This window comes from Larimichthys crocea, chromosome III (genome assembly GCF_000972845.2).
Source record: "Larimichthys crocea isolate SSNF chromosome III, L_crocea_2.0, whole genome shotgun sequence".
In the NCBI taxonomy this organism is placed as follows: Eukaryota; Metazoa; Chordata; class Actinopteri; family Sciaenidae; genus Larimichthys; species Larimichthys crocea.
In genome coordinates this window covers 16,599,025-16,668,161 of record NC_040013.1, presented here as the reverse complement: position 1 = coordinate 16,668,161, position 69,137 = coordinate 16,599,025, and the positions used below count along the sequence as shown (strand labels likewise).

General features: G+C 40.6%; 6 protein-coding genes across 12 annotated transcripts in view; 4 read left to right on the top strand and 2 right to left on the bottom strand.

Moving 5' to 3' along the window:
- Positions 1-10,793, bottom strand: part of myofl (myoferlin like) — a 19,176-nt gene extending 8,383 nt beyond the window's left edge. The window contains exons 1-26 of the mRNA XM_027277983.1: positions 10,524-10,793; positions 9,978-10,033; positions 9,757-9,848; positions 7,784-7,892; positions 7,485-7,578; positions 6,795-6,961; positions 6,292-6,420; positions 6,034-6,096; positions 5,868-5,918; positions 5,688-5,718; positions 5,463-5,578; positions 5,224-5,350; positions 5,027-5,130; positions 4,857-4,925; positions 4,732-4,775; positions 4,558-4,640; positions 4,421-4,456; positions 4,052-4,176; positions 3,824-3,937; positions 3,512-3,689; positions 1,740-1,864; positions 1,512-1,621; positions 1,122-1,314; positions 826-981; positions 605-736; positions 353-516 (exon numbers count right to left, since the gene is read on the bottom strand). Of these exons, the coding sequence (XP_027133784.1) occupies positions 353-516; positions 605-736; positions 826-981; positions 1,122-1,314; positions 1,512-1,621; positions 1,740-1,864; positions 3,512-3,689; positions 3,824-3,937; positions 4,052-4,176; positions 4,421-4,456; positions 4,558-4,640; positions 4,732-4,775; positions 4,857-4,925; positions 5,027-5,130; positions 5,224-5,350; positions 5,463-5,578; positions 5,688-5,718; positions 5,868-5,918; positions 6,034-6,096; positions 6,292-6,420; positions 6,795-6,961; positions 7,485-7,578; positions 7,784-7,892; positions 9,757-9,848; positions 9,978-10,033; positions 10,524-10,611 (2,756 nt within the window). The 5' untranslated portion in view covers positions 10,612-10,793. The remainder of the gene's footprint in view (positions 1-352; positions 517-604; positions 737-825; positions 982-1,121; positions 1,315-1,511; positions 1,622-1,739; positions 1,865-3,511; positions 3,690-3,823; positions 3,938-4,051; positions 4,177-4,420; positions 4,457-4,557; positions 4,641-4,731; positions 4,776-4,856; positions 4,926-5,026; positions 5,131-5,223; positions 5,351-5,462; positions 5,579-5,687; positions 5,719-5,867; positions 5,919-6,033; positions 6,097-6,291; positions 6,421-6,794; positions 6,962-7,484; positions 7,579-7,783; positions 7,893-9,756; positions 9,849-9,977; positions 10,034-10,523) is intronic.
- Positions 10,794-11,043: 250 nt separating this feature from the next.
- On the top strand, positions 11,044-15,731 carry LOC104930324 (centrosomal protein of 55 kDa). Of its 6 annotated transcripts, XM_027277986.1 has the most exons (10): positions 11,044-11,061; positions 11,152-11,235; positions 12,013-12,168; positions 12,305-12,391; positions 13,297-13,362; positions 13,565-13,787; positions 13,954-14,080; positions 14,161-14,344; positions 14,829-14,945; positions 15,433-15,731. In XM_027277986.1, exons 3-10 carry the CDS (start codon positions 12,022-12,024, stop codon positions 15,622-15,624), a joined length of 1,143 nt encoding a protein of 380 aa, XP_027133787.1. In that variant the 5' UTR covers positions 11,044-11,061; positions 11,152-11,235; positions 12,013-12,021; the 3' UTR covers positions 15,625-15,731. The 6 variants fall into 6 exon arrangements, with proteins under 6 accessions (XP_027133787.1, XP_027133788.1, XP_027133786.1 ...); XM_027277987.1 differs by lacking the exons at positions 11,044-11,061; positions 11,152-11,235 and adding an exon at positions 11,399-11,513; XM_027277985.1 differs by lacking the exons at positions 11,044-11,061; positions 11,152-11,235 and adding an exon at positions 11,831-11,917 and having other exon boundaries at positions 13,565-13,715.
- Positions 15,732-17,048: 1,317 nt separating this feature from the next.
- LOC113745711 (free fatty acid receptor 4) lies at positions 17,049-19,519 on the top strand. The gene is made up of 3 exons (XM_027278515.1): positions 17,049-17,582; positions 17,674-17,805; positions 18,923-19,519. The coding sequence occupies exons 1-3, from the start codon at positions 17,049-17,051 to the stop codon at positions 19,259-19,261; spliced, it is 1,005 nt and encodes a 334-aa protein (XP_027134316.1). The 3' UTR covers positions 19,262-19,519.
- A 292-nt stretch (positions 19,520-19,811) lies between these two features.
- Positions 19,812-26,753, top strand: LOC104930316 (cone cGMP-specific 3',5'-cyclic phosphodiesterase subunit alpha'-like). The gene is made up of 22 exons (XM_010745069.3): positions 19,812-21,282; positions 21,620-21,772; positions 22,213-22,302; positions 22,462-22,602; positions 22,768-22,842; positions 22,943-23,007; positions 23,132-23,198; positions 23,280-23,327; positions 23,437-23,586; positions 23,903-24,046; positions 24,136-24,201; positions 24,285-24,431; positions 24,673-24,780; positions 24,869-24,978; positions 25,096-25,183; positions 25,293-25,393; positions 25,605-25,712; positions 25,809-25,872; positions 25,962-26,036; positions 26,144-26,227; positions 26,325-26,469; positions 26,560-26,753. The coding sequence occupies exons 1-22, from the start codon at positions 20,815-20,817 to the stop codon at positions 26,598-26,600; spliced, it is 2,538 nt and encodes an 845-aa protein (XP_010743371.1). The 5' UTR covers positions 19,812-20,814; the 3' UTR covers positions 26,601-26,753.
- Positions 26,754-29,691: 2,938 nt separating this feature from the next.
- lgi1a (leucine-rich, glioma inactivated 1a) lies at positions 29,692-35,778 on the top strand. Its single transcript, XM_019267957.2, has 8 exons — positions 29,692-30,839; positions 31,004-31,075; positions 31,611-31,682; positions 31,777-31,848; positions 32,729-32,800; positions 33,207-33,376; positions 33,471-33,635; positions 33,791-35,778. The coding sequence occupies exons 1-8, from the start codon at positions 30,643-30,645 to the stop codon at positions 34,606-34,608; spliced, it is 1,638 nt and encodes a 545-aa protein (XP_019123502.1). The 5' UTR covers positions 29,692-30,642; the 3' UTR covers positions 34,609-35,778.
- A 203-nt stretch (positions 35,779-35,981) lies between these two features.
- LOC104930289 (serine/threonine-protein kinase MARK1) lies at positions 35,982-65,641 on the bottom strand. 2 transcript variants are annotated; one of them, XM_019267955.2, is made up of 18 exons: positions 65,210-65,641; positions 62,259-62,459; positions 55,093-55,146; positions 46,658-46,706; positions 46,079-46,144; positions 45,690-45,760; positions 44,309-44,365; positions 43,894-44,130; positions 42,308-42,427; positions 41,484-41,583; positions 41,279-41,391; positions 40,986-41,187; positions 40,177-40,358; positions 39,944-40,035; positions 39,689-39,829; positions 39,273-39,524; positions 37,505-37,549; positions 35,982-37,387 (listed from the first exon to the last, which is right to left on the bottom strand). In XM_019267955.2, the coding sequence occupies exons 1-18, from the start codon at positions 65,258-65,260 to the stop codon at positions 37,042-37,044; spliced, it is 2,379 nt and encodes a 792-aa protein (XP_019123500.2). In that variant the 5' UTR covers positions 65,261-65,641; the 3' UTR covers positions 35,982-37,041. The 2 variants fall into 2 exon arrangements, with proteins under 2 accessions (XP_019123500.2, XP_010743348.2); XM_010745046.3 differs by having other exon boundaries at positions 41,034-41,187; positions 65,210-65,640.
- Positions 65,642-69,137: the final 3,496 nt, after the last annotated feature.

The window sequence follows — 69,137 nt, the reverse complement described above, 5'->3', positions numbered from 1 at the left end:
ACTCAGACAGTAGCTATGTAGGATCATGATAAACAGAGAGGAACAGTTCAGGAAGACACGCTTTAGAGCTAAAATTATTTACATAACCCTTCGTGGGAGAATGTAAGCAGTTCTGAAGTAGCAGGCACTTAGCGAGGAAGTTCAACCAAAACAGTGGCTAATAACGAAATTCCTTTTCATTTCCTGTGATTGTGTTCATTATATGATACTGCACTGTGGTTGGTACAAGCACTGATTTGTGATTAATGACAGGTGCTACACAGTGATAACAGGGTGTTTGCTTAAGACCATACAGGTCATGAACCACAAACTATGTGAGTGTGTATGATGGAAGTGAGTTTCCTAAACTTACGATCGCTCAGGATCAACAAACCAGTCGTCCTCCCATTCCCACCCACGGGGCGGAAGAAATCGCTCTTGTTTGAGTTTCACCTTTCCAGTCACATCTGAGAATTTATGGCGACCCACCAGGCCGGTAGTTCCCCACTTCCCAAGTACATGGGCCTGGTTCTCATACTGTGGAAAGTGAGTTTAAGAGCGATATTTCACACAAAGCAGATATAGCACAGCTTAAATCAGATAAATGTTAGCAAAGCTACTGTACCATTTCAGCATAAACACTGAAGTTTCCCTCTGAGAAGCTGTTGAACTTCTTCTCATCAGCAGAGAGACCAAGCCACATGCTGATGCGCAGCTCAACAGGGATCTTCAAACCTTTGTTTTTGTCCATGGGGTACTGACAAACAAAAAATGATGCAAGTGAAAACACTCTATAAAATTTAGCAACGAAATACGTATATTTATGTATATTTGCTAGTTTTGTACCTGCATGAAGATGGTTTGGGTACGTCCACAGTGTTTGCCACGTGCCTGCTCGCTTAAATTAGAGTACAGGATCTGGTTTGCTGGAACTCGTGCATAAGCCACACGCTTCTCTCCTCTTAACATCCAGATGATCACGTCGGGCATGCTGTTCTGAGGCTGATAAAGACACAGGACATGTCAGTTACATTACAATAAAGTTTTACTGACACGTTCGCTAGAGGTGTCATCGTGGGCACCACCTTAGTGTATTGAGCCAAGCTGCATGCAAACCATGGAATATTTTAATTTCTTCTGACCTCTTCTGCCAGCTGCTTGATTCTGTCCAACCAGTCTTCAATGTCACCAACAGTAGCCTTGACATCTGTGGCCTCCTCTTTCATGCGAATAGCCATCTGTGAGATACTCTCCAAAGCAGCATCACGCAGTTTTTTCATCTGGAGATCCAGAGCAGTCACATTGGGTTGGGTCTCCAGTACTGGAAGCTGGAAACTGTCAAAAACTTTGTTAGTGAAAGTAATATTGATGGGAAGAACACAAGTAAAATAATAATAAAATTCAATCCAAACAGACACTTGTAAATGTATTTGACCCAAAGAATTAACTACACTAGTTTTCCTCATGATAAGTTATATTATACCTCATACAACACACAGATCCAGTGTAGGATATGTCTGGTCCTGTCTTACCTCTTAAGGTCCTCGATCACGTGGTTAATGAGTTTGAGCCAAATCTCTGCCAGACGTGTCTCAGGCATTTTGGCTAAGATGGCTGTTTTTAAAGACGTGAGGTGGGACTCCTAAAATAAATCATGAAGACAGATAAACAGAGCACATTACTGAGCAGCACTACATGTGAAGACATGTACAATATTTGGGAATACACTGTGCTGGTGTGTCACTGTTACTTATTCTCACCAGTCTCTCAGCAATAAAGAGGAGAATGTTGACAGAGTCCAGACGGTGGCTGATGTCTTCCCAGTATGAAGTGAGAATCACTACAGGCTTGGTGTCAGCCCAAGGCAGGTAATAGTAGTGATTACCTGTGGGATACAAAATAAATATACCCAGTCATTTTAAACACCAGCTGTGAAGTTGACTGTACACTAATATTTGCTGTCTATGTGGGTCTCCTTCTCTGTGGCTTCATGACCACTTAAACACACATATACAGCGTGGTAAACAGTTTAACTAAAGAACCGTCCAATGTCCACTGTTACAGTAGAGTTCTTATGACATAAACTACCAGTCAAAAGTTTTAGAACAGCCCAATTTTTCCAGGTTTTTATTGAAATTCATGCAGTTCAATTTCTCATTGTACTCTGAAATTAAAGCATAGAACAAACAATTGAAATTAAAAAAGAAATCATGGAATCAATTATAAACCAAAATGCATTCTAAACTTTTGACTCATCAAAGTAGCCACCTTTGGCAGATATAACAGCTGAACACACTCATGGCATTCTTTCTACAACGGAAATCAAATATTCTTCAGAAAGTTCTTCCCAGCTCTGTTGCAGAAATTCCCATAAATGTGTGGCACTTGTAGGTTGCTTTGCTTTCACTCTTCTGTCCAGTTCATCTCAAACTATCTCCTCACCTCTTTTTCTTATTCTGAGGTCTTAGCAATGGCTTTCTTGCTGCAACTCGACCTGTCAAACCTGCAGCAAGTCTTCTCTTTACGGTTGAAACTGAGACTTGCTTAATACAACCACTATTAAGCTGTGCTTGAAGCTTTTGTCCTGTGAGTGGCCTATCACACAAGCTGTTGTCTCTCAGAAACGTGTCTTCTGATTCTGTAGGAAAGATCTACATTTTAAGTGTTATGATGGTATGTCTCTCTTCTATTGTTAATTACCGTTTTCTCACCATTTTTATAGTGACACAATACTTTCTGCAGTACAATACTGTTCCAATGTTGCTCATGAGGGTATGCTACCAAGAGTGTGTTCCAACACTACTTTTATGCAGACAGAAGGGGCTGTGATCAGAAGTGATCAAGACAAGTTGTGACACCTGTGGGAATTGGTAGCACCAACTTGACATGATCAACCTCCATTGCTGCTTTAAATTGTTAACCCAATTCTTGTTGCCTGAAAAGGGCTTTTTTGATTTTTCAGTTTCGGGTAACTTTACCTTTTTTCTACCTTTGGCAGTTTACCACTTACTATTATTCTTTGTACTTGAACTGCTTGAATTTCAATTAAAATGGAAAAATTGGTTAATTTCAAATACTCTGTAATTTGAAGCTGCTTCATGCTCCTAAAAGTGGTCCAGTGTGTAAAACTGAGGGGGATCTATTGATAGAATACGGCACAAATGTAATACAATATTCATAAGTATGTTTTAATTACTGTATAATCACCGCCCTTTACATCTACTGCAGGAGCAGGTCTACTACAGTGAAGTCGGCCATGTTGTACCACCATGGTTCTTCAGCAGTCCAGAATGGACAAACTGGTGCTAGACAGGGCTTTTTGTTTTTGTATTTTCAAGAGTCTTGCAGCCTCCGAAGATTCTCTTACAGGCTTGAGGGGTATTCAGTTGGTTGTTCTCTGCAAACTCACTGCTAGATGCCACTAAATCCTACACACTAGACACTTTGAGTTCACACAGTTAGACTGATCAGAACCTAACATGGTTATAAAATACTTGGAACAAATTTTTGTAATTATTGGAAATTTTCATACCATCAAACACAGCAAAACTGTACTGGGTGGTGGATGACAGGGGCTTGCAGGTGGAGTCTAGCTTGTTACCATAGTTACCAATGCTGACTTCAAACTGGATTGGCTCGCCCGGCTCTTGAAGCATGCACGCACTGTGGAACACAGCGCACAGAGAGTATTTCCTCCTCCGTTGATATTTCTGCATTAAACAGGATGTGACAGTGTTGAGGTTAGGTTAAGTTGGACTATTTTTGGTCAGTCAAAACTATCACCCTCTAAACTGTTCTTAATTGTTGTAATGTAAATCAAATAAATTAGGAGACAGAAGTATACCTGTGCCACCAGGATGTCATCATTGGAGATGTTGTCCACATTTATATCAACCTTTCCATCCAACTGAGTGGACAGCTCAACAAGGACCCGCCCCCTGTAAGCAACACCTTCACCCTGAAATGTACAGCAGAAACCTCAACCACAAATTGTCAGTAGGTAGATGTAGGTATCATATTACATGTTTATACATACTAAACCCTGTGCTTTGAGCTGATAGGGTAGTCTTACCTTTCCAAAGTTGAGTTCATCGTATGGGTCTGGCAAGCCAGTAAATTCTCTTGGGCTACCGTACAGGTTGACATAGCACGGCCCAAAAGCTGGGAGAAAACCAATCTCTGATCCTGCAGTACTCACTTTAACACACACACACACACACACACACACACACATCTCTATTTAATAACCTGGACAGTTTCAAGGCTTAAGCAGTAGGTTAAGGTTCATTATCTCCACAGTAATGAATAAAATAAATCCAAATATATTTAATGTAGTAAAAGTTCATTAACTTTAATTTAAGTTTTTAAGCTACAAAGAAACACCTATCTTTTGTTAATATGATGATAAAATATAAAACATGATAATGACAATTTTACGCACATTCAGACACTGTGCTGCAACTTTCAGCCCTTGCGTCTGTAGAAAAAAAAAACATTTTAATACATATACTGACATATTGAAATATCAAAAATCTCAAACAATGAATAAGAACAAATACAAACAAAAATACAGATTACCTTCAATCTCTCCTCCAGAGGAAGACATTGTGCTCAGATTTAGAAATGTTGTTCCTATGGCGTCATCTTTGGTTAGACGATCCCTGCAAAGAATAAACAGGCACGTCAGATACTAGTTGTAATATTATTGTCACTTGTGTAGATGTGTATGTATGAATCGATTTTAACTCTTACCAGTCATACATCGTCAACTTGACACGTTCACACATGGACGGGAACTAAGGAGGCACAATGAAGCATGTGTTAACTTGTGCTGAGGGTTAAATTTGAATCTGGATCTTAATATGATTCTTTCATACCTTGACTTGGAGATTGATGAGTTGATTCCACTCCGGGTTAGCATTCTTCTCAATGATTTTAGTGCACAGCTAAAACAAAGAATTGCATATAAATAATATTCAATATTGAATAATATTCACACACAAAGGACATTAGAATACAGTTTAGTTTTTACTTAAACATGAAATACCTTTTTGCCAGCAAAGCTGACTTCCACATATGGATCTACCAGGTTTTTCTTATCTCCATCCCTTCCAAAGACCTGTTTCATCGTCTGAACAAAGGCATCGTCCACTGCAATTTAAAGGAGGTTCAGAATTGAGGTTTTTCAAAGAGGATCTGACTGCATTAAACTACAATGACTACAGGAATTAATGTGCCACTTACTCTGTGGTATATCCTCTGCACGATAGACTTTGAGGCTGAGTGTGGCCCATCGCATTGTGATACCAGCTGGCAACAAGAGATTGCTTTCTATGTCGTCCTGCTCTTCACTTATATCTCTTCTCTCAGTCTGGGACCAAATAGGAGAGGAGAGGAACATTTGTCAGGGTCTTTTTCAATATTGATCTGTACGCTCTGTCTAGTAGAAAGAAATTTGATTTTAAGTAAGAAGCTCTACGCACTGGTGGCTCATCTCCAGTGCCCACAACAATTATGCTGACTTTCAGGTAACCTCTGGCTCCTGAGCTGGAGTCATCAGGATCACTCAGGAGGAGCCATTTCCTCATTATGGCATGACCTGGACATGATATAATATAACACAATATATAATATAACACAAATACCTACATATAATAAACTGTACACAATCTTTTCAGAGAGGGTGTATTTTACACAGAAATACTGACCTGGTTCATCATAGATGTATCCGACATCAAGCTGGGAAAGCACAACAATAAATTAATTATTGGTACATTTTTTAATCTGACAACCTGCTTGTGATAAAAGACACTATTCTGCTACACCTATTTCCTCAAAATTCTTAAGTAAATAAAGCAGAGATGAAAAATTCAAAGAACTTGGCTTACCTTGAACTCTCCCATTAGACTATCAGATCTAAGGGAGAAGGAGTCATAAACCTGTCAAAAAAAACACAGTTACAGTTTTTAGAAGCACATAATAGTCCTTTTACGGCTCTTTTGTTTTTGTAAAAAAAAAAAAAAAAAAACTCATTAAAAGGAGTTATCTACACACCCGAAGACTGATGCTGTCGTCAAGCAGTTCTGAGGGGAGTATGTTGACATTGTAGAAAAACATCTGAGGGACAGAGACAATTTAGTAATCTGAGATACCTATACGAGGAATTAGATACAAGAGAAAGATGAAGACACTGCCTTCAACTCCACTGTGATATAAGAAACACCCCAGAGGGTTATTAAAATTGATGGGGAATTTGTGGCAAGAAGAGAAGACAAGCACAAAAAGTAATTTTGGTGGTGATAAACTCATTACCTCATCAAAGAATGGGTTATTTCCTCTTCTGATTCTAGTCCTGTGGGTCTGCCCGCATACGTTCACCTTAACCACTGGCTTGATGTTGTTGCCAGGCAGCTGTCGGCACTCGATGACCCGAACACGTATCTGAACATTGCAAGCAATAATGAGGCAGCTGAACAAACAGTGAGATCATTTATCTGGATCATTTTTTGAAAAGGTACCATTGTTTCCTTTGTGTTAAATAATACCAACTTTTTCAGTGCAGACACAAGACCTTTTTACGGGGACAAAAATAAGCTCCCAAAGAAAATCACATGCGTGAAATTGCTTGCCCTGATGCAAAACCAATGCTGGGATGTTCACATATTTGAAATTCTCTAAAATAAGGGATAAATGTTAGAACTCACTGCCTATTGTCTACTGACTGAGCCTTCAATGTGTATTTCCACTGCTAAAATTCTCTCCTTAATTGTCCATTTGTGATTATTCAGGAACAGAAATCAAAATTCTGACAATACCTGGAAGTCCTGAGGCTTATTGGCCAGGACTCTATTACTCTTCCGTGTAAGACGAACTGGCTTGTGGCTGGATTTCCCAGGATGTTTTGGTGAAGCGCTAGCTCCTGGACCACCCTGAACTCCTCCTTCCACATCTGTCTCCCACTCATCACCTTCATCACTGCCTCCTGTGGCACAAAACCACAATAATGAAAACATTATTTGAATAAAAATACAAAATTTACTTTGGGTTGTTTTATCAGCTTCAGCTTTCTGTCCTTCAAAGGCAGAAATACCCTCTCACTGGAAAAAAAAAAACTCTTTATTAAAGAGAGAAGACACCCACAGAACCTTATTTCTATTTGAGAAAACCTGTAATCCTTACCAGAAATATTGAAACAGTTTTGTGAATATTGATAAACTCAACTAATATTTGCTAATAACAGCATTGCACTTAGTTGGAAGACAGTAAACCACCATCTCTATCAGTGATCCATATGAAAAAGTACATTTTGGGCTACCTTGTTAGATTTCATTGAAAAACATAATCCAGAGGGGCCTGAAAGGGTGTGTTGATATTAGAACCACTGTTATTGGATTACTGATTAATATTTATCTTTGTGTTTTTATTACCTTATTTTTAAGACTCAAAAAACGTCGTTTTGTTTTAGTTTTTTTGTTGAGGGAATGCAAAAACAACAGTCTACTTACTAGCATCCACATGAGACATGTCTCCATCAGGTTCATTTAGGTTTGGAGTAGTGTTGGCAGGTGGCTCATACCCAATGAGCAAATTTATGGTTGCCTGAAAAAGTAAATTTTCTCAATCAGCATTAATTATTATTATTACCTTTGGTCCAATTTCAAATGTTAAATCATGGGATTAACCACATTTAGCTACTTCCTGCAGACATATACAGATACCATGCATCATCCACTGCCAGAACTGAAGCTGCCTTGGCTGTTCATGCAATCTGTTTAAAATCATGTCATTAACTAAATGTATTCACCCCAACAGCATGTTGTTTCTCATTGACCAAGGGCACGTTTCTGGATGGGAGTGACTTCAATTGACCACCAGCCAAGTCTCTCAGAGAGATTTGTGCCGAGCCAATAAACCTGAAAAGCAATTATATACATTTTTCTTTGGTCAGACATTTGTGCATACATCGGCAAATATATCGTTGCAACTAGTGGGAAACACTTGTTAGCAGCTAGGCTGAATAGTTAAAAAAAATAATGAGGAGGAACTTTGAGGGACTTGTTCGTTGCTCTGGATTGTTTCAACTTCCCAATTTCACTTCTTCACATATGATGAAACTAAGCAACAGCACCCACGTACTTGTTAGTTTAAATAAACATTCAAAAGCCAGTCACGTGGCAACAGTGATTAATAACCACAATGGATTGCAACATGGGCTGGGCATTTTTATTTGTCATACTGTTTCTAAGAAAGATTTTGCTAGTGACAAACGTCCACTCTGCCTGGCTAATTTTGGCCAAAGAACCATTTGGGGAGCAGCAGTAGCATCTTTCAAGGGAACAAATGGCATAGTGCTGTGTGACAAGGACCAGCTGGTTACACAGGCCAGCCCCTAAGATAATGAAAAAGTGCAAAAGTAAAAGGAGAAAGATGGAAAAAATGAACATCTACCACAGGCATGTGCTGGGCGCTCTGTGCCAATTGAGGCTGAACAAATATAGAGCCAAGGAAGTGGGTAAAAAGTCTTAAGAAGCAACATGAGAACAGGCAACCCAATTTTCATAATTGTGCTCTGGCTCTTTTTTCTTCTCTCTTGTTGTAAACCGTTGAGTCATTTTTTATCATTGCACAGAGCTTAAACTTAACTTGTTGTTTAACTGGTTGTTTTTGGAAAAAGCAGGGTCAGCTGTGGAGAATAAGATGGAGGGGAGATCTACTGTTTCTACCACTGCAGAGGCCACATGGTTATACAGATGAATGCTTGTATACATAACTCTCCACTAACACACTTTAAGAAATGCTGCACTGAAAAGAAAGACTTTTTTTTCTTTTCTCCTGGCATACTGAGGTATTTTCCACTACTTATCCAGTGATCACTTTTAAACAAAGCTAATTTAAGAGTATAACACATATTCCAAACAAACTCTGCACTGCCAGCCAAGAGGCTTAAATGTTTTATCTTGATAGTACCACATATCAGATACCCTTGTCAGGCGCTCTAAGTCACATTCTTTTACTAGATTTCCCTCCTGTAGATCATAAATGTGGGTAATAGTTGTGTTGCCTGCATGTTCAATGAAACTTAATTCCCTCCAGAATCAGCTTATTACTACATTTAGTCATTTAGCTAAAACCTTTATCCAAAGCGACTTACAAAACAAGATAGTGTCTGAAGTTCATTTTGCAATGCATTACAGGCTGAGCTGCTGCTAGTCATCACAGATGTGCCAATGACAAGCCAGCGCAAGCTCTCTTATTCACCCTCCTCATGCGTTTCAGGCTGTGATCATGGAAAAATATGTGCATTCGTGGCTGGGGCAGACACCCTCCCCCTGTACACCATCAGTCACTAGAGTGACTCAGGAATTGTTATTATTTGGTCTACCCTCTTGCCTTCACTGCAGAAAGACAAAATACTAACAAACAGACAAACAGTGCAGTACACTAATGAATCTACAGTAGGCAAGGTTAAAGAGAAATTGCTTCTTTTTTTTTCCTTTTAAGGAAACATTCCTCATAAGAGCTGGAGTGCTATTGTGAGGGAGACAAAGCAACTTCTTTACTGGTACTGCAAGTCTTAACAGGGTTGCAGTGAGTCCTGTGGGTAAACAGTGCAGTAAAGTTACAACACGATACTTACGAAAAGATCAGAACTATTTTCAACCACACTAAACAAGGACTTTAACAGTTTATAATCACACATCTACCTGACCTTCTCAAAAAGTAAACCTCACACTGTCACAGTTGACAAAAATCATCTGATGCTTTCCATACACATACTTGTCTTTGCCGATTGTTTCATAGTCTTTTACAACCACGTTGATGAAAGAAGATGCATCCAAGGAAGAGCCTTTCAGGTCAAATTCAAGCACCTGTAATCACAAGGAAGTGAAAGTTACAATCTGTCAACATACTGTAGTTTCAACTGAGATAATAGCAGCTCTTAGGTCAGTAATCGTTTCCCAACATACAAATCCACATACTGTGACTTTCACACTTACTTCATTCCAAACAGGGTTCAATTCATTGTCAATTGCTTTGGTTTTCTTCTTTTCACCTGTAAACACAATGAAGTTCAGCCAGAAACCTTAAAACAGCTAAAACAAATAGAGTAACCTAGTGCTGCAATATTAGACACTCATCTTTGGACTCAAACATGCGTCTTCCAGCCTAAATCATCATTTTACAATCTGCTGGAAACAGAGGAAGATTCAGTGCACTAAGGCATTTAGTAAATAAGTAAACAAAATAATAAATAGATGAAGAATAAGCCATGTTGCATTGACTGGGAACAGAATGATATTATGACCTTATAAGGATGTACTCTTCGTTGTTTATGAGTCACCCTCAAGAATTTAAGCTCTAGGAATAGATACATACTGTAAACTATAAAAGTGATGTCCAAGGAACACAGAGATTATTTTAATCATGATACAAGAGAGAAACTGAAACACTATGCATGATCAATCTAACAGAGAAGAAGTTAACAGAGCATGCAACAGTTCTCCTAGAAGAAAAAAAAAACAGTACTTCATGGTATAACTCACCTCTAAAGACAATCGCAGCTATTGGATCTGGGTTTCCAAGTTTCTTTTTGGGGATCCCACTAGCGGACTCAACAATGACCCGCAGCATTTTGATGAAAAATCCAAATTTATTCAGAGAAACGAGTCATTATTCCGCAGGGAGAGGGAGCCCTCACAGACGGAACTGAAACGCACAGATGTGCAGAGGAGAGGAGTGGATACCGGTGGCAGCCTCCCTCATGAGTCAGAGGCATGCATGAAATACACCAGCCAGCCTGGGCGAGCTGGGTTAATGTGCGACAAAGACACACAGTGACCTCTCTCATTCAAAATACTTACAACTTCATTTTGCTTTACATCACTACGTGTGTGTGTGTGTGTGTGTTTGTATGAACTATGTGTGCATCCACCGTCCAGGTAAACTGAGTCGGTCCGCTCTTTTCTTGTACCGCAGCGCCCCCAGCGGTGAGCCGAGGTCATGCAGCCTTTCTGGCCCGTATGAAACGAACCTAGCCGTACCGTAAAAAAGGTGCTATCTTACATTATTTTTGCCAAATAAGTAAGCATTTGCCACACAATTATTATTAATTATTATGAATTATAAACACACCATATCCATTGAGTCATAAAAAAAAACCTCTGTTTCCAGGCTACGTTGTTATTTTCAAATTTTCGCGCCTAACGTTATTAGTTAGGCCAGGGTACTGAAGGCACCACAAAACTTCAATCTAAGGTAACGTTAATAATTACTAAGAAATAAAATATAAACATTGTTACTACTGTGGACTTAGTGAAACAGTTATTTAAAAATAAATAAATTGTTCCGTCATATTTCACTACATTAGCTTATGCCGCGTTTCTATGGTAACACTGTATTCAAGCTAACCGTAACCAGCTTTGTTGGTGTGAAAATATGTTTATGTTAACTAGCCATCTGCTTATTAACTTAACTACTAACTTAGTAAGTCCAGCATCCAGTATGTACAGTAGTTTAGCATTAGTCTCCATTAGGTAAGTGTGTATTCAATATGAATAGGTTTCAATATTCTGCTACGTAGTTACGTCCATTGCACGCATACATGAGCTTAGATATGACAAAAAGATAGTAAGTAGAGGTGAAATAAGTGGTTAAAAAACTCTGAAATCATGACTCCAAACGGGAAAGATCAGGAATAGAAGTGTGGATCAAAAGAGTACCACTTTCCAACAAATTAGCTCTGGTTCTTGAACTGGTTTCTTTAAGGAGTTAACAGTCAACAGTAAATAATCTTCCAATTAGTAATAAACCTGCCTCCTGTGTAAACTGCCTAATATTTTCTGAGGTAGAAACACTGCATCAGATCATGAATCTGACTGTAAAAGGCCTGGTTCTGTTTTTCCTCATTACTGCATTTTCTGATGGCAACAACCTACAGGTATCCATTCAGTATGTTTATATTTGAAACTGTATACAAGGACAACCATTAAATATATTATTTTTGTTTCAATATCTTATAATATCTGTCCACAGGTGGTTAAGATGGCATCCTTCAAGGGTTACCACAAGAAAAAGCAAGCCTCAAAGCTCGGCATGGTTATCAGCGGCCTGAGGAAGGAGAACGCCTCACTGAAGAAGACTTTGGCTGAAATGACCGATCAACACTCAAAACATAATAAGCTAATCGAGGTAAACTTTCCTATTTCTCCGGTACTCACACTGTACTGCACCTAATGATGTTGCCAGTGAGAGTTGTGGTGGTTATTTAATTCAGGGTATTGTATTGAGCATGTGAAACAACTTATTTACTACTGTCTTTTTGCAGAGATTTCTCTGTACTGAAGCTACCTGGTTGGAAAGTTTAAGGCAGCTGATGACCAAAAATGAGAAGCATCCTTTGCCACCAGAGCAGGTGAATATTAGGAGAAAGAGAAGTATATCCATTATGGCAGAGAGATTGAAGAAGTCAAGACAGCTGTCTCAATTAGGTGTCAATATCTTGAGAACAAAGTTGCAGCGAAGAAGGTATAGCAAGGCTCAGTTGTAATATAAGTGGGTAATATAACTGGGTGCCTTTATAAGCAAGAGAAAATACAACAAATGTTACTTTTATTCCATTGCAGCAAGAGAAAATACAACAAATGTTACTTTTATTCCATTGCAATTCATGATATTTGACACTTCCAAAACAAAAATAACATATTATTCATTATAAAACATATATTTATTATTCAAATTATTACAGTGTTAGATGCTTCACAATAAATACTGACATTTTATGCAATCTTAAGTCTCTCTCTAAATCTTAAGTGTAGCTTGTAGCACAAAATGGGTCCTTTCCACTTGTAGCAGGCAAAGCATGTGTTATTAATAACATTAAGGATGACTTTGCTTTAGTCAAGTGTCTCAGTAAGTCATGATAATGTCAGGACCCTGAAATCAATGCAAATAAATTCAACCGCCATTCATTTTATTATTCACACCTGTGCTTTTTCCATTGTGACATGTCAAAATGTTTGACTTAAACAAGCCCCTCTAGCCTCTTACCAGTTTTGCACCACAAGATGGCAGCAGTTGTTTTTAAGAGTCAGTCTTACGTTTAGAGGAGGAGTAACTGTTCTGCATACAGACACACTTCTTTAAACAGAGCATACCCTCATAGTGACACTCTGGACATTGTGGACATCATAACATGGAAATTTGATGCTCTAAATCATGTCAAATCATCATCACTGTACCTATATTATGACACGTCACAATGTTCTCTCTTTTTTTAAAGCAGTTGGGTAAAGTCTGTATGTTCCTGTTGTCAAATAGGGTTCTGCTTCAGATGAATTGGCCTCGACCAACAGTGTAATAAAGCTCCAAAATCTCCTCACTGATGTAAGTGTTGTGTGGATGTTTGTATTTTTCTGCCTACTCCATCTTTCTGTTTCTAGTTACAAAGTTTCTAAGGGAGGGTGTGTGCCAGTGTACAGTATACAGTCTTGCTGAGTGTTTTTGCTTTCAAGCCATCCCACTGGCACAACTCTCTTTCTGTCTTCCTCTGTTATGTGCTTCTCATTCTTTTATTCAATCCCCCGAGGCCTTGGAGAAGAACAAGCAGTGGCTGGAATATGACCAGCAGAGAGAGGCCTATGTGAGGGCAATTCTGGCCAGAATGTCATGGCTGGAGAAGCAGTTGGACGAAGCCAATCAGTCCCGCTCACAGCAGCACAATGTGGACCATTCAGATGGTGAGCCAGAAGGACAGTGGGCAGCGGGCACTCACAACTGGGGCAACAAGGGCAACAGACTGTCACAACAAGGTTTATAAGATATCAAGATTGCCCTGTAGTAGCCCATTATCTGCAGTCAGAATCATGTATTTCTTACTACATGATGAATGTTTAAGGCTGTGTCTAACATCTTTGTTAATGTATGTCGATGTGTAATTTTCTCTTTTCTTTTCGTCTTCTGCTTCTCTCATTCCAGAGAAGGTGCAAATAAGCGAGACGCAGGAGCACTATGAAAAGCTTTTACAGAAAACAAAAGATGTGCTGGAGGTGCACAGGGAGCAGGTGGACATAACCCACCACGAACTGATAAAAACCCAAAACTGGTATGTCTTAAAAAAATAAATAACATGGTCCAGACAGTTAGAAGGACAGTCAGCTATATCATAGCCCATTTGATGTGTAGGTGCAAGGAAATCGAGAGTGAGGTGGAGGAGCTCAAGCAGCAGTTCTGTGCTGAAAAACTGAGCAAAGAAGGTGCACCAGAAGATGATCATGGCACTGAGGATGAAGAACAACAAGTAAAGGATGAGATCAGTGACCTCCAAAACAGACTAGATCAGGAGAAACGTAGGTCGGCCAACCTTGAGGTACGTTGCTATTGAACCATTCATTCAGTACAGTAAGTAGTAAAAATTTAAGTCATACACTGAAGATAAAATGTAAAAAAAAAAACATCCCTCCTCTGTCAAAAGTTCATGTTAAAGTGTCACCATGAAGAACAGGAAAAGATAGCAGACCTGGAGCAACAGGGCCCTATCTCTCTGACTTGAATAAAACCTTAACTATAAATTGACGGATGCTGATCTATCCGTCTTGATAATGGCACAGATTAATTACATTTTGAGGGGGGTGGATGACTCATGTCCACCAGTCTGTTCTTGTGATTATAAGCATGACTCATCCATTGGATGTCGGCACGTCACACATTTTGACCTCTTTGCTTTCCTTCTAAAAGGAAAATGTCCTCACAAAAGCAACAGACTCTTCACATTTGAAACTTATTTTTTCCACACATATACCGGTACTATAGTTGTAATGCACCATTGAAATGCAAACTTTTTTAATTTTTAGATCAAGATTTCTTCACAAGACCTTGAGGGTGAGAGGCAGGATTCTTCATATTTAAAGAGGCAATCTATGAGAGTTCTGAAGACCCTAAAAAAAAAAATCGATCGTGTGACAGAACAGGTTGGCATATATCGTGTAAAGGTCTAGATTGATAATTGATGTATGCTAATTTCATCAGTTTGAGCCTTAAAGCTACATTAATTAATTATTTGGGCACTTAGGGGGGAGGGTCATAGTAGCCTAAGAGTACATATTATCTGAAGTTGATATGGTAAACAATAACCTATTGACACATCCAACAGATACAGATAAACATGATAATTTATTTGGAGTCTTGTCTCTGGCTGGTTTGGTGCTAGATAGATAGTGTAGAGTGGGTTTATCCGATTTATTTGCTAAAAACATCTGCCTACATCAGAAAACAAAGATAGATAGATAGATAGATACATGTAGATAGATAGATAGATAGATAGATAGATAGATAGATAGATAGATAGATAGATAGATAGATAGATAGATAGATAGATAGATAGATAGATAGATGCTACTTGAAAAGTCTTATGAACCATATCTAATGGATGACTGTTATATGTATACTGTACATCAGAGAGACAAGCAGGATCACAGCTCGTGTGAAGTGGCACACCCACAGCCCGTGTCCTCTGGAGATGTCCTGACATCCTCCCCTCCCACCAGCTTGCTGAATGAAAGCTTCCTGGAGTGCCCCAGCTGCCATGCCGAGTATCCTGCCAGTCACTACCAAGAGCTGATAAACCACATAGAAATCTGTCTAGACTGAGCTGAGCAGGCTTCTTCAGTTCTGTATCTTCTGTAATATGGATTTTACGTATACTGTGTAACCAGATGTTCAAGTTATTCTAATAAACTACAGTGTCGAGTTGCTGAGGTTGTGCACCGAGTATTTAAAATGAAGTCACAAAGCTTTAATTAGCTCATTTTAAGCCACATTTATCTTACCCACTTTGGTAATCTCCTGACTTTTTGTCTAGCGCCACCATGAGGTTCACATTTCTGGTTTTAAGTGAGATATCTTGACAACTGTTGGATGGATTGCCTGAAATATGCTACAAATATTTAAGCATCCCTCAAGGTCAAATTCTACTTTGGTGGTTTCATGAATATACATCTAGTGCCACCATCAGGTCAAAATTTCACTTGATTTATGACCAATTTGTGTGTGTCATATCATGCTGCTGTAGGTTCTTGACCCCTTCTAGGTGTCACACTGTACAAACCAGATGAATAGCTCAAAACAGCTTGTGTAAGTTAATCCCTTTCCTGTGCTATTTAAGGATGTGGATTAGTATTGCTAGCGAGCAATATGGAGAGTCAAAGGTCTGTGCTTTGAAAGAGATTGACACCATGGGTTAACCTAGGCTAACGGCTTTAGAAAAAGATGTTAATATGGTTTAGACGTCTCATAACTTGCTGTGCCTTTCAGGAACTTTTCATATGGAAATGGAAACAAAACATGAGTTTAGCCTGTCTGAGAGGCAGGCCTATAGCCAGGAGGGTGTTTCTCTTGTGGCTTTGTAGGTTATTAACACAAGCCATGACTAGAAAACTTCACAAAAATCAGATGTTTGTTAGTTTATTCGCAAAACAAATATTTCTAAGGTAAATTCTAGGTACATTTTTCCTCTTCCTTAACACTACTGCTATGCTAGTGCTGTAGATTATCAGGAAGTAAACCTGGTAATCTAATTCACACAACGTAAATAAAAGTGGTGTCAAACTAATAAGATCTCAGAAGCTAATTTGTGATTGTTAGTAAGACTGTTAACCAGTAGTACTGTTTAACAGTTGCATTGATTGAGGATTAGAATGTTAGATTAACCCACGCGAAAGTCGTGTCAATCCCAGTCAACAGCACAGAGTACCGTGTTAATGTTAGGCTATTCCTAAAGATGTAATTCACAGTGTGTAAATCTAACTGATATTGTTGGGAGAGTGCACATGTGGCTGAGGTAGCACAGAATAAAATGATGTTTAACTACACGGTGAAAGACAAAATCACAAAGAACATCTTGTTTTAATGTTTGCTCCCCTTCAGTTAGAAGGTGGATCAAACAGTATCACAAAGGTTAGTCACCACCCTCCATCCCTCCTCCTCTTTCTCCTCCTCCTCCCATTTTCTGGTATGACTTTATGTCTTACCACCTCAGTACGCACCTCTGATTCAGATCACCTTTTTCAGTCTATATGGATATTAACCGTCACAGTAACTTACTCCACTTAAGGAACATCTCTTATTTTTCGTTCTTCTCTGAGCTGCACCACTCAGATGCCTCCATCATTGTTGAGACTCTGGCTATCACTGCTGTCTTCATGGTCTCCGTGGCAGCAAATGCAGGAGCTGCAGCACTGGTAACCCGGGAACGCAGACTGTTGACCAATAAGACCATCCTGACCCTCAACTTGTTTGTGGCCGACCTGCTGTTTGTCAGCATGATCCCGTTGATCGTGGTGGTGCGGTGGACTGTTTCCTGGAGGTTGGGGTGTGCAGCCTGTCACATTGTTCTATATATCATCTGTATGAGTGGCTGTGTCATCATCTCTACCCTGACCTCCATCAGTGTGGAGAGGGTCCAGGCTATCCTTCACCTGCAGACTGTGTCCACTTTAAACCCCAAGATGGTGACTGCCACCCTCTTCTTCATCTGGGCCTTTTCTGCACTCGCTACCTTACCCCTCAGTCTGTTCTTCACTGTGATGAAAGTGAATTACTCAGAGCAGGTATGGATGGATTGATGGATGGATGAAAGGAATACTCATTGTCCCCGTCATTAATGTATTTTTTTGTCTGTTTGTTTTTGTATTTCCACAGGAAAGTGTCCTCATTTGTACGCTGAAGTGGCCTGACACAACTTTAGAGATTATCTGGATTGTAGCCTTCGCTGTTCTGTGCTTCCTTCTCCCAGGATTAATAATCGTTGTCAGTTACAGCAAAATATTACAGGTGAGTCTATTGTGCTGTCAGGAAGTGAAGTAAGGGACTGTGCAAAAGATAATCATGTTTTTTTTTAGGATCAGGGACATATTTTGAAAGGATGAGGCTGGTTGTGTCTGTGTTTTTCCTACTGTTTAAAATCCTGTGGAATGTATTACTACATCTAATCTATGCATACATCCATACATTGTACTGCCCTGTCACTGACAATGTACATGTTAAATTATCTAACAAATTAAGGAAGCTTAAAAATTCAAATCACCTGAGTGCCTTTGCTTTGTAGTATTGGAGCACACCCCACATAGAAAAGGTCAGTTCAGAAATTCAGAAACAGCCATGTCAGTAATCTGTGAATTTCCTTCTTTAAAATCAGTATCAACATCAATAAACCCTATATCATTCAGGCTAATTTCATAAAATATTCAGCTTTTAACAAACGTTGTTCAAAACAGGAGTAAATTGTGTGTTTGTTGGTTGTGGATTAATACACATTTGGTGCTCTAAGTATTTACAGCAGCAGGATGTGCCTTTAAGATGGACTGGAATAAACTACAATGCCCATGTTCCTGTTAATAAAGTGGGTCATCGATGTGTTTGTTGAAGGATAAAGATCACCAGCCTTATTAGAAACTCAAAGGGAATTTTTCATTTGTTTCTTACATCATTTTGACCTCACATTGATTTCGTACATTTTGTGCTTTCGATAATGAATGTTTATTTCTCACATGTCTAGTGGTGCCCATTTATTAACAGACATATTGACATTTCTCATTGTGCCATCTGTGAGTATTAGTCACTCCTTTGACATCGTGGGAACAGAGATATGTGTGCTTTGTTAGGGGGAGGGGAGGGTGGTTAAGAGCTTTGCGCTATCAACTGTCAACATTAAATTAGGCAACCGGTTCTACCAATGGACATTAAACTGAAACAAACAATAGAAAATGTGATTTTAGCTCTGGGATTCTGGGATTCAGGCAAACATAAAGCACATCATGCTCTTTGTGTAAATGCATATGCAGATCAATCAGGTTACATAAATGTATTGTATCTTTTTTAATCAACATTATATAATGTCCTAAAGTACAGAATACCAGTGTTGTGTAATATTATTTTATTTGTTTTATAGATTGCTAAGAGTTGCAGGCGAAGGGTTCGACCCAGAGAGAGTCAGCCAGCAGTTGAGTACCACATCTCCCGCCAGGATATGAAGCTCTTCCGCACTCTTCTGGTCCTTGTGCTCTCTTTCTTAATCATGTGGAGCCCAATATTTATCTCCATCTTCCTCATCCTGGCCAGGAACTTCCTGGCTTACCTAAATATCTCCTCTACCATGTTCTTCTGGATGGTAACTTTCACAATGACCACCTCAGCCCTCAACCCCATCCTCTACTCCGTCTGCCAGTTCAAGAGCAGCTGGCGTAGGCTCTGCTGTAGCTGTGAGGTAGCACCTTGTGGCAGGGGTTGAACACAAGGCATACATTCGTTATTATCATCATTGTCCCATCAAATAGAAGATTTAAACATTAAGCATACAGCACATTCACACGTTTGGTTAATATTAATAAACGACACACAGTATACATCACATGTAAGATATAATATTTGCTTGCTTATTAAACTCCTGAGCAGGTGAATTTCTCTCATATTTTAAGACTGAAACACCTCTGAGAGAGCAAAAACTATAAAGAGAGGTAATTTTATAAAAGATTTTGTTTTTCACTTGTTTCTTTTTGTTTTGTTTCTTCCCTTACACCCAAACAGTAAAGTATATATTATTTTGAGCTGAAATAATTTTTTTTTTTTGTTATTTTAGAATAATCTGATGCCTAAAATTGCAATATTGATGAGTGCTATGCATCCTAAAACGTCTGAAGCATCTTAATTGTTCAGAAACTAGTTAATGAATTGATAAATTTACTAATATAAATTCAATTTCAAGTGTTATTGTGAAGAAAAAAAAAACTTGGAGGACCTTATTTAAAAGACTTCTTTTTTAATTATTTTTTTAATGACGCCATAGCCTTTTCCATCATCATCCGTTGTAAAAGTAAACAATCTTGTCTTATACCTAGATCATACTGACAGATGGCCATTTGCCTGCCAAAAAGAGTAATTAAACTTCAATCAGCAGATAACAATCTCACTTAATCCTGTAAGTGGTTAAATGTAGCTGCTATCTAACAGAAGTTGTCCCAGAAAGCCGCATAAACACACAATTTTATTTTTTTTTTCTGGAGGAGTGCCTGTAGATGAATTAGACCAAAGTACTTCTGGCTGTCTGTACTTGTACGTGCAGTTATTTCAGTTTGCCAGGTGTCATATCATTAATCACTGTCTCATACAAAGCCTCTCAGGCATCATAAGACACTTAAAAACAGCTTTTATCAAGTGATCAATGGCTTCTCCGACCTTCTTTGCCCGGTATTATTATGGTATTATCCTTATCCTCCTAAAATCATACACCCCATCTTTCCACCACGGTGTTTGCTACTTTTTAAAATTAATAACACTTTTTTGACCTTTGTGCTACACATTTAGGTACAAAGAAGATGATCCACTGATCTCAGTTTGTCTTCAGATAAATTCAGGAGAATTATTGCAGTCTGGACTTCTTGCATGTTAACCTCTTCTGCAGTGCAGATCATACTGCAGGTGTTATAACTCAGTTATTACTTGTAAGGGGATTGGCCCCATGAAAATGACAAGTGACTGGATTTACAAGTTAAGAAAGCTCAGGGGGCTTTATGACTCTTGCGTCACTAGTTATTAGTGCCCCCTGGGATCCCCTTACCCAGTAAGCCACTCGCTACCTTCTGTTGGGGAAGGTGTTGGAACTGTAGCTTTGGTCCTGTGTCCACCAAGGAGTTCAGGAGATGTCTCAGTAGGGTCTGCACTGCCACATCTTCTGGAGGCCACCTTTACTCCTCCCTCTGCTCTCTCCACCATCCAGCTTCACTCGTCTAAGAGGAGCATCTTTGTGCAGTTACAGAAGGGATTGTTCATCTAAACTTGGACAACATGGGAGACAAAGATACTATAGAGAAGTTCCTTGACAACAACCCACAGTTTGCCAAGGAGTACTACGAAAAGAAGGTCAAGGCAGAGGTGATCACTGCTGCCTTTAACAACCAGGTCCAGGTCAAAGACCCAGCCTCTTACAAGGATGTCTCCACTATCCAGGAGGCTGAGTTCATATTTGAGCTCTTAAAGGAGATGCAAGGCACCAACCCGATGGAGAAATCTCTGCATAAAATTCTCCAGAGGATTGCTCTGCTGATCCAGGCTGATCGCTGCAGCTACTTTGGCTACAGGGCTCGTAATGGAGTACCCGAGCTGTCCACGATCCTCTTCGATGTGACACACAATTCTCCGTTTGAAAAAAATATTGTGAACCCCAATGTAGAGATTGTATTTCCCACCGACATGGGGATTGTTGGATATACGGCACACTCCAAGAAGCCTCAGAATGTTGCTGATGTTAAGAAGGTGAGCGAATGACACAAGATGACAACTGAACTCTGAATTCAGAAAAAAACTAATGAAATAAACCAGGCTGATTACTGATGAGACATCTGAGAAAACATACAGTGGATTTATCTTCTAACATGTATTCAAAATCAGTTACTTTTAACCTATTATCACAATGTTTTAGTGGCATGGGAGCTATCAACCTACAATTTACAAATAATGACAAACGCCTATCATTTTGCTTTCATGTGTCTTGTCTTATGCTGATTTTTAACCTAATAGCATTCAAAAATAGATTGTTGATCTGCTCTTTTAAATTCATCTCATCTTTAACCATTCTCCTTATTATTTTCAGAACTCTCGTTTCTGCGACTTTGTGGATAAACAGACCAAATACACCACCAAATGCATGATCACTGCTCCCGTGATGAATGGAAATGAGCCCGTTGGTATCATCATGGCACTCAACAAACAAGGTGCTGATGCGTTCTCAAAGGGTGATCAGGAGGTGAGTGGATATTTAATAACGGCTTTTACAGTGACTATTAGTGTTTTTGCCAGAATGACTCACAAGAAAAAATCAAACAAGACTGCACTTAGTTTGGCTGCAGGCGTTTACTACATGTCGTAGACAGACAAATTCAGGATGAGGGCCATATCCTTGTCTTGACTTGCAAAGTAAAATGGCCAATTTTAGCTTACCAGCTTCCTGTCTCTGACCTGTATATTTAAAGCTTGACTTGGTACTTTGGGTCACTATTATGAAAGCTCAACTTATAATCCTTTTAAGGGGGGGAAGGTCATACATTTTTTGTGTGTGCCTTGTTTCATAGCCTCCTTGTGACTCTAGAGGTCATCCAAGTGACGATCTGTCAGAGGAAGTGACTAATTTTTAAACACATGACTGTGATTCATAAAGAAACATGATTCTTTGTTCTTTCATTGCAGCTCTTCACTAAATATGTGAACTTTGCTAATGTGGTCATTGTCCAAGCCCACCTTGCTTGCATGTGGGATGTAGAGTCCAGGAGAAGCCAGGTAAAAACACACAGTAATAAATTCACTTGTATTTTTTCAAGACAAACATATTTTGGAAGCGTTCTTCATTTTCAAGCTGTGCTAAAAACAAGAAATAGAATAGAATGTATCAAATGTTCGTGAAAATGTAATGAGCAATGGTGCTTTTCCTTGTTATAGGTGTTGCTGTGGTCAGCCAGCAAAGTTTTTGAAGAGTTGACGGATATTGAGAGGCAGTTTCACAAAGCCTTGTACACAGTGAGGACATATATCAAATGTGAGAGATACTCTGTGGGACTCTTGGACATGACCAAAGAAAAGGTGTGTAGAAGAAAGAGTTTTTAAAAAAACAACTTTAACTTTGAGTTCTACTTTTACTGACAATAAATTAATTTCACCAATTATGTATATACAGTATAGAAAGTATTGCAAATACACATAACATAATTTATAGAAATAACATAATTTTGGACTTTTCTTTAACAGGAATTCTTTGATGAGTGGCCAATCAAACTAGGAGAACAGGAGCCATATAAGGGCCCCAAGACACCTGATGGCAGAGTAAGTCCAATGCTGGGTTTGTAAAATTATTCTCATCTGCCATTTTGTGAAGAATTAAAAAAAATCTCATATTACATTCTTCTGTGCTTAAAACATTTAGGAAATCAACTTCTACAAGATTATTGACTACTTGCTGGAAGACAAAGAGGAGATTAAAGTTATCCCGTAAGTATGGAGATATACTGTAGCACCGCTATCTAGCCCAATTATACAACTTTATTGGCATAATTTTAATTATTCTTAGTCGTATAAGGGGATGTGCAGTTGCTCATGCTCCCTGAATTCACAGTGGCCCTCCTGCCGACCACTGGGCTCTGGTCAGTGGACTCCCATCATATGTGGCTGAGAATGGATTTGTAAGTTTCATGTTTGTCATTTTTCTGCTGATCTGCTCAATGAAGTTATTCCACGTGTAATAATTTCTGTACTTCATCTAGATCTGCAACATGATGAATGCTGCGGCAGACGAATACTTTGCATTTCAGGTGAGAACTTCTTCTTCACTGACAACTGCCAGTCAATGAAATTCACTGTTTTTTACAACATGGCCGTTCAATGAATTAATCTGGATATTCTTTTTGATTCATTTGACAGAAAGAAGCAGTGGATGAGACTGGGTGGAGGATTAAAAATGTCCTCTCACTCCCGATTGTCAACAAAAAGGAAGAGATTGTGGGCGTTGCCACTTTCTTCAACAGAAAGGATGGCAAACCATTCGACGAGAATGATGAACAAATTACAGAGGTACGAAAAAATATATCTTTTTTAAAAATCTTTATAAGCTTTAAGCTTTATAAGCCTCCCATTATAATTATTTTCTAATACTGTTATAATATGTTCACAATTTATTTTAAGGTAATTTATATGAATTAAAATGAACTATATATATATAATGTATTTAAAATATTATTGTTAATCACGTCTTTTTTATTTTACCTATTTTTCCAACTTAATATTAAGCTCTAGCTTGTACATAAGAATTATAGTACATAGTACATAATAGTACATATTAGACACATAATTTACAGAATTTAATGGATTGTTTTGTTTTTCTCACCAGGCTTTAACTCAGTTCCTTGGCTGGTCCACTCTGAATAGCGACACATACGACAAACTAAACAGGACAGAGTGGAGAAAAGATATCGCCCAGGAAGTGCTCATGTACCAGACAAAGGCCACACTGAAGGATGTGCAGACCATTCTGGTAAGCTGGTCTGATATAACTTCAATCAGACTGAAATCATAGTATATCAAGCTCCCTTATCATTTTTTATTATTATTATTTCCCCACAGAACACTCAAGACAAGTTTGGCTCTGCTCCAGAAGACTGTGATCAGAAGGAGATGTACAAACTGTTGGTAAGCACCATGATAGGAAGAGTGCAATGTTTCTCATTAATGTGTTTATGATAGCAAACTGACTGTTTCTTTCCGACATGCAGAAAACCACCATCCCCGATGCCAAGACCGTGGAGCTGCATGAGTTCCGCTTCAGTGACTTCCCATTGTCAGAGGTGGAACTCATCAAGTGTGGCATCCGCTGCTTCTTTGAGCTAGGGGTGGTAGAGAAGTTCAAAGTACCAGCTGAGGTATGGAGCAGAGATATTGTAGTCGTTAAAAAGTCCCTCTGACTGTCCGTCAGGGCAGCACATTCCCTCTGAGGTCTAACTCAATTGGCACTTGAATTAAGCTTCTTTTGTTTTATATATTTCACAAGGTTCACTTTGGCTGATCTGAGTTGCTGTGTAACCTTCAAAGACATTTATGTGGTGCAAACACAAAGACTCATTGCAGCTCTGTTTTGTCCATTTTTTCACGCCTGTCGTGCAGATTCTGACACGATGGATGTACACCGTTCGCAAGGGATACCGTGACATCACCTACCACAACTGGAGGCACGGCTTCAACGTTGGACAAACCATGTTCTCTCTGCTGCTAGTGAGTTTAACATCTCAAACTAATATTGTTTTATTACTTGCTATAGTGTTTGTTATAGCACAGACTCATTCTCTTTGCTCCTCAATAGACAGGTAAACTGAAGAAGTATTACTCTGATCTCGAGGCCTTTGCCATGGTTGCTGCCGGATTCTGCCACGATATTGACCACAGAGGAACCAACAATCTCTACCAGACAAAGTAAGATTTTTGTGGCTTATTATCGGGTGACAATCAATTTACAAACTGATGGTGAGAAATTGAAGACGACATTAAAAAATCTGACTCATAAGCTCTTGTTTTGGTGCACTCTTTTAGGAGTTTATCCCCACTGGCAAAACTGCACAGCACCTCAATCATGGAGCGACATCATCTTGAGTACAGTAAGACACTGATGGAGGATGAGGTGGGTTCTTATATTTTATTATTTATGTGTTTAACAGTAGTTGTGGATTGAAACTGAAGAAAGTCAAAAGTTTTTCATACTAAAATCTTTCTTCTGCTGTTGTTCACAGAACCTGAATATCTTCCAAAACCTTCAGAAGCGCCAGTTTGAGACGGTGCAGCATCTGTTTGAAGTTTGCATCATTGCTACTGATCTCGCCCTCTACTTCAAGTAAGAAGTTTTGTTCCATCAAAGTATCTAGTAACTGTTTGTCCCACATTCAACATTAACGTTTGTCTCTTTATCCCAAACCATGTGAGTGATCAGACAGCATGGGGAGTGTTACAATCACTAACCCAAACTCAAACACAAACACAACCCTAACCCTATTAAAGATTTTCAAGGACTTTCAAAAAGATCTGACAGCTTTCTTGTCTTTCAGAAAGAGAACAATGTTCCAGAAAATCGTGGATTCAATGGAGGCCGTTCCAGATGAGAAGGAGAAGATCAACTACATCTCCAACAATCCAACCAGGAAGGAAATTGTGATGTAAATGCATAGTTTATCACTTAAATACTTGTTTTATGATAGTGGTCTAGCTGTCTTTCAAAAATGTTCTCTCATGGTGTTGTGTTTATCCCTTAGGGCAATGATGATGACAGCTTGTGACTTGTCAGCCATTACAAAGCCATGGGAGGTTCAGAGCAAGGTATGATCTTGTCTACAGACTTGTAACGTGGTTACAAAGCATCATTCTCCCAATTGTTCTCATTGTTCTACTGGTTTTGATGGTTTTAGGTCGCTCTAATGGTGGCAGCAGAATTTTGGGAGCAGGGAGATCTGGAAAGGACAGTCCTCGACCAACAGCCAATTGTAAGATTTCTCTTTTTTTTAGTATGTTGCATGCACTGTTTATGTTCTTATAACGTTATAACAATAAACATAATCATCAGTCATCACCTCTGCTTCTTCTTCTGTAGCCGATGATGGACAGAAATCATGCTGCTGAGCTGCCTAAGATGCAGTGCGGTTTCATCGACTTTGTCTGCTCCTTTGTGTACAAGGTACTTAGAAACCAATAAAACATCATTCTTTTTTTATAAACACAAACACGCATGAGAATTGAAAAAAGTATAAAAAAATGTTCCTGTATGTTTGTAGGAGTTTTCTCGCTTCCACACAGAGATCTCCCCCATGTTCAATGGACTGAATGTGAACAGGGGAGAATGGAGAGCCCTCGCAGACGTACATGAGGCCAAGATGAAGGCGATAGAAGACGCGAAGAAAAAGCTGGAAGGTGGAGACGGTCAGTGCATCCCTCCTGTTCATCCTGCTCGTCTTAATATTTGCATCGTCACCCATCTCTAATTGTCTTTCTTGTTTGTTCCTTTCACAGGTCAGGATGGCGGGAAGTCAAAGACGTGTGTTATCTGCTAGACCTCCAGGGCTATTGAAGCATATATGAATGTTTGTCTGGATGTGTTATTGTACAGTGTGTGTATGTGCATGAGTATGCGTTCACACATGAGGGACTTCTGTTGTGCAGTTATTATTTTTATAAACTATATATATATATATATATATATATATTATATATATATATATATATATATATATATAGGGAGAAGAGAGAGGGAGAGATACAGAAAGCTATTTTAAGAAGAGAACATATTTGTATTTTATTATAAGTATTTATACTGTATATACTATAAGGATATTTAGCTCACCTTCTTTTACTTTGGCCATTATGTGAATAGATATTAGGTTGCAAATATAATTTATTTATATTTATGGGACTTAAATACTACTTTTTTTTTTTTTAGCAGTCAGAATTACTAGTTGCTTTTTTAAAATTGCAAGTAGTGTTTTCAAAATTTGAAACATATGTCCCCGGCAAATGGGTGGGAGATGTAAGAAGATTTGACTGGATGGGATTTGGTTATAAGCCAACTCGAGCCCCTAGGCTTTCCGTTTTAAGTCCCCTGCTTACATAAAGTAAAAATACTGCCGCCCTGCTCATAAGTCACAAGTCTAGAGTACATGTGGCATACAGGACACAGGAAGGTGTCATGGAAAAATTGCGCCACACACAGGGTCAAACTCACAATGTTAGAAGAGAGAGAGCATTGCCTGAGTATGAAAAAATACATTTTTATGATGTGTTATACGATTTATGTTCCAAAATCATGTCTCGAAACAGCTTGTGACATGGGTAGCACATAGCAGAGCAATGACAGACTTATTATTTTCTGTTCCAAGTGTTTTCAATTTCAGCGAATGCGACGTTTGCAAAGAAATGTGACTCATTCATGTATAGCATTAAATACATTAAATTATATGTGCAATAGCATCATGTATAAGACATGAAAAGTGTCAATAAAGTTTATTTTCAAATGTCATGTATGTTTTTTTTACATCTAAAGTGCATTTTAGCCATTCCGCAAACAATTGTTTTCAGCTGCAGCGTGGACGTCATGCCAGCTGCAGCAAATTGGTTATTGAATAGTTTCCTGATGGTGACCTGCAACCTCAGTGATCCCATGACAATCAACATGTGTACACTACATCCACACTTAAATCCAGCTAAAGATGGGACTGACCAAACATCACCTTTTAATCAACTGATAACAAGCTAACTAGAGACTTAATATTCATTGATTAAATATAAATATACATCTTTATGAGTGAAAGGAATATACCATTTTAATCTCACAGTGTACAATGAGTACATGCACGAGAAAATACATCAAATTCCCATGTGTACACTGCAGTTTACAAAGGTGCAGGTCTTAATGTGTGGCTTTGACCTTTGACCTCTAACTGTTTGGCATGTTGTTTGACCTCAGCTGGGATGACTAGCAGATGTTGTGGTGTGTCACAAAAGAATATACCCAGAAAATCTAATCTCATGCTCTGTCTCTGTGATGGTTCTTACTATTATTGTAATAATGTGTTCAGACTAACAAAACATTAAGAAAACTTTTTTATGTGTAGCTAAACTTATTTAGTTGTTGAGGTTTTGAATGGAGAATATGTCACTATGAAGAAAAGAAAAAAAAACATTTCTAAGCATTCTTCTGCAGGGATAGTAGTAATACTCAGGTAATTATTACATACTTATGTTGTTTAAAGATGTGTTTCCTTGCGTCACTACCATGAGTGATCATCCACCTGGATCAGGCAGGTGGCAGGCAAACTTCATAGCTCATACGAGAACCAGAGAGCATCTCAGTTACAAAACCCTGTCAGTCACGTCATAGGAGGTAAGCCAGCTTTGTGTACTCACAAGACATCTTAAGACAGCATGTAGGTCCAAAGGTCAAACAGCAAAACAAGAGTATGTTCACTTAATTGGCAGCTTTCACTGGTGAAAGAATACAGGGGGAGCAGGAGGGTGGCCACCTCTATTTTATATTGTCATATGAATACTAGACTAGAACTGTATGAATGTTAATTATAATTTACTATTATTTTAAGTCATAATAATGATAATTTAACAACAATTTAAAATCATGAAAAAAAGGAGAAAACTGTAAATGGAGTGCAGATTGAAATTTTAAAAAAAGTCTCACCAAAAGTTAATCTTAAATCACAGAGCTCCTCTTCAGGGGAAAATTATTTTAAAGTGTTGATAGCTCATAAATCAATCCACCTCTGACCTGTGACAGGCTTTACCTTGGCTCTTCATTTCCCTCGAGTGGGGAGGTCAGTCCTTCTATGCTTACAACTTAATGTTTGATTTGGAAATTTGTTTATTATTTCAATGCCATGCAGGTGAATATAGTTATATATATTAATTACTAGTTGCAGAAAACAAAACAACACAGATCCTAGAAGTAACAGAAGTCAGAAACATCAGGCTGAGCCATATCAATAGCAGTGAACATCGCTGCGGTCCAATACTTGCTGCACAGTGTGTGTTCTATTCTGGTGATGAATGATGGCATTTATGAAGCACAGACACTACCCATCATCTTGCAGCACAACAATAATATCCAGTGTTCTCCATTTAGTCCAAAAGCTGCTGATGAAAAAAGACATTTGTTACTTTCTGTTCCTTCCAGCTTCTCCATGTCGACAATCTCCCTCTGTACATTTCCCCTCAGCCTCCTTACACCATGTCCTTAACCAGTAACACCTTTCTCCCTCCTCCATTCCCTCTAAAACAGTAAAGCAGCATAACACAAAACATGACCCGACTCCTTCAAAGGCCCTGCTTTCATTTTTAGAGGCGAAATTGCATTATGACTTTAAACAGGCAGTGAATATCAAATAGTGTAATCACATCAGGGGGAAGATGTAGCATGAGCAGAGCAGCATGGATTTATTCAGAGGCTGCATGTGTTTCTTCCCAGAAGAGTCTGACGCATGCAGCCCTGACCGGCACAGCGAGTAAACATATTAATCTTACAACTCTGAGAAATTAGATGGTGAAGGAGAAGTCCTTATAGGGCTCCCGTGTCTAGCACAACAGAGGAGAGTATTGCAATAAAACTGTGAGTGCAATATGTCATAGCAATAAAACAAAACAAAGAAAGGAGTGGGCTTTTATGTGGCTTTTTTTGAAGTGATATAAACATGTCATGACCTGTCCTTTGTTTGTGAGGGGGCTGATGGGGGATGGGGTTCACATGACTGAGGCTGAGCAGATGTTAGGATGACAGGAGGGCTTCCCCACGCCCCTCCATCACAGGGCAGCTACATTTTGCATCCACCAGTCGTCATGGAAACCGCGTGCAAACCAGGAAATAAACCCAATGTGTGGAAAAGGAACATTTAGAGCAAAACACATGACTGTAATGACATTAATAATCCGAGATGCAATGGCAGTTTCCTGGAGAATAATGGAGCCACAAGTACAGTTATATTTATGACAATTCATCCTCATCAGGGGTTCCCACCCGCATAGAAAGCCCGTGTGCGTCTGCGCCACAGGCTGCAATCCGCTGGCTCATGTCAGGGCTTCATTTTTTTATCCAGCTGATTCACCAAAGAAACACACCATACCGTTGGCTATTGGGCGGAATCCTCCGTGCGTTTTACTCGGAGAGAGATGTGTGGCGTTTGCTGAGATCATAGGCGTGGTTTTGGATGGAGATGCTCCGTCTGCTCCCGCTGGGATCCCCACCTGCCGTCACACAGCGTTTGTCACCGCGCCAGCTGGTATTTTCCTCAGCTCGAGCCACTATAGTTTGATTAAATTTCATTTTTTTGTCACAGGGGATAGGCCTGGTGTGTTTTTTCGTCGCGGGGTGTAGTGTAATTACAGCGCCGTGGACGTGTGGGGCGCACGGGTTTAATCACCTCCAGAGCGTCGGCGGCGGTGGCGCACGGCGGAGATAAACAAGAGCTGACAGCGCGACGCTTGGCCTCCAGCAGCAGCAGCAGCAGCAGGAGTGAAAAAGGAACCACAAAGGAGACCGTGATTCATGTGCAGGGCTGTTTGACGCGCAGGTCGTGCCCACAGCGGTTTGCAAGGATGGAAAATACACGCAGAATGTCCAAAAGATCGCCGTGGCTCAGCTTTCTTGTAGTGGCGTCTTTTTTACTTGTAGTGGACAGCAAGAGAGCCAGGCAGCCCCGCTGTCCCTCGTCATGTACATGTACCAAAGATAACGCGTTGTGCGAAAGCGCAGGACTGATCCCACGGAGCTTTCCACCCGATGTCATATCACTGTGAGTCATATTTCTTATTGTTTGGTTACAGATTCATAAGCAGTGTTTGCGCGTCTCTATCTGCTGGTTTAGACGTGCATTTCTCTGCTGCTGCACAACTGTTCGTATGAAACTGATACTGAACAGTATATCTGTCTGTGTGTCTGTCCCACGCCTCTTTACAGATCCTTCGTCAAGTCTGAATTCACCGAAATCCCGAAAGAGAGCTTCATCCACACGCCTGCCCTGCACCTCCTGTGAGAAACCTCTCTGGAGCTTGCTTTTTTTGTTCTTCAGTCTTTGTTACATGCTGTCAGTCCCCCAGTGAGGTGATCAACGCCATGTTTAATGTTCAAGACATCTCCCCTCAGCTGATGCTACACATTATAATAGGATAGATATGGCTTATTGATCAGAATGGGGTGCAACAATAGGCAACAATCTTTATGTCATATCATGGTTGGATATTCTCTCTAAGTCTTGCTTTAAAATGTATCTGTGCATCAGACCTTTATGTATGGGGAATCCCTCCCTTTGAAGAGGGGAATCCCCTTGACTCCTGTCTCATGGGGTAGAGTATTGACCATCCTTCAAAATAAACATGTGAGGCTGCAGGGATCCTAATAGAGCATTGATCTTTGTTTCTGATGTATCTGGTGTCCTATTAAAAAAAGAAAGGAGAGGGTTATCTATCACGGTATCTATACAGCTGCTAATGTGGGACAACAGCGTGCTCTTATCCAATTTGTGAGCACAGAGAGTGAAATATTATGGATCTCTCTCCTCCCGCAGCCTCTTCACAGCCAACAACCTGGAATCTATAAACGAGGACGCTTTCCTCGGTCTTCCACATCTGGAGTATCTGTAAGTACATGAAACGAATTCATCCTGGAAGCTGTTTCCAAAACAACCGGATCGTCTATCTTCTCATGCGTTCATGCAACTTCATCTTTTCCAGGTTCATCGAAAACAACCAAATCAAGTCGATCTCACCGAATGCTTTCCGTGGACTGAAAACCTTAGTGCATTTGTAAGTATGCAAGAAACTGAGCTTTTTTATATTAGCACAAACAAATGAATGACGATGTAATTCTTGCCTCTGATGGTCACTTTGCAAGCGAGGGGAGTGTAAAGAAGCTTTATGTTGTTTGGACAAGTCTTGTATTCTGTCTGCAGGTGCAGGAAAGCATTGTTCCAGTGAAATGCTGACAAAGTTATTACACAACATTTATTGCCACACAGACATTTCTCTGCAGCTGCTAAAATGACTATGAAGCAAATTCTGTCACCTTCTTTGTTCAAACTAATAAAACTTAGAGGCCTATGACCCATTATATATACATTTTGTTACAAATTCAGTAAATAAAATCTCTTCAATTACCCATCGTCTTTATTTCTTTTAGACAGATATGAATAAAGTGCAGTTAGCTCCACTCAAACCAAGATATCAGAAAAAGATGATGTCCTGATGGTTAAAGTAAAGCTCTGAGAAAATGAAGAAACTTAACTGCAACAACTGTCTCAACAGTGGGATGTTTTTTTTCCTGATTTTTTTTTTTTGTGGCAGGGAAAGCTATAAAATGGCTGAGGAGGCAGCTCTAAAAATAGCTTAATGTTTCCTCAAACTCACAATAAGCAATGTTCCCACCTTCAGTCTCGAGGGTGGCAATATGGTGCCTAAGCTCTTTAACAGATATCCTTATATTCCACTGCAAGGAAACACTGTACAACCACATCCATATTTTGATTTTACGATGAAGCACTGGAAGTTACTCCTAAAAATAACACACAAACAGTGGAAAATGTGTATCATTAGTATTTTATAACATTAAGGGGGAAGGATGGGGGTATATACACGGTGTGTGTGATCAATAGTCACAGAGCAGCTGCCATTTTTCTCTCTTTTTCAGGAGTCTGGCCTACAACAATCTGGAGACTCTGCCCAAAGATTTGTTCAAGGGTCTTGAGGCCTTAACAAAAGTGTAAGTATGAATTGTAATCCTACATTATCTAGAAACAAAGAGATAAATTGCACAGTGTTACATAACTCAATGCATAATGTACGCTATGGACAGTGAGCTCCTCTATATATAGAACACTGTATCATTATTCCACTTCAGCCGAGGCTTGAAAAATGTGTGGGAGGTGCTTTTAACACCATTAAAATTACATGCAGCAGTGAGGAAGTGAGATAGCTGGCCATCCATCACTCCTTTATAGTCCCTTTTCATATTAATGAGAGCACAGAGTGAAGCTGTGAGGGCCGGAGAGCAAAGCCAGCAGTCATACTTCAGTGACTTTGAAAATAAAATCCATTCAAAGAGCTGACAGCATTCCTCTTAGCTTTTGGGGGTTTGGAAGTTAGTTTTAGTGGTTTTCTCCCTTCAGAGACTTGCGAGGGAATCAGTTTACCTGTGACTGCAAGCTGAAATGGCTGGTGGAGTGGATTTACAGCACAAATGCTACAGTGGATCAGATTTACTGTAAAGGCCCGGCCTCACAGCTGGACAAGAAGATCAACGATCTGGTGCCACAGTCCTTTGACTGCATCACCACAGGTACAGAAAATGTTGTTTTTATTGAACTTGTCTTACAATCATCACAGCTTCTCTATTGAGTCTTACTTGAAGTGCGTTTTTGTTTCTCTCACAGAGTTTGCTTCCTACCAGTCCCTAAAGTTTGAATCCATATCGGTGGAGGCATTTTCCTTTGGGAGCGACCAATATGTGGTGTTTGCCCAACCCTTTATTGGGAAATGCAGCTTTCTAGAGTGGGATCATGTCGAGATGGTCTTCAGAAACTATGACGATATTGACAGTGAGTAAAAGTCATTTTAAATGTGCTGTAATATATCATGTATGTGTGAATGAGCTGTGTGTTTAAAGGGAAGGGTGAGATTGGAAGAGGAACCACTAGATGGAGACAAGACAAAGTGAAACTCTATTCTTTTCATCCCTTCCTATCTTCACCAGGCACATCCACAGTGATTTGCAAACCTCTGGTCATTGACAACCAGCTCTTTATCATCGTGGCTCAGCTGTTTGGTGGCTCACACATCTACAAGCGTGACACCTCTGCCAACAAATTCATCAAGCTCCAAGGCATCGACATCCTCAAGATCCGCAAACCAAACGACGTTGAGACGTTCCGCATCGATGGAGAATCCTTCTTCGTCATCGCAGACAGCTCCAAAGCCGGTTCCACCACCATCTACAAGTGGAATGGTAATGGCTTCTACTCTCACCAATCGCTCCACCCGTGGTACCGGGACACAGACGTGGAGTACATGGAGATCTCCTCCAAACCTCACCTTATCCTGTCCAGCAGCTCTCAAAGGCCGGTCATCTACCAGTGGAACAAAAGCACCAAGCTGTTTGACAGACGCACCGACATCCCAGAGATGGAGGACGTCTATGCTGTGAAGCATTTTCAGGTCAAATCAGACCTCTACATCTGTCTGACACGCTTCATTGGCGACTCCAAAGTGATGCACTGGGACGGGGCCCTCTTCAGGGAGTTGCAGACCATGCCCTCTCGTGGCTCCATGGTATTCCAGCCCTTCAGTGTGGGCAGCTGGCAGTATGCCATCCTAGGCAGCGATTACTCTTTCACCCAGGTGTACCGCTGGGATGCCAAGAAGGGCGAGTTTGTCCATTTCCAGGAGGTGAACATCCAGGCGCCGAGGGCCTTCTCTCCAGTCTCCATAGACAACCGGCAGTTCCTGCTGGCCTCAAGTTTCAAAGGGAAAACTCAGATTTATGAGCACCTGGTCATTGATCTGAGCAACTGAGTGATTGTTTTCTTGACTGGTTGTTTGGTTGTTTGAGTGGATTCTGTGTTTAGAGATGGGTGTTGCAGCAGATCCAATGCTGAACAATGAAAGGGATTATCAATTGATCCTAACTTGAGCAAGGCAGACATTACATTTTTTTTTTTTTTGTAATTTTCCATTGCAATCAGTGCATGATACATATTAAGACAAATGCATGTATTTCAACTGAATATATTTGGCTGAGATACATGTTGGGTTCAGTGCATGCCTCTCAAGTTAGGATTAGATCCAATATGTTGTCAAGACATTAATGCATGACCAGGGCCTCACACAGGCCGTCTCATCCATGCAGCATCCATTGCTCATTAATCCATTAAATCTTGCATCGGCCAGTAGTTTTATTTTTGTTTTTGTGTTCAGCTTTTCATGTGACTCAGCAATGTTTATACATTTGTAATCTCATATATTTATCTACAGAAAGTAATAATGAAATGGTATCTTTTTAACCTATTAACACGTTTAACTGAACAAATCTGCCAAAATGAAATGTTTACAAATTTTTCTGTCTTTCCACTTGTACGCTACAAGATTTGTAAATGAAGCTTTTGTAAGTTTAGGAGGGACCACACCAGTTCGATACATATTTGTTAAGGAGAATGATTTAAAATTGTGTTTATAATTTGGAAAATATCAACAGAAATGTTGCGTGAGGATTGACCTGTAAATCCTTACATTTTTATCGTTAATAGTTTATAATGTTTAAAGTATTGAAAATACAGTTTTTCATAACATTTTGAGCTATTATAACTATTTTCACAGCTTGTAAAGGAACTGAAACTGAGGATATTGTTCATGCTTTACCTTTGACTAACATGTATGCAAAAGACATCAATCGTGTCATGATTAGGATTAAGTTTTTGACTAATATCATGCTATTTAGAGTCAATAAAGGTTTACATTATTAAATGTTACTGGTCCTCAAACCCACACTAACACATCTACTTCATCGCTTAAGGGAAACTGTCATCTTGAAGTTAGCTGTGTAATTCACAAATAAAATAAAATAACTACAAACAAATAAAATCCTTTTTATTTTCTCCAACAAAGTGCACGCCTCAATTCTACAAAGCAGCACATTACAATGTAATAGAATAAATACAATAAAATCCGCTGAATTAAAAAAAAAAAGAAGAAAAAAAAAGAATAACACAAGCGAGGAGATACACAAGTACCTGCATAATCACACTGGTGGCAGGACTAAATCAGGCTCTTTAGAAAGGCTCCACAAGACAAACTGCTTCTTTCATGGTGATTGTTTGACTTTTCATGCATCTTCAGGCCTTTGGATAGAGACATCCTGTCCTCTGCTTTCTAAAGTAAACCAATTTAAACCCTGCTTTTTTTTTCTTTTTTTGTAATTGAGGACTACCAAACTAACACGAAAGAAATACAGGTGCATACTCTCATGTTTCATACACATCACCCTGGAAAACTTGTGCAATTGCAGCAGGATCTCCAAAATCGCCTACCTACTGCTGAGAGAAAATAAAGTGAACACATTTTTTCAGTTTTAACTGAAGTTACTACTCAAGTCTATGTGGTGCAACTTAGTGTTTTTTTCCGTAGGCAAATAAAATATAACATAAAGGCAAGGGAGCACATCCCTTAATATTCAACAAAATAATTTAGTGCTCTTTAAATAAAATTAAAAACACTATTTTCATATGGTGGCTCTTAAAAAACAGAAAACAAGAATTAAAAAAAAAACTCACAGACTGAAAGGATAATGCTTTAAGAGACATCAATTATATTAGGAAAGAACTCAAATCCCATGAAAAAAGACAGTATTGACAATAAAATTCTGTACAGAACATAAAATCAATATACAATACAGTACCTGCAGATGTTATGCATACAGTACAATTCTCTTTTTACATAGTTTTAGTATGGGCTCCAGCCTGATCTATATACTGACTTAACACAGGTGGAAAAGCGGCTATTTTAGCTTTCAGTATTTTTAATGGTTATTCAGCGAGGAGAGTAGATCTTTAAGTGGGCGTTTTAGAAAAAGAGATTGAAAACATTATTGCAGGATGGTCATCTTCAGTTGCATACTGCATGTCTTACATGAATGTGTCATATGACGAGGAGCAGTGGACTGATGAGAGAGACAGACGGCCAGACGGAAGAAAAGAAAAACAAAAAACATAGGTGTTAGCTGTTTTTGCTATCTCTCTATCACAGAGGTTAAACCTTGCGACATCTCTCTGATCCACTACCCTGTACAGTACATTCGTGGCCAGTATTGCACGTTACCAGCCGAGTCCACCCTGATTCTGCGCGGTGAGGACCTTCAGTGCTGAATATTGTCCTGCAAGTCAACACTAATCCAGTGATGAGATGAGACTGTAACCAGAGCTCACCAAAGACTGACTGGGACTCCATCTGCTGTCACAGTTTGAGCTCATTGGCAATTTTGCAGGCAATATTCTTAAAGGCGATGGACGTGCCCGATATCCTCTTGAAGCGCACGCCATTGAGCGAGAGGCGGGGCAGCTTGCACACCTCCATCTCCCATTGGACCAGGTTGTCCTGGCGAGCGTCGCCATGGACACAGAAAAGCAGGAAGCGTTCACGCTGCTCGTAATCGCAGCTGTTGGCGTCCAGAACCTTTCGGATCTCCCTCATCATCTCGGCGGGCTCCATGGAGGAGGTGGTCTTCATGCTCCAGGTGAAACGCAGCGAGCGAGGCTTGGAGTCCCGACCACCTTCCTCCTTGGTGTCACCTGACGCACTTCTACAACAACAGAAGAAGAAAACAGACGTAAGAGAGAAAGAGCAGAAAAAGAAGTGGAGACAGACATTGAGACAGGTTATGGTTTGTTACAGGCTCTCTGTGAAATCTTTGTCTCACCTTGTTGTTTCTGTCCTGGCACTGGCCTCTCCCTCACTAGGCACCCTGAAATAAACCAGGGATACACTGTTACTCCCACAGGCTGATGTCAACATGGTTTCCCCCACCCGCTACAAACACCACCCCCATCATCACTGGACACAGAGAGGGGTGTCAGGCATCATGCCAGGAAAGAATTCCACAGTCCTGGGTATCAGGGTTCAGCACACAATGAGGTGACTGTGACATCTTGAGGCACGTACTACAGTAGCTCCTTCACAATAACCAAATGCATCATCCCATCTACTGTACGCTACCTTTCCTTAATCCCCACTGATCTGTAAGGAGTGGAAAAGTGCTTCTAAATCGTTGATTCAACCTCCATAATTTGCCTGATCTTTCCTCTTAAGCTTTGCATGAAGACGGGGGAGAGTAAGGAGAGGCAAAAGCCAGCAACTTGAGAAGCAGATATCGTGGCTAAGCTTAGTACAAGAAAAGCTGGTGAGACGTGAGGTTTGCTCTTGAGGCAGTGGGCACAAGGGGAGGATATACACGGCATAACAAGGGTGTCAGTAGGCAAGGATGTGGTGTAGTTGGCAAGTACGCAAAAGGGTTAAGGAAACACGGGCCAAGGTCATAGTGAGCACAGAGAGGTTTTGTTGTTGTTGGTTTTTTTTGACAGGGGGGACAGGTGCAGCAAGCTTTGTGTTCTCCTACCTCCGGGTTGACCTGAAAGACAGAGCTCTATGCGGGGAGAGAAGGAGAGAAAGCTGTGAGCCTCTACCAGATGGGCCAGCGTGAAGGTGACACAAGGAGCTGACTTCTGTATAGATGAGGAGGATCTGTCCTTTGCTTGTCATACTGACTGCAAAGGGCAACAGTGTGGATGTAATAATAGAGCTAACTGAGAATTGGGGATAGAGAAGGGAGTGTATCTGCTCTAAAGAGGCGGAGAGAATGTGTGATGCTTTCTTTGTTTTCAGTGCTGAAAAAGTTTATATCAAGTAATCTGAACACATTTTGCACCAAGTACTCCGTTTTGGTGAATTTTAATTTTTTTTAAGATTAACCAGAGAAGGACAAATCCATGGATGATTCTTTATGTATCTGCATGTATCTGCACACACTTTTAACGTGCGTGCAACGTAGCTTATCTCTGGATATCTACTGGTTTGACAGCTACTTGAGAATTTAATATGACTTAATAGTTCACACAAGCCATTAGTCAGAAATTGAAATTGTCTAAAACTTTACAACTTCATACCTGCAAAACTAGGCCCATCAACATTAGCACCATACACGTACCATACTGTTTCAAATATACAAGTAAATAAATGTTCAAATTTAAACAAATTGAGGTTCATATTTTGGGTTTATATAAAAGAGAAACTAATCGATATGAAGTGATTTGATTTCTTTTTTAACAATGAAAGGAAATGACATACAGTCCTTCAACTTTGAAGACGTCTTAATTGCCATTTACCTAATTTAAACTAAGCTTGTACACTCAGTGTGATTAGTAATCAAGCAAAGATGATTTACTAATTTTACCTTCTAACAACACGCAGAGACATAAAACTGCCTCCATGAGTTTGTCTGACAACAAATTCTTCAAAACTGAACCATCCCTATAACAATCTCATAAATACCGGTTCTTCAGTTAATCAGGCACTATAAAACAGTAAGACTTGATCACTTCAACATGCATTTCACTATTTCTGCTGTACTGTTAGGTGCAAGAAGTCTAGCACAATCTAGTGAATAATTTGTGAAGCTGTTCTCCACAAACCTGCGGACAAACTTTGAGGTGATCTTGCTGATAATGCCAGTCGAGGTGCCCCTGCGTTGCTGAGCGAGAGCTCCCGTATCATGAGACAGTGTGGGTGAAGCTGGGGGGCCGTTGTAAGTAGCGCTGCGCCGGTCTCTGAGCTGAGCTCCGTGGAAGGTGCTGCGACTGGTGGTACCCCGGGGGAAGCGGTTCTTCTCTGGGGTGCTAATACTGTGTGCAGACGGAGAGGTGGAGGGACCCCGAGGAGAGGAGCTGCAAACATCGAAGAAATCACTATAAAGAGTGTCCAAAGAGTCTGTATATCTGCATGCTCCCTATAAATACTCTAATTTAGGAGTAGAAAATCATTGTTTTTGCCACACCTTTACATAAAAAAAATATACACTTGTGATCGCCCATGAGACATTGCTGCTTACCTTGCTTTAAGCTCTGTGTTGTCGTCAATGGGGGGCAGTGTGCTTTTCGAGGGATGCCCTGACGATGACATGGACTTGGTGTGACGAGGTCTTGTAGAGCTCATTGCAGTCGATGGAGTGCTCCCTGAAACCTCGGTTAAACTGGGGACCAAAGGATAAAGATATTTCACCAAAGTGTGCTTGTTTGTACAGTTAGGCGCCAAAAAACACAGATGACGGAGAGCTAAGCATGCGTTATCCTTTAAATGTGCTCACCTGCTATCTTTGCCGTTGGGAATAGCTGAATAGCGGTCAGCAGAAGATCGTTCACACACATATGTGTTCCTGCGAGTCATCGATCCATTAGTCTGTTTGCAAACAGAGAGACCACAAAACATGTTAAAGCTTCTTCAACTTCATTTTAAATTGTGGACCTGTCTGCACCTGCATTTGTTTGGGTGCATGTGGACATTTGTGAGCTATTGTGTCCTCCTTGTACATTTCCTCACCCCAACAGCACTCGTGGTTTTCTTCCTCTCCTGCACCCCAAGTGGCGACGCAGGAACGTCTCCTTTCGAAGTGCTCAGCTCCAGCCTGCGTGCTCCATCCCACTCCTCCCTGTGGTCACTTTCAACGCTCAGTGCCTGGCCACGCTTCGTATATGACACCGCCGGGGGCACAGATGGACCCACTAAGAGTGACAAACATATGAGAACATGCTTACATACTTTCCACCAAACATACTATTACTTTTATAGCTCCAATATCAGGAATGTTTAGACGGAAAAGACAGTGACAGACAGTGTCTTTGTAAGGATAGCATCAAGCAAAGCCACTCAAAGCTGGGATTTAAACATCGACATCAGACATGACACTCTGCAACATTGTTTTAAGAAGTTGTACAGCTATAGGAGCCAAGATGAGCAGGTACAAGGCAAAGCTGTTCCCTCCTCATGCTTTGAGGTGCTGTTCCTGAAGGGAGCTGCAGGAAGGCAGCCAGTCAGCAGATGGCGCCAGACACAATGGCCCCACATGACATAGGGAGAAGTTGCTACACAACCAGTGCAGTGCTGAGGCTGAGTCACCGATTTGTACATTTAAATAAAGTGACTATAAAAAACTAGTCAAACCAGGTTTAATGGACAGCTTATATCAGCTATTTAAACATACCGATGGAGCTGGTAGTGCCTCAGAGGCACATCAGCAGGTTGAATAGTATCTAATCATTAGCCAATCCTCAGTGACTGAGAGCAACTTCCCCCTACACAGCACGCAGCCACCAGCACTCTCAGAGCTGGGAAGGACGAGGTTACTTTACTTGGCTTCTCTACGACACCACCACCACCACCACCATCATCATCCCCACCATGATCACTGTAGCGGCGCTGCTTCTGATTGGCCGAGATGCTGCGTGTGACCTTGGGATGGGCGGGAGAAATGCTGGAGCTGTTGTTGATGTCACTGGTCGGTCGCTGCCGTTGCCCCAGGATGCTGTTAGTCAGGGGCTCGCTCCCCTCAAACTGAGATACAAAGACACACAATGTTAGATATGGTCTCATGACATAATCCATTAACCACTGGTGAGGATGTCAAGATGATGAACAAACCAACCTCTGGAGCTTTTCTGCCTAACAGCAAGTAGGTGGCCATGACATCATCGTACTTCTGGGCATTTAGAGAGTCTGTGATCTCATCTTTAGGGAAGCCCATCGTCACCATGAGCTCTAAAGGGAAGTCAACATGAATCACAGAATCAGTAACCGGGACGTGACATTAGGAGTGACATATACACACACACACGTACAGTCAGACATACCTATTCTGGATGTATCACTGAAATCCGCTTCAGGCTCGATGTAAGGTTTTAGCTCCTCCTCATCGTGACCCACATTCATCCAATGGTCTTTCATGATTTGCTAACAAAGAAACAAGACAATTAAACTCATGTGCTGTATATCCAGAACAATAAAATCAACTGCCAATTTTAATAATGAAAATTCAAGTAACAGATAATTAATCCTGATAATTAAGACAGTTAAGTGCAAGGACGAACCAACAGACAGATGAGGAATGATCATTTCTTTACCAAATCTTTTTAATCACAAGTTCAGCTGCAACTGAACAACACTGAGATCAATTGTTATTATTGGTGGAGAAATCTTTACTATTGAACTTCAGCCTGGTTCTGAGCGTAGGGGTGGTATTGACTCTGGAGAGACTGTGAGTTGAACTGACAACCATATATTGTTTGCAAAGGAGAAACAAGTTACAACCACCCCCTAATTACGTGGATGCACTGAAAGAAAGTAGAAGGATTTTGTTGAATTAATGAAGTTTTTTTTTTCTTACAGCAAATTCTATTTAGCTTTAATGTTTGGAAATACTTTCATCGAAGAATTATGTAAGACCACTCTTTGATGTCAAATGAATGATGTTTCCAGATCTCCGTCTGACATGGCCATAAACTGAAGTGTCCTGTTGGTTCACAATTAACAACAGCAGCAATTATGTGCTTTTGGATGATGCACAACAATCATGCACCAAATCATTAGGACTGTCTGCTCGACTGTAAGCGGGCTGCTGTGCAAAACATTTCTGAATGGAGGGCAAATAACTGTGAAGACGCCACAGTGCGAATACCTCCAAGCTGCCTCGTTTGACAGGGTTGAGCACGAGTAGTTTCTTCAGCAGGTTTTCACAGTCTGTGGACATGTAGAAAGGAATACGGTACTTTCCCCGCAGGACCCTCTCCCTCAGCTCCTGTACGCCAGGCCGCAGACACACAGAGACGAAACCAAATGAGAAGTTAACAGCGGCAAAAAGAGAAGCACTCATTCATTTTATGAGAGGACAGCGAACATTATCGCCATGAAGAGTTAACATATTAGCAAACAGTTCCCATCATTCGCTGCTTAATGCTTTATCTAGTTGCTGACTTTCAGTGTGTGAGATTGAGTGGCATCTATCAGTATAGCTGCTGATTGCAGACCCATCGCTTCATCCTCTCTTTCTTAGCATCAAGAAGAAACTAGGACGGCAGTTCAATATGGCAGACCTAAGGAGGAGCCGTGGTGTCTGTAGATATAAAAGGCTCATTCGACATCTAACAAAAACATGATGATTCTTATTTTCAGGTGATTATACACTTATGAAAATATATTACATTTCTGACATACTCTGTAAATAGATCCCCCTAACTAAATCTTTCACGCTTGTAGTGTAGTGTAAGCTTATCAGAGCTTGTTTTGCTAAAAACAGCCGCCTGGTGAGCCAGCTGAAATGTGGCCTGGAGAGTTGAGGCTCTGTTCATCAGCATAGTCATATGAGCAATATAAAAGTATCAATTGGAGCCTAAAAAAAGGCAGCAGATCACTCAGCTCAGCTCTGAAGATGAATTAAAAATGACCATTTCCACCTTTTCTTGACCTGCTCGTTTTCAAATATTCACACTGCTGCATTATTAAAGCAGAGTCCATGAATCTGTACTGATACTGTAAAATGTTTTATTCCAAACAATATACACACTACATTCCTCTTATAATTTGGTTACTCAAGTGACCCAGTGTTGGGTTGACACAAGTCAACATCCTAACTCAGTTAGAATAGACACTTGGTTAAGATATCAGGCTGTTAGCACGTCACTCTGCTCTTTTTATTTACTTTGGCCTTTACAGTCTACATGAATTCAGACTTAAACCGAATTATAAATATATTTTGAGTGACAAGAAATCTCCCAGAGAAGCATCAATTTTTACTTTTTACAATTTGGACTCCCACTTGGCTTTCCCTCGACACAGAGGTGGATGCTTTTCATACTTTGTGTTGGAGGATATAATAAAGGTCTCAGTGTGTTTCAAACAAGCTAGATTGTACGACGTGTCATCTGAATGTGTCTTAAAGTGTTTATACCTTTTCTGAACAAACAAAAAGTTTTCAGAGAGTCTCTCCTCAGTTGTTGCATGTGGTTATGATTGATTGAAGAAAAAGCTGGTCTCCCAGAGAAAGCTTGGGAGACCAAATTCAAACCCAAGTCTGTTTTCACACTTGTGCACAACTGTATAATAGCTGTGTGAAATGTTTCTTATTATGAGACTGTCAGAAACGGGGTTTCAGACAAAAGGTACAGTCACATTAGTCTCAAAAAAACAACTTGAATAAAACTTTTGTGAAGCAACACCTTCTTATACAGCCATATTAACACAGCCAGAATGCTAACAAGTTCACACCTTTAGGTTCTGTCCGTCGAAGGGCAGTGATCCGCTGACCAGTGTGTAGAGGATGACCCCGAGGCTCCAGACATCCACTTCTGGTCCATCGTACTTCTTTCCCTGGAAGAGTTCTGGAGCGGCGTACGGCGGGGAGCCACAGAAAGTGTCCAGCTTACTGCCCACAGTGAACTCGTTACTGAAGCCAAAGTCAGCTATCTTGATGTTCATATCTGCGTCTAACAACAGGTTCTCCGCCTGAGGTAGGGAGAGATGTGACAAACCACAGACACATCCTCATGTGGACTGTCAAGATACCAGCAATGACAGAACATGTTTGATTACAGAGGGTGTTCCCAAGATATACCTGCGAGATATAGATAGTACTCTGGAGGAGAAATTAGACATCAGAGAGTGCAAGAGTTTAGATCCTCACCTTCAGATCCCTGTGTACTATCCTCCTCTGGTGACAATACTGCACTGCAGACACAATCTGAAATAGAAACACAGACGTTATAGGCAGAGATAGAAGAAAGATAGAGATGTATAAAACAACCACAAAAGAACACAAAGATAATTATACGACTGCAACTAGGAATTATTTTCATTATTAATTAATATGCTGATTTTTTTGCTTCTATAAAATGTTATAAACAGTAAAAAATGTGTTAGTTTTCTCGGTTTTGTGCAAACAGCAGTCCAAACCCCAAAGATATTTAATTCTCTGTCATATATGACATGAAAGGAAAACAGCAAACACCTCATTTTTGCTTGAAAAATAACTGAAACGATAAATCAACTAATCGGTTAATCGACAAACTCTTGCAGCTCTACAGCATAAATGACAAGATATGAAGATATAACATGAATTGATTGCTGTTAAATGTTACAACTCTACCATGGTTTATCTTTAGAGTGATTTCGAGTCCATCTTAGCTTCACGTTACTAAGACTTTCAAAATATAAATTTTACAGGTAAGAGCAAAATAGGAAATCCTTGACTGTCAGTGCAGCAGGAGAATTTCAAATAAGTCCTCCATGTCAAAACCTAGCAGCTAAAGTTTAGGTTGCATCATGCAAATGGAAATACCATTCAATATGGCAAACATTTGCTAGCAGATAAATATTAAATTGGTTTGCAGGTGGACATGGGGGGCATCGCAGACTATAAATTAAGTGTTGATTTTTGATTTTTCAGGCCCAAATGTACTCATGCCAAAGTCCCTGTAATCACATGACATACAGTAAGCAGTTTATGCGATAGCCGACGAGGAAATTACACCAACATGTGCAAGAATAGCTACGACATCAATCAAACAGAAAACACACTGTTCTTTGACAGACGCCACCCACCTACCTGCTCTCGGGCACACACACTTTTTACCTCTCTGAATGCTGATCTATCTGTACTGTGACACACACTGCCCACATTGTGTCACACACACTTCCTCTGAGTCATCCAAGACCATCAACGAGGGATTTTAAATACAGACAATGCTTTTCACTGAGAGGATCTTTTTTATGCTACATTAACATAAAAAGACAATTAGAAGAAAGAGACAAATGTTCTAATTTGTAGCATGAACGAGGATACATACGTCCATTAACTGCTGTGAATGGCTTATGGCTCTTGTAGCACCACTAGGTGTCAGAGCAGCATCCATAAGGAAGTTGTTTTCAACCCTCCTGTTCTCTCTGGCCAAGCTATCTGTGCTCCATCTTTCCTCTGCAGTCGGTGACGAAGCTTGATCTTGGTGCATGCAGTCTTTCCTAATAGTGACGACAGAGATACGAGCACTGCGATGCTGATGACTCACCTGTCTGAACTTGGCCCTGGCCTCCTTCTCCTTCATTCTGCCGTGAGCCACTAGATAGTCAAATACTTCTCCTGGAGTAGAAACATAAAATTATTATGTATTATCAGTATATTCTCATCATTTTATATCATCTTTCATCACCACTAGAGTATTCATGTGGTATCTATTTCACTGAAATAGTTACAGAAATACTTTTCTGTGATGAATATTACATTAGAGGGAGTTTAAACTTTATATGACCTCATGTTAAATAGTACTGACAGTGTTTTAGTCCGTGTGTATACTTCTTACTGTAAATTGCTCTAGAACCAACACTGTGGAAATAACAAGCAGGGATACACTGACAAAATGTGATACATTTAGTGGACATGCATTAATGCTTCACTCACCACCACTGGCGTACTCCATCACCAAATAAAGTGTCTTCTCCGTCTCAATCACCTCAAACAATTTCACTGCAGGAGAGATTGTGGAAAAAGGGCAGAGAGGGAGGTGGAGACAAAATAAATTGGCTGACAAGTAAAGATTGTTTTAAATAATGGAGTTTCCACACTGGGATTAGTGGAGTTTACTGGTGTGCTTCGGTACCCTTGTTGCATTAAAACAGATATCTAAATCTGAATGAAGTCTTCAGCACTTTACAGCAGAAGTAAAAAATATTTCATCATTTGCATGTAGCTAATGCTTTTGCGAGGATCTTCAGACTATTGAGTCATACCTCAATTTATGTCAATTGCTTTGTAAAGGTGGAGATTGAGATTGGTAATGGCTCTTATTTTGAAAAAAGGCAGCATGACATCAGAGGATCTCACTTTAAAATCACATAAATCAAATTTTACTGCAAAAGAAAAGCAGCAGCAGGGATAATAATTTTTATGCTGGTTATACTGGTTTAGCTTGGTGTTGGTGCTGTGTTGGTTTCATTGGTGAGCTAAGCTGTCATCAAGATGCCGCATGTTTAAACTTACCTATATTTGGATGATTCAGTAGCTTCATTATTCGGACTTCCCTGAAGAGCTGTTGAGACACAGAGGAACATTTAATTAATCCAAAATGTCGAATGACATTAAAAGCATTAAAATGAGTGTCCACTCAACTGTCTCTGCTGGGAAAGCACTGGAATAACAACAAATTACCAAAGTGTGTATACTTCTGAAACTCTATTATACTCTGCAGGAACATGAGAAGACCTGAGGATCATGGGACTACTGTACTGTGTAAAGTAATATGACGGATGCAGTGACGACAACGCACTAAACCCTGACCTACACAGATAAGGACCAGAATTACAACTCCACTGACACACTGCAGTCCAGCCAGCCGGCTGGCCGGCCGGCCATCCACACACTCAGTCAGCAGCCACCCACTGCAGAGTAACAGCACACAGGCATACAGCCAGTTAGGCATCTGCTGCCTAATATAATCATCTTAACGTGGACGTACAGAAAAACAAAAGCAGCAGCAAAATCACGCTGATGTCCCAGTCCTGCGGTTCTGGAAAACAAAAACGTAGCAGAATTTGAGCTCATTTAGAAGATTTATGTTAAGACTCTGAAGATGGGAAACGTTTCCATGCAAAGTAAAATCACATCCTCCAGTCTATCTTCTCCATGAACAGTAAAACAGCTTAGTGCGGCGTCAGACGGTATATATTCGTTTAAAACCGCGTCTCCTCACTCTTGCGTGATTGTTTTCGTCAGACGAGCTCCTGCAGCCACTTAGAGGTGCTGTTGAATCATTTACATTCTGCTGATTCCCAGTCATGCTGAGGCTGTGTTTGAGTGTTAAATTTCAACACTCACTCAACTGGGATTTAGCATCCACTGCTACCTGAGACAGAACACAGATTTTGCCATTTGCTGACCACTTTGATTAAGCAAAAAGGGTCCTGAGTGCTGCTTTCATCTCCTGTCTATTTCCGATTGAAGAAAATTGACAATTACTCTACATCACGTCAAATTAAAAATGATGGACACTGCGGTGGTGTGTATGCATGTGTGTGCATGCAACTTTTCTAATGGCCTTTTAGGTCTTATATAAGTGCTGGGATAGTCTATGTTTCTAGGTCATCAAACACAGCCATTATACCAGTGTGAGCAGGCCCGACTCTGTGGGACCTCTGAGCTACAGTCTGGTTCAACAACATGCAGGTACTCTCTCTCACACTCTAATTCTTTCCTCTGTTCTCTGTCTCTACTTGCTCGCCTGCCTCTTTTTTCCCCCTCTCTTTCTGACACCTCTCATCTCATTAGACCCAGCACACACATACAGTACACTGTGAGATGCTGCAGACGGCTTAAAAAAAAAAAATCAGGCTTCTATATTTTCTCATTGTCAAAAAAAAATCCCATAAAAAGCCAAGAGTGAGAAAAGCAAAGTTTTTTTGTTTTTTTTCCTACTAACAAGTATCGTCTGTGTGGCCAAAGCCTGTTTTTTTCCTACTAACAAGTATCGTCTGTGTGGCCAAAGCCTGGTGTGGCTTATTCCTTGGTGCCATAGAGCTCCATTGTTGTCCAAAAACTATCAGAAACAAATCAGTGAGCCACATTGTTGCACTGGGTGACATCTTCCCTCATTACAATAAACATGGGCACTGTAGTTTATTTTGAATCAATCCCACATACACTGTCCTGCTGCTGCAAGTACTGTACACACTGGAGCACAAAATGTGTATTAATCCACAGCTAATGCACTGTTTACCGAGCAGTGTTTGCTAAAATCTACAGTGATATGTTTGTGATCCATCTTTAAAGATTCATATCTTCGCGAAGAACTTGATTAAAGTTGTTGTTTTTTTTAAATTATAAAACATTAATAATATGTACTGGAAATGCAAATAACCTGATGTGTTCAAGAATAAAGTCTTCTGTGTACAAACAGAATAATGTCAAGATTAAATATTATGTTGTGGTTTCAAGAAACTGAGATTAATTGCGCACAATTGCTGATTCTCTCTCAATTAGCCTTTGTAACTGTGTATGTCATATGTTACTCTATATCTATCTATCTATCTATCTATCTATCTATCTATCTATCTATCTATCTATCTATCTATCTATCTATCTATCTATCTATCTACCTACCTACCTACCTACCTACCTACATACATACATACATACATACATACATACATACATACATACACACATACACACATACACACACACACACACACACACACACACACACACACACACACACACACACACACACACACACACTAACCATGTACAGTATATTACCATGCACTATCATTAGATATTGTTTGGTCTTTTTTACTTGAATTATGTTTTTATCATTTATTTCTCTTCTACCCTTTGTCTGTTGTCTGTTTTGTGATTTATTTGATATTTTTAAGGACTGCTTGTTCAGATTTCATTGATTGAATTTGTTATGGGGATCATGTTTTTGTCAACAGTGGCTCAGAATAGCGAGCTTCTCCTGTGTGGCAAACCCTGCTCCATATTCAACGGCTGCTATGTTGGCCTGTGAGGTTCCCCCATGGTAACAAAGTCAATTAGAGTGGAATCACACTGACACAATAACCAGAAGATGTCCTGCAGTACACAAAAACAACTAAATCCTTGCACGTGCTTTAACATGTGACACATCTGTGACATGAGTGATGATCTAAAGTGTTTTATCTCGATCTCTTATCTTTTCCCTCTCTCCGCCCGTTCCCTTCTTTCTCTTTCATTTACGTCATTGCCCTAAAGCCCCTCACATGGGAAGCATGCGTGCAGCCACTTGGAAACAAAAATTAGAACAAATCTGAGAAGGGCGGTGGAAAATGATGACAATAAACAGCGTCTGTCAATACAAGCTCGATAGGGATGTAGCCACCATGGAGGCTGAGAGACGATAATGAGTTTGGAATCTTTGATCCAGTCTAGTATTAATATCAATAATATCTACAGGCACAAAGGGGAGCCACAGCGTGGCATAAAGCAGTTTTTGAAAGTGGCTCTGGACACCATGAGCGAGAACTCAATATATGGGCCAACTTCCTGTGAGGCAGAATGACCTTCTTTCAAACTAAAATGAATCAAAATGGTCGGTTGAATGTCATGAATTCAGAATGATTACAAGAATAGCTGCAAAAAGCATGTGTGTATCACAAACATGAAAACACACCGTTACCAATGCGCCTGAATCTTAGTAGTCTGTGCCAGTGACCTACTTGCAGCCACCCAGGGGCACCCAGGCTCCCAAACTAGCCTTAATTACAGCCGAGTCCCCATGCAGAAGGAGCAGAGCAGCAGATATCAGACTGGGAACACTTACAGGAACTGGCTGGACTATTTCAGTCACAGCAGCACAGCTGCTCATTCAACATGGAGATTATTGATAGGATGAGTAGCCGGGAAGCCTGAAAGCCCTCATAACTCTAATGAGCGTTTGTGTGCCGTGTTTTCATGTGCACAAACAGTACTTCAAAACCGTGTATCAGTGAATAATCACTGCTTGCTGTTTGTCACAGAAAGACAGAGAGAGACAGAAAGACAAACAGACTGGCAGACGGAGGGATCGAAAGTGTCACTGACATTCAGATTAAGTGTCCTATCCTGTCCTCGACTCCTGAGGTACTGAAAATAAACCCAACAACAAAAGACACAACTCTCTGTCTCCATTTCTCTCTTCACAGCGCCAGCTTAGCAGCAGACTTCACTCTATAACTGTCAATCAAAGCCACACAAATATCCACAAACATGCAAATCCACACGTATCTCAGCAGCCTCAACATTTGTTTTGTGATTCATCTCGGGCAACGCTCTGCCTGACCAATCACATTCCACTCATCTGAACAAGACCAAAGCTCCCCGAGCCCATGGGCTCGGCAGCATTTCATTGGCTAATGCAGAGTGGCAGGCACAAGACAGACATAAACAACAGCCATTAAGAGAGCTTGACCCCATGGTGGGCTTTTTGCAGCTTGCAGAGAATACACAGAGAGTCAAAGCACACTTGGATATAAAATAGTAAGACTGAAGGTTATATCTGTGGCTCTGAGCTACGACGAGAAAAGAGATTTTCACTTTTAAAGAAGCTGCTGTTGTTTCTGTCGCTTAGTTTACCCTCTTCAGTCTCTGCAGTCCGTTTGACGTCACAAACCAAATGGCTCTACCTTTTCCAAATGTGAATTTCTGCCTTTATTTAGTCTGAAACCTCACGGTCAAATCATACCACCTTTAATATCTCTTTATCATCGTTGAAGCAAATAAAAAAGAAGCAACTCTTATTCGCGGATTAGAAAGAGAGAACAAGAGCGATGGGACGGTGGGATGAGAGCAGTGTTTGCTCAATGGAAGAGGGGATTAAGGCAGAGGCCTATTTTAGGGCTAAAATGCCTAAAAACCATGACAACGTCAACATCCCCGACCACAGATGACATGTGATGCATTTCCTGTGGCCGATCTAAGGAGGCGCTTTGGAAGCTCAGTTGACCTCATTTCCTGTTACACTGAAACCACGGCGAAGTCACACACCAGGGCAGAGAGCGCAAATGGGCCATAAAGGAACAGACCGGAGCTTCATTCTAACCTCATGACTCATTCTGGCCTCTGCTAACCTCTTTTTAAAATAAAATAATCAGAGGGAAACACCAGATTGACAAAGATAAGCTCGAGAAAGTAAGCAATAAAAACAGAGATTTTAAGATTGACTTCATCTCTTCATCTGCATGTTATGATGTCAGATCCCACACAGGGATAAGTTAGAGCAGGGGTGTCAAACATACAGGCCCACCAGGGGGTCCAATCTGGCCTGTGGGATGATTTTGAAGTGTAAAAATTACAGAGTAGACATTAACTGCAAATTTTCTAATAAAAGTAACTGCTATTTCAACAGTGGGTTGCACACAACACCATCAAGCAAACAAAGCGTTCATGTTAGAGCTGCTGGTAAAAAAGATTTGTCCTACGTGTTCTTTTCGTGTTTCGGTTTCAGGTCTTAATTTCTACAGTAATCTGCCCGTCGACATCCAACCAATAATTGACTTGCAGTGTGATTCAGATTTGAAACACAATTTGCCTCGTGTCGGCTTACCTACCTTTGTGAACAGGTTTACTCTGTAACGAGCATCAATAAAACAAAGCTGCACTCAAAGCTCATACACAAGCACTTAAACAACATCCTGAATTTGGCTGCTACTTAGGATTTGACGCCTGATATTGTATTGTTTTGATCATAAAGTAAAATACTATACTGTTCATTTCCAGATACCTTTGACTAAATGTTTTGTGCCTTTGTAGATACACTGTGATCTGTAAGTTGTAATGCACACGCGTAAATGCACTAAAACATAAAGAAAAACGTTGAGCTGCTTTTATTCGCAGGTTATTATACTATGACTTTACTGGTGCAGCCCACTTGAGATCAAATTGGGCTCTATGTGGCCCCTGAACTAAAATGAATTTGACAGCCCTGATTTAGAGGATGTTTGCATGTGGACATGTGTGTGTGTATGGTCCAGGAATGCATGTATGTGTGAAATGTTGCCAAAGCTGTGATAGAAACAGTAAAAAATGGAAGTTCTGCCAGCTTGAGCCTTCTGTATAAACCAAAGGATCTCCTGTGTTCACATGTATCTGTCTTACAGGCTTGTGTGTGTGTGTGTGTGTGTGCATGTAGCTGTATAGGATCTGCCAGAGCGCTGGCTGTGCCTAAAGTGCCAGATGGTGTGCCTGCAGCCTGGCTCCTCTGAGACCATAAAAAGAGAGATCAGTGGCATTTTTGACGGGCTAACATAAAAGAGACGCCGTTAGCAACGAGTGGAAGTGTGATGCGGTCAGATCAGACCACTCAAACCTCACTTACCTCACCCTGACAAACAAACATAATCACACATAAATAAAAAATTTAAAAAACAGTATTAAAACACTATAGAGTGGATTGTATGCATCACAGACCAAGAGAAGGAGACAAGGTCAGCTTAGACACCTGATTTTCAGATGTACCAGAAATCCTTCAACCTCTGCTCTTCATGCATGTTAAAAGTCTGAGTCACTGAATCAATAATTATGTCCGTCTGTTGTTTGTAACCGCCTCTAGAAATAGCCTGCTCAGCTTAACGGGATGGCATTCTTAACCATGGAAATGTACACTGTGGTATGATCAATTTGTTGTCCAAGATGCTGGGTTTGTCAAAGTACTGTGACTACTTTGTCATGAATGTAAGAGGCAAAAACATAAAAATCCATCCTAAAACATATTTTGTGATGTTCTACATCCATTCATTGTTAAATGTTTTTTTGCCATTTCAGGGTCACAATGGGAACAGAGTGAGCAGAGCAGCCCAGACACCCTCAGGGATACGTAGTGAAATTTAGTCTAGACTTTTTAACATGAAGAATGCCTCAAAAAAAAAAGTAATAAAATAAAAAAGCAGCCCAACCAAAAACGCTGAAATGATTTATGAAAGTGAGAGAAGTTGTAGACAGTACTAACCAATATATATATATATTTTGTATTTTAAATACTGAAGACCCAGAGCTAGAGCTCCAATCTGAAAATCATCAACATTATCTACAATTAACTGGCTAACCAGCAGCACTAAACCTCAAACACCAGGAATGAGAACCACTGATTGACAACGTTGATGTTTTTCTTGACTTTTTCAGTCCAAGAGTAACCGAGCGAAAGCTGTACTAAGGTGGATCTTCCCTTTAATGCATCCATAGTAGAGTGTTCAGAAGGATAGCATAGGACCTTCTGAGTCAGTGAGACAATCGATTCAATCCAGGAGACTACTGCTGCATTATAAGACAAGCTTCTGCATTGCAGATGGCACTTCCGTATAGTATTACAGCAATCTATAACACAGAGCAGAGGACATTAAAAATACAACTACATATAAGCACCATGCAGGGATACACATGTCTTTACACGCAATACAGATACACAACACACACCAGATTTAACTCATGGATGCATGACGTCAACCTGCATATTACACCAATATTAGCTTCCATAAAAAGCCATAACACTCCATATTGACCCTCTCGGGTCTACTGCAGCTGACATCTGAAAGGCCCTCTGAATTATTGATCAGAGAGATCCTGATTGGTCCGCAGTCTCACATGATACGTCTGCCCTGCCCATCACCAGGCAGCAAACAACCCGACCCATCAGGTGTGTAAGCGCTCATGACCTAGACGAGACCAAAATTGGTGAAGTCAGAGACAGTTTGTATTCTGGATCGTAGTACCGCACACACACACACGCCTCTAAATGTTCATTCCCCCACTGTGTTGTGTGTGCAGATTAGAAACCACATAATAGGCTGATTAACAAAACAGCTCGCACAATGAAATTTATCTCAGTCAGATTAGATGAGTGCAGGACATAAAGCTTGAAATTCTCGCAGCAACTTCTTCACGCTGATTGGCTGAAGCACTGCAGTCGGATCCCATTAAGATCCAGTTAAATTACAGATGTGCTTTGCTCATGCAGAACAAAGCCAGCAACAGAATCGTGTGAGGAGTTCCCTGATAGGCTCAAAAAACCCGCCTTGATTTACAGTAAGCCAAGAACCCAATTTGCCATTTGTCCCCGACAGTTATACCCTGTTTGATTATTCCAGCCTTCGTTTCTTCCGGTAACACTCCTCTCAGACCAGCGTGGGAAGGCATACATGCTTGGAGACTAATTGTTATTATTATATTGTCATTAAGAGTGCTTGCTGCAGCAATATTTCTCACCCTGGCGGCTCGCAGAGAGATAGAGGCCAAGAGATCCATCAAGACATCAACTGGCGTTTATGTAGGTGTGGTGGTTATAATGGTCCATTATTATAATGAGTCACCATGACAGTTGCTTAGCAATTAGTTCATCCTTTACCAAACACTAAAATTAAAAGAGCAGCAATGGTGAGCCATGCCACGATAATGTCATGACCGTTAAATGAATTTCTGTGAGTCTAAAAATGAATCAGGTGTGGAGCTACACACCTGATTCATTTTCAGACTCACAGTAGGTGATGCATACTCATACTGTAACATGGTCTAATCTACTATGAAGATTGTATGGATGTGTGTGTGTTTAATCAGCAGAAAGAGCTGCATTTCAGCAATCAGGGAACTGTCCGAAACCGTTTGCTGTAATTGGTTATGACTGCTTGATGAGGGTAAGTGACAAATAGGCAAGCAGGGGTATTTTTAGCTGCTCCTAACCACAAACCAAGAAAAAGAAAATCAAGAGTGGGGTTGGAGGAGGGGTGGAGATTAAAAACAAGCCTTGTGGTCTCTCCTGGCTGCATCTGATTACATTATGTAAAACAGTACATCCTGAGTTCAAAGAGCAAAGAGACAGAGCAGAGAGAACTCGGGAATGACTAATGGAAAAGCCATGAGCACTGTACCCAAGATATTAATGTTAACCATGAGGCCATAAAACAGCAACTTACCTTCTGTAGACTGGTGGGATTCAGCTGGGTCTTGTCTATAATCTTCACCGCCACCTGGAAAGAGAGAAAAGACGAGAAGACAAAAAAGAAAGGAAGGAAGGAGTGGAGACAAAAGATAAAAGTGATGTCAAAAGTAATTCTAGCTCTGTATTTGTGTTTTGGCTGCATAGTGAAAGCTTGTGTTGAAAAGAACTACCCTGATTACCCCACTCTTCTGCCGTGAGGCGGCTTTGTTAAAACATGTCATGGTGCACTCAAGCTGAACACACCTTAAAGCTCTTCTGGTTAGTAATTTGTGAAGAGGTAAAGCTTTAATGGACAGAGATAAACATAAGAGAAATGTGGATTTGTTCATGGTGATGATGAATGTAAAATAAGACCCATTACACACACACAGTTGCACTAACGGTATGTAAATGCAACCACAGAAAATCAAAGGTGAACAGCTTAAGTAAATTGTGCCTGTGTGTGTCTGTGTGTGTGTGTGTGAGTATTTATGACTCTGCAGGTCGATGATCTACTGTTGGCTCGGCAGGTCTTGCCGGGCAGCAGTCTGACCCGTCCATCTCAATAATCATCCCAAAGTGCACACTAAAACAGATCTGCTCCCCTCACTTTCTGAGAGCTCAGCAGCTTTCACAAAGCCACGAGCTGAGCCATACTGCAGAGTCACCAGTAAGCCCATACATCGTGCTGATAAGGGATTGACAGAGCAGTTTTACACTATAATGTAGTTACACTGAAATTATACACACAGCCTTTTGTTGGCGCATAATATTTCATTAGTATTTCTTGAATAAATATGAATATGTTACCAGTGCTGGCAGGCTGAGTTTGTGGTCTCACTAAAGGGTAATTACTGCAACATTTTTTCAGCCACAGTAAGGAGAGTGCAAATCTCTAAGGAAGGCCCGGAGAGATGGTTCAAACCACTTTGGAGCTGCTGGTCTCTATAGGCCTCGAAGGGAGTTTAGACTCTTCAACTGTGTACTCCTCACAGACCATTTCACAACATTAAACATCATAAACGCACGGTTTGTTAATGTGAACAGACGAAAGAGACAAGTTGTTTTCTAATAATGCAGCTCTATGAACTCCTGTCACCATGTTTTGAGTATTTTAAGTGATATATACTGAAGCACACCAGCATGAAAATTAAATATTCTTGATTTGGGACAGCCACTAATCAGATGATCTGTGGTTGAATCTCTGGCTCCTCCAGTCTGCATGTCCTTGGGCAAGATACTGAACCCCAAATTGCTCCGGAAGGCTGCGCCATCGCTGTGTAAATATGTATGAATGATTAGCTCCCAAGTGCCAACCTTGCATTGTAGCTGCCAGCGTACGAATGTGTGACTGAATGAGAAAACTATATAAGTACAGTCAATTTCTACTTTGTGTTGTGTTGATGCAGTGCTGTTTTTCAGCTACTCATGGGTAATGACAAGACTGAGAGTTTGAGCTGAATGCAATATTTAACATATTAACAACCTTAGTTTGGTGTGTTGGCATGCTGCTTGCAAATCAGCAATAAGCACAAATCAGGCCTACGGGTGAAGCTGATGTTTACTGTTAGTCTTCTTCTTCCCTGCTTTTGCTGGCTCATCGCGACAAATCTTGGCGTGGAATAGTGTGAAACCATCAGACTGTGCTTGGTATCACCTGCATGCTTGAGATATACACAACTCAGAAAAAAAAAGCTCTATAGCATTACTAAAAAATGCAATATGTAAACTTTAAAACAGCCCAGGGTAGGGCTGTGCAATTAAACAAATTTTGATCAGGATTGCGATTTTGTTGTCAAACGATCTCAAAAAATCATATAATCGAGTGTTTTATTTTCCACTTTTCATTACAGAGTTTCTGAGAGACGCGCATGCGCATTACATTCCATTTCACGCGGCCCTGCTGACTAACAGGATAGCCCATACTCCCTCACGCAGCTGAAGAGTGAGGAGGTGTGTCGTTTGGTGTTCAAAAACAGTGAGTGAGTTTGAAAGCAAATGAGAAGAATTCGACGAGAAGCAGCAGCACATAATGTGCAAGATTTGCTACAAGGTAATAGCTGCTCCTCTTGGTAACACTACAAATTTATTCAACCATCTCAAACAAAAGCACAAAGTCACTCACGACGAATTAATAAAGAAACAAAAAGACAAAGCCAGTGCCACAACCAGCAAGACGTCAACGCAAACTCAGTCATCGATCACAGACACATTGTTTAATGCGACTCCTTATCCGACAAGTTCGGAGAGGCACAAGACATTAGGCTACGTTTACACATAGCCGGGTATGTTGAGAAACGAATATTTCCCTCCCTCCGTTTTCCAAAATAACATCGTGCACATAGCATCGTTTTCAAAAAAGTTTTCGTTTACATCAACCCGCATAAATACGCCATCGAGCGCCATCATAACTACGCCAAGCCTATGGGCGGCTTGCTTCCATGATCATCGTCATAGCAAAAGGTAAACATTGATCGCACTTTTGGCGCATCAGCTGCCTAAAACTCGATTCGTTTTCAGAGGCGAATTCACCGTTTGCGTGTAAAAGATATGTATAAACGAAGGGAAATGTCTCAGTTTTTTAAAATACCCGTGTACGTGTAAACGGGGCCTAACAGCTGCCATTGGATATTTCTTAGCTAAAGATATGCAACCCAATAATACAGTCCAGGGTGAGGGTTTCAAGAAGATACTTATTGCTTATTAATGCTTATGCTTATTATTATATTTATTTTGTTCTCTAAATACAGAGAATTTGCAGAGCAGCTGGATCCATAGTTTATTTTGGATACATTTATGTTTTTCTATGCCTTATTTAATGTTCCATAAAGTATATTTATTTTATTGATTCAATGCTTTATACATTGCAAAACAGCTGTAAAGTACATATTTGTACCCCAAATTTATTTTCAATTTGAATATTTTGCATAAAGAATCAATAACAAAGTGTTTTTTGAGAGAGAGACAAATGCTGAATAAATGCATTGTGAAACTCAAAATTAATCGTTTGAATAATCGTGATTTCAATATTGACCAAAATAATCGTGATATTGATTTTTTCCATAATCGAGCAGCCCTAGCCCAGGGTATATATTTCTGTACTATAGGTATATCTGACAGTATGGGACGGGGCACAGTCGACTTAAAATGGTCAATGACTGGTCTAGGGCAGCATTTTGCAACCGAAAATCCAGGTTTGAACTCACAAGAGGACACCATGTAATAGAAGACCCCAGTTCAAGTTGTTGTTTTACGTCACTCTTCAATCAGCCTTTCAGTTCTATACTATTGAGTACAGGCTCTGATGAAGTGCTCTTGAGCAAAACATTGAGGGTTTTCCGTTCTATATGATGTACTAACATGATAAACATTATTAACAATGGCACTATTCTCCATCATGCAGTATGTTTGCAACTAACAGACAGCACAAGAAACTACTGCACTGTATGATTTATAGGGAACAAGAATCAGGCTTAGTCAAGAGCCAATGCACCACTGCATTCTTCTCAAATCATAAGCAGGTCCTCTATCTTGAAAACTAAACTTGGGAGATTAATGACACCATCAAAGCATTCATTACAACATATTCTAACAGCTATACTTTGACTCTGCCCCCATGAGGGCTTTAATAAACATGCATCAGTGGATGCAGATTTTGATTATATTCCCAAGCAACCTGTTAAGGGGGAAAAACAGAGCAAGCAAATGCTGAGTCACAGTGGAGAGAATGCAGCTTGTTCATACTGAGCGGGGTTTCCCTAAAGGACCTGCAGTACAAGTCGCTGGGACATTTAGTTTCTTCTCTGTGGTGGCCGTGAGAGGAACAGTCTATCATGGAAAAGAGAGACTGCAGAGAGGCTCGCTGTGTGTAGACACGCAGTACGCAGGTGGTGTCTATTTGCAGCCTGTCTTAGGTGGGCAGGTGCACAGACAGACTTCACTCCCCTCCCTTCAGCTTCCTCTTGTCACGGACAAAACTTATGCAGAGGCATGCGGGTGTATGTTTGTGTGTCGATGTATGCCTGCAGGTGTTAGAGCCATCCTCGTGTGTCACTCTATTGTTCCAACTTCCACTATTCCCTTCTCATGAGTCAAAGGTAGACACTGCATTTCCTCTATGCTACGCCGTACCAATATTTCCCTTTTTGTGCTCAGATTGAGAGACTTGATGAATGTGTGGAGGTATCAGATCATATGCCAGTGTTTGTCTGTGTGTTCTCTCTCTAATGGACCTGAGGGTGAATTATTCAGTCCCACAGTGACAGAAGGGCGACGTGCATCACTTTTAATTATTCAGCGCATTCCTAACACACAGCCCATATGCTCTTCACCGTATGCAGGTTTTGTGTTCGCATGTGAAACACATAGCTACATGTGAATATTCAGACATGTAGGTGGGGGATCTCTGGAGAGTTTTTCACATGTTCCCCTGCACTTTTATTTCCCTCTGAGCTTCCTTTTCACAACCAGAGTCATGACCGTCAGCACGCAGAGCTAAAGGGAACTACTTGAAAAGAAAGCTATTACCATTGCTATGTAGGAAGCAGTGTAACTCATAATTGCCCTTACAACATTTACCCTGACAAAGACTCTTGCACCACTTATATAATACAGTTTATTAGTTTATTATTACAGAGGCCTGTATGTACAGTGATCTGACCTGTACCATAAATACTTCACGTGTCAGTTAGTAATTTGGCAGAACCTGGAAGTTGCCTCTCTGATCCATACTCTTCACATACTTATGTTTGCACTTTATTGATCTAACAGTGTCATTCGGTTTCTCCATATTGTAATCTGACTATTATTGCTATTTCTGTCTACTCGTGTTTATCTTTCCTGGAAAGAGCTTGTAGGGCTTTTTCTTATTCAGATTGAGGGTCTAAAGATAGAAGGTGTCATATTCTGTACAGATTTTAAAGTCCTCTGAGGCACATCTGTGATTTCTTTTAACTCTACGAATAAAATTAACCTGACTAGAGTTCACTTTTTTTATGTCTACTTGCATCAACAGCTGTATGTTCATGTTTGCTTCTCTTTGTTTAGCTCTGTGGTCTTTGTTCAGCTGCATGTCTATATTTAGTTCTTTCAGTGCATACATTTGCTCTCTGTGCCGTGTGTCGGTGTGTGTTGGTCAAGTTTCTTTTATGTACTGTATTAACATTAGTCAATTAATCTACTAGTTAAACAGAGCAGTTTATTTTGATTATCAATTCATTGTTGAAGTAACAAACATTCCCTCATTCCAGCTTCTTCATTGTTGGATTTCTTTTTGTGTTTTTTTGTGATCAGAAACGGAAAATATGTTTGTTTTGGAGTCAATTGATAAAACAATTAGTCAATCACTCAGTAATGAAAATAATTATCAGTCATCTGTCAACATACTTTTTTTCCTAATACTGCTATATATCACAATATGACATGTATGCAAAATCCAATATGTGATTTTTTAAAAAGCTTTTGAGCCTTTATTTAAAAGTTGCAGCTGAAAAATAACAGGAAGTTGGAGAGAGAGTGAAGGAATGACATGCAGCACTCGGCCAAAGGTCAAAACCAAATCTGGGCTGCTGCAGCAAGGACTGAGCCTTTGTACAGAGGGTGCATGCTCTACCAGGTGAGCTACCAGGGCACGACAAAGCACTGATTATTGATTGTCAAAGTAACTCTATTCCTCTAAAGCATTACATCAGATAAAACAAGCTATGCATAAATCTATATAATAAAAACTAACTAAACATTCTCATCTACAATATTACAGAGAATTGATAGTTAAATAAAAAAATGATCATGTATCATCATCCCTCCCTGGTGGGTAGGACATGAGGACATATGGTAGAGGCAAGTGTTTCCATCAGTGCAAGTGAGTGTGTGTGTGTGTGTGTGTGTGTGTGTGTGATCCTGTAGTTGCCCTCCTCAGCAGATAGAGGACACTTTGTCACCTAGACTGCTGTGACTGCCTCTCTGTCTCCACAGACCTGTTTTTGATGTTTTTCTACAGAGTTAAACCTTTTTTTTTTTCATTTAAGCTGCCAGAAAAATCTTTGCTGTGCTCAAGCGAAGATAGAGTAGGTATTAGTGTGTTATGTTCTTTCCACCTGTTCTCTCTCTCTCTCTCTGATCCACGTCTCTGCATTCTGATGAGCCAGCAAAGGCACTCAGGCACACAAAGCAGCACCTGACCTTCTCTGCAAACAGTGGGTCGCATACCCAATACGCCTGTTTAACATTAGCATTAAAGGACGCAGAATGGATCAGACTGTTGCTGGTTTGACCTGGAACAGGTACATAATGAAAGTCAGAGGATTACAGGATGCATGTGGCTAAGAAATAGAGATGAGATGATATCTGAGGTGGATCAGTGAGTGCTGTGGGTCCTGCTGAGTGAAAGACAGTGAACAGATCACAGGTCATTGTTTTCTCCTTAGGGAAACTGGAGCTTTAATTACAGACGCACCAAAGCAGGATGTCTATCACTCTGACAGATCAGCAGTGTATGGCTGTGTGTGTGTGTGTGAGAGAGAGAGACACACACAGAGAGTGCAAGGTGAAAGAGGGAGATCTTGACCCGACCTGACGACGAGAACCAACATGTTCAATATTGTCATGACAGGAGGATCATTTACTCTCCTGAGAGTCAGTACAGCTAAAATGTGTTAAACAGAACTAATGAACCAAATAAATATGATACCATATTTCAGTTACGCTTTGGTTTCTCTGGTTGGGAACTAAGAAATATGAGAACAGATGTGAGAGATAAATACTGTGAAGTCAGCTGAAACAATTAACCAATGAATTAATTAAGACAACTGACAGAATACAAATTATTTTTGTCAAAAATTCACTGAGTCCAGCTTTGCATAAATGAATATTTGACTGTTTTCTCAGTCTTCTCAGAAGATCTTTGGGTTTTATACCATTCATAAAACAAGTGATTACAATAAGTCATCTTGTGTTCAAGAAAGTTGTTTTGGATATTTATGATTTTTCTGGTCATTTATAGATAAGACAATCTTAGCAAGCTCACAGAGAGTGAAAGTATAATGAAAGCTGCAACCTTAATTGTGAACAGCAATAAAAGAGCGAGGCTGACATACTGTAGTATGTTCCAGGATGAACAAAACAAAGATGGTGAAAAAACTGTAAGTTTAAGTAAAAACTCACCTCTCGTCCAGTGAGGACATGTCGTGCCAGCTTCACCTTGGCGAAATTCCCCTTCCCAATGGTCTTGAGGAGGCGGTAGTTGCCAATATGTGGGTGCTCCTCTGTTGAGGTGAAAGAGTTGCGGCATCGCGGCAGGCTGTGGCGACTCGCAGACTTCGTCGGGGGGACCGGGGGTTCAACAAAGCCGTCCACCGATGAGTGCTACAGAACAGAGATAAGAGACATTCTCATTCTCACCGACTGTAACTTTAATTTATAGACCCTAATACTACAACATAACCTCTCTGACTTTTTGGCACTCTCTGTGATTTTACTTCTGGCTACACTGACTGCACACATACAAACAATGCTGCAGAATGCTGCAGTAGAGATTTGTGTGTGTGCCAAAGCTGGGATATCTGCTGTGCAAACAGAGATGAACTCATTAACCGAGTCCCAGATCTCAGAAGGGTATGGAGTCTTCTACATGTGCATGTGTGTGTGAGCCTATAATGTATGTACATTTACATGAAGACACATAGCAGCACTCTGGATGCAAGCCTAAAGACAAAGTGTGTGGGAGTGAATCAAGACCTCTCCATCTGTGACATCTTAACCTCCTAACCTAAAGAGACCTTATCAGCCACAAGACAAGATTCATCAAAAGAAAGTGGACTCCTTTGACTTTGTGCCTTTGATAATACAGTACCTACATAATGTGCAGCACAGACTCAAGAACAATGTTACTGGCTCCAGGGCCGACCTGATAACAACAAGTGTCCCTGTGATATGGCATGTGAAGGTGAATTAGAAACGGCTTGCTATAAGTACAACACTGGCACAGGCTAAGCGCAGTCTCTGCTGGTCTGTTTCCTCTCCTCTACAACAGCTGCTGATGTCAGTCCAGGTCAGAGATCCCATGATCCTCTGCTCCTCCTGAGCACCACGCCCAGACAGAGAATAAAGCCTTGGTCTGGTTACCCAGCCTCCCCTGCTCCCGTTTCACTGGGGGAAACGCTACACCCTGCAGGGTGTGCATCATGTCAGCTATGCTACATCCTGACAAGAGGAGAGCTACACTGCAGGATACAAACACACCCCAGTGTCACAGTGTGTTTTGTGTGTGTGTGTGTGAGAGAGAGAAAGAAGGGAAGTTCTTTTGATATGATGCCAGTCAAAGTCAGCATCCTTGTTTCTAATGCACCAAAAGCCTCTTTTAAATCTCCATGACAGAGCAATCTGACTGTTTTCCCCATATTTGCAGTTACTACTTTAACTCTTTCCATCAACTTTAGATCATAACTGTCTTGTGGTCAGTTCATGCTTCAACCACACATACGTGAACAAACACACACCTGGCTCCAAACTCTCTAAATGAACTCGGTCCAAGGGGCATCTGGACAGGGCAGGTGCTTTCGTGTGCTTGATTAACACAATAACTTTGTTTCACTCGCCCATCCATTAACTCCAGACATAAAAAACAACAACACACACCTGCACTGACACACACACACATCAAATAAGAATGCCAGAGGAGAACTTCTTCTATTTTGCTGCACTAAAAGCCACTCGTCTCTCTGAGTAATAAGCTGTTATGCAATGCAGTTCAGCTGCTAGTGGGCCCTGGGGCTGCCTGATGGAGACCAACAGAGGCAGGCTAGGCTGACTGGCTACTGCCTGTGCTGCTGCTGAGGCAGTGCTTTAATAGCCGCCTGGCAGTCTATGTCTATAAAGCAGCATTAGACAGTTATATTAGCACTCCTCGAAGCTGATGCATCACTGAACCCTGAATGATCATGTGAAGTTAACATTAGGGTTTGTTGAGTTATGTAAATTTGGAAAATGCATTTTCCAATTGAGGTTTTATCACCTGAAGATGAATAATCCAGAAACAAAGAGACAAAATAACAGCCCCGTTATGTTCTAAACCCGGGAATCAGCTTCCAGCTATTTCCACTGCTTGTACTTATAACACAATAAAACACAAGGAGGCTTTAGTCTGTGCCTCGTCTTGTTTCCAGGAAAAAAAAAAAAATCAGATGAACCTAGATATGTCAGAGCCTGTCAGCGCACGCACACACACACACACACACACACACACACACACACACACAGCAGTCCTCATTTGGACTCATCTCAAAAGAGGTATTATTATTATGCTGTGCTCAGTGTGCGCGTGAGTGTATGCGCGCACACAAAGGGTGGGTGGTCGTTCATAAACATTCCTTCACACACACACACACACAACACACACACACACACACACACTGAATGAGATATTCTCCAAGCCATTTTTTTTTTTTAGCCTGTTCATAAATATATGTCTGTCTGCTGCTTCAGCTCATCAGTGTCGTGGCAGCAGAATGGTGAATAATAACACGCTCCCTCCTCCTCCTCCTCCTCCTCTTCTTCCTCCTCGTCCTCCACCTCCTCCTCCTCAGCACTGAGCGTGCAGTTACAACAGAGCCCAATAGGTGATGGATGTCACATTGCGATGCTACCAAGCGTTGCCATTGAAAAGTAGGGCAATGTCCTCCCCCACCCTGCCTAAATATTGACGTTGTTGGACTAGAAAATACCCCCCAGTTGCACAGTTGAGTGGAGCAACACCATTCCTCTCACAGGCCACATTTTTTTTTTTTTTTTTTTATTTCAACATTAACATTCGAGCTTCGCTTGTATCATTAAAACCAGCATATTGACGCAGTGCGTTGTAGAGACTAGCCTTGTGTACACAAACTGGGCCAAACTGCACCTTCATTCTAGGTTATTCTAGGCTTTTATTCCCGTCAGAGGAGGAAAAAAAAAATATAAAGCCGGACTGCTCATTGGTCGAGTCTCTCTGCAACACTCGCCATAAACCTGCACCGACCAGTGCGCAAAACATCCAAGATGCCATTTCTTTCTTTTTTCTTTTTTTTATTCCCACACGTCCGGTATCGTACCGGTGTCCCCCGGAAAACAGCACTTACATTCTCGGTGTCACGCTCGTTCACCGTGGGCAATGGCGTTCTGGTCGACATCTTGTGTGCTTCGCAGGCCGCTCAGCGATGCAGCGGGCTGGGCAGAGCAGAGCAGAGCAGACACGGCGGCGGTCCGTCAAGGGGAAGGGAGAGCGGTGCCTCTTTGCCTCTCTACATCCCCTGTAAACACCGCAAACAGCGGCCTTTTTTTACCGCAGCATAGCGCGCACAGGGCCCAGCCAGACACGCCAGATTTTTTTTTTCTCTCCCCTCTCTCTCTTATTGGCTTTGTTGCACTTCCCTTCAGGTAGACTAGTGGCAGACAGAAAAGGAGGAAAGAGAGACTGGGAGAGAGAGAGGGAGAGAGAGAGGGGGGCAGGCCAGGAAGATGCGTCGATAGCGGACGGGTCTGCGCAGCGCATCTCAAACCTCCCACCAGGAAGGAAGGATGGAGGGATCTCTCTCTCTCGCTCTCTCTCTCTCTCTCTCTCTCTCTCTCTCTCTCTCTTTCTCTCTCTCTCCCTCCCTCCCTCTCTCTCACACATACACTCCCTTTGTCTCCTCTTTATAGCTCATTATTCAAGTCACCAGAAAACAGTTAGGCGCACAGTTGGAACAGTGTCCATCAGATTTAGACCAGATCTAACTATAGGGCGTGTACAGCCAGCTAAACCGGTCCAAATGACTGCTTGCCGGTTCCCTAATAGCCTGAACACAGCACATTAAAGACACATTAGGCTGGATGTGTAGTATTTATGGCTGGGATATCAAATAAAATGCCATATATCTATATGTTAGGGATATTGTTGGGTGTGTCATGGTTTAATGGCTCAAACATGTGCTGTTTGAATATGACAATGTGGTGAAGTGTCCAGAGAGAGGCCTAGTTCAAGGGAAAGGCCTATCTGTGTCACACTGCTCTAAACTAGATAGACTTTGCCATCTGTTGGACAGCTACAGCACTACACCTCCAGTTGTGGTTGATAATATATGTGTATATTTATTTTCCTGAAGACAAAATATGAGCAACTGTCTACTACTAAGAGACACATTTTGTATTTCTCATCCATGAAACCAGTACCTGTTTTCATTTTTAGGGTGTGGCGATGATGATATGACATGTGCACGCAGGTGTGCATGCGCAGTTTGTCCACTAGGTGTCAGGCTGCACCTGTAGTTTATTTTGCACATCTGCATTGTTTGACATGTGGGGGGCCCAAATAAATATTGCCATCGCTCATCTTTTTGTGTGAATTGCCTTCAGCTTTTATCCTCGTCCTCATAAGTCATGAGTGCACTGACGTGTCATATTGTGGTAAGAGACAGTGTGTTAACGTCCATTACTGAGTCTCTTGTATGAGATGTCACGTCTTCTTTGTCTCTGCAGTATTATTGTGGGGACTCAGGCAGACAGTGCACCTTCCCGTGTGTTACATGACTGATGGTGGTTTGCCTCACACAGCAGAGAGGCCCCAGCTATAACAATGGACACAGCATGGCATAACGTGCCACAATAACTGATGGTTATAGGACCTGAAAGCCAGTGTGGACATGAGGTCTGTTTTTGTGGTTTGAGGAATCTGTAGTTTATTTTCCGAGTTTCATAACATTCACCTTCCTTCCCATCAAGCAGAGTCGGGGAGTTAGTGCTCAGATAAAGTTCATTGATAAATGTTTTGTCCCTCATAATGTTTTTAGTGAGAGATACCAGAACAATATGCAAAGAGATAAGATAGTACAGCAAAACAAAAGGGGTCCAACACTGAATCTTGGCATGTCGATGGGCATTTTTGGAATTCTGTATCTGATCCCAGCATGGATCGGGTCCCAACATAGCAGATCTTATCCTTATCTTATCCTCTCTGAGCCCTAACAACTGGGACCAGCTAAATTATTCCCACTAAGACACATCCTCTTACTACTTATAATGAGATATTTGGCTGTGTTTTGATAGCATCTATTTTAGATTTGGTAACATGTGTGTGTGTGTGTGCATGTGTGTGTGTGTGTGTGTGTGTGTGTGTGTGTGTGTGTGTGTGTTTAAATGTGTGCAAATTTCATTAATTTTCTTTCATTAATTTGTTCATCTGGACAGGTAAATTTACCCCCAAAAAACAATCAATACAACTCTTTTTGTTTCTTCTTCTGATCTTGTCTTGGGCTTGAGGTCTTTGTTTCTCTCGTGCTCCTCAGTGCTGAAGTATTCTCCGAGCACAGTGTTCGTGCCTGGGATTTGCATTCTGTACCTGAGTTGCACTGCTGTGGAATGTAATGGGCACTGACACTGGTTTAATGAGTGCATGTACACCCAGGGCCAAATGCAATTACATGCTCTCACAGGCAACCATCAAAAAAGAGGCAGCTGTTAACCGCCATTCATCGCGGATGGTCATGCAGTTAACTGTATTTGCAGGACAGGGGGTGAGAGGAAAGAGTAGAAAGACAGAGAGCGAGAGAGAGAGAGAGGGGGGAGAGGCTAAATTCATTATGAGACAGATAGCTGAGTAGCATCTGTCAGCATTGGCACTTTACCATAGCTCTTTTTGCCTGACTCAGTTTCACCAGTGAAAGTCAAGCCACACTTTCCAGTCAGTAACAATGTTTGCACACATCCTGCAGAAGTGTGGGAAATACCATGAACAGCCTCTTCAGGAAGGAAGATGTTTTGTAGAGTTTGTGCCTCTCATGTATTACAATTACATTTGAGTACAGACTTAAGTGTCAATTCCTCTGAAAAATAAATACCTGGTGATGCTTGAAAAACCTTGAAGGTTTAGTTTAAGCCTTACCGCTGCTCTGGAGGGTCTTTTTTTTTTTTAAATCTTCAAAGACTCAAACCTTCTAAATGAAAAAAAATATTCCATCCTCTGCACGACAAAGAAGATTTGTTGCAATATGTCTTATCCAGGTAGTGAAAATTAGATTCACCCCTCATTCTGTGCAACACGGGAAAAGTTTGAAGACATTATTTTGTATGAAAATCTAAAATAATGGAGATTAACATCAATAGAGACAGATATAACATTTAGGATTAGGGTTAGCACAGGCAAGTTCCCAGTTTTAGTTTTAAAAAATATCAAGAATAATGCTGCAAAACCAGAGGCTTTTTATTCTGCACATTCTTCTTCAAATCCCGGCGCCTACATTACCCGCAATGCAACTTGACTGCTGATAGTATAGTTAGACATTCAGGGAAGTTGTGCTAGCTGCAGGCTAGCCTCGAGCAGGGATGAGGACCAGACCACGGAGGTTTGATGAGCTCACTTCTTTTAATACTCCACACCCCGGGATTGTTTTATTATTTTCAGACTTGTAGTCTTTGGCCACAACCAATGCTGACTCAAGTGACATCACTTGAGGTAATTTATCTGACACGCAGCTTCCTCTAGAGCCACAAAAGAGTTTATATAACCTTTGACTCGTATATGTAGTAATACTCCCCCACACCTGTAAACAGGAGTTTAAGCCACAGACATAGCCTACAGCCATCTTTTTTTGACAATTTCATTCAGTTGGTTTGAAAAGTCTTTGAGGATTGTTGTTAAATGATATTCTGGGTTGTGCAAACATTGCAGAGTGTTTATTTTTTTTGGAAAAAAACGATGCTTACCTCTGTCACTCAAATGTAACAGAGAGACAAAATGGGGCTAGCTCATATTAGACTCATGGCCTACTTGATTTTAAAGCAACGTGATCAGAATGATTGAGTCTAGTTTGGATTAAAAAAAAAAAGTCTGAAGTCTGTTTTGTGAATTTCTTCTGTCCTTGTATGCATATGCACTAATCACCAATCATCAACTTTAGCTAAAAACACAAAACAGTATTACAAATGAAAAGTCATCAGCAGACATTCCTGCTTCAAAAACCTGTTAACTGCACACCTTACAAGGCAGAGCTTGCACTCTGCTGTCTGCTCTGACAAGTCAATAAAACCCAC

Coding starts and splice junctions, on each gene's coding strand:
- LOC104930324 (XM_027277984.1), top strand. CDS start 11,846: ATGAATCTGACTGTAAAAGGCCTGGTTCTGTTTTTCCTCATTACTGCA. Junction 12,392..13,296: donor ATCCTTTGCCACCAGAGCAG/GTGAATATTAGG, acceptor GTTGTCAAATAG/GGTTCTGCTTCAGATGAATT. Junction 14,946..15,432: donor TCGATCGTGTGACAGAACAG/GTTGGCATATAT, acceptor ACTGTACATCAG/AGAGACAAGCAGGATCACAG.
- LOC113745711 (XM_027278515.1), top strand. CDS start 17,049: ATGGATATTAACCGTCACAGTAACTTACTCCACTTAAGGAACATCTCT. Junction 17,583..17,673: donor AAGTGAATTACTCAGAGCAG/GTATGGATGGAT, acceptor GTATTTCCACAG/GAAAGTGTCCTCATTTGTAC. Junction 17,806..18,922: donor GTTACAGCAAAATATTACAG/GTGAGTCTATTG, acceptor TTTGTTTTATAG/ATTGCTAAGAGTTGCAGGCG.
- LOC104930316 (XM_010745069.3), top strand. CDS start 20,815: ATGGGAGACAAAGATACTATAGAGAAGTTCCTTGACAACAACCCACAG. Junction 25,184..25,292: donor AGACACTGATGGAGGATGAG/GTGGGTTCTTAT, acceptor TGTTGTTCACAG/AACCTGAATATCTTCCAAAA. Junction 25,713..25,808: donor ACCAGGAAGGAAATTGTGAT/GTAAATGCATAG, acceptor TTTATCCCTTAG/GGCAATGATGATGACAGCTT.
- lgi1a (XM_019267957.2), top strand. CDS start 30,643: ATGGAAAATACACGCAGAATGTCCAAAAGATCGCCGTGGCTCAGCTTT. Junction 31,683..31,776: donor CTTCCACATCTGGAGTATCT/GTAAGTACATGA, acceptor CATCTTTTCCAG/GTTCATCGAAAACAACCAAA. Junction 32,801..33,206: donor CTTGAGGCCTTAACAAAAGT/GTAAGTATGAAT, acceptor TTCTCCCTTCAG/AGACTTGCGAGGGAATCAGT.
- LOC104930289 (XM_019267955.2), bottom strand. CDS start 65,260: ATGTCGACCAGAACGCCATTGCCCACGGTGAACGAGCGTGACACCGAG. Junction 44,366..45,689: donor CCAGGGCCAAGTTCAGACAG/GTGAGTCATCAG, acceptor TTTCTATTTCAG/ATTGTGTCTGCAGTGCAGTA. Junction 40,359..40,985: donor TGGTGTCGTAGAGAAGCCAA/GTAAAGTAACCT, acceptor TGTCACTCTTAG/TGGGTCCATCTGTGCCCCCG.